Source organism: Notamacropus eugenii, chromosome 2 (genome assembly GCF_028372415.1).
Source record: "Notamacropus eugenii isolate mMacEug1 chromosome 2, mMacEug1.pri_v2, whole genome shotgun sequence".
NCBI lineage: Eukaryota > Metazoa > Chordata > Mammalia > Diprotodontia > Macropodidae > Notamacropus > Notamacropus eugenii.
Window position 1 is genome coordinate 103,664,073 of NC_092873.1, and position 67,029 is coordinate 103,731,101.

The 67,029-nt window shown below is 40.1% G+C and overlaps 1 protein-coding gene and 1 pseudogene across 2 annotated transcripts; both read left to right on the forward strand.

The window, feature by feature from the left end:
- The first annotated feature begins 12,499 nt into the window (after window positions 1-12,499).
- Window positions 12,500-44,916, forward strand: LOC140526146 (H-2 class II histocompatibility antigen, E-S beta chain-like). 2 transcript variants are annotated; one of them, XM_072642102.1, is made up of 6 exons: window positions 12,500-12,822; window positions 40,805-41,080; window positions 42,673-42,954; window positions 43,406-43,516; window positions 44,009-44,032; window positions 44,203-44,916. In XM_072642102.1, the coding sequence occupies exons 1-6, from the start codon at window positions 12,723-12,725 to the stop codon at window positions 44,214-44,216; spliced, it is 807 nt and encodes a 268-aa protein (XP_072498203.1). In that variant the 5' UTR covers window positions 12,500-12,722; the 3' UTR covers window positions 44,217-44,916. The 2 variants fall into 2 exon arrangements, with proteins under 2 accessions (XP_072498203.1, XP_072498202.1); XM_072642101.1 differs by lacking the exons at window positions 12,500-12,822; window positions 44,203-44,916 and adding an exon at window positions 29,965-30,779 and having other exon boundaries at window positions 44,009-44,184.
- A 3,145-nt stretch (window positions 44,917-48,061) lies between these two features.
- Window positions 48,062-50,022, forward strand: LOC140522780 (calcium-binding and coiled-coil domain-containing protein 2-like; annotated as a pseudogene).
- Window positions 50,023-67,029: the final 17,007 nt, after the last annotated feature.

Consider the following 67,029-nt stretch of genomic DNA (forward strand, 5'->3'; position numbering starts at 1 on the left):
CCTTTTCTTTCTGAAAAAGGAAATTCCCCACCTGATTACTCCTAAGCCTTGCTTTCAGCACCTAGTGACCACATGATTGACTGTCAAGTAATCACTCATTCCCTAGAATCAAATAGAACTAAGAAAGTTCTTTCCTTCTGTAGAGATATATGACATTATCCCTCTTTTTCATTTTATAGCAAATTTCTATAATCAATAAGTTCTGTAAGTAAAATACTAAGTCTATTAAATAATGGATGTATACTGGAACATCGCTGAGTTACTATAATGGGATACAAGAATGAATAACTTACAACTTCAACCTATGTTCCTGAACAATAAGCAAATAAATATAGAGATCACATGCTCTGAAGGAGGAAATGAATAAGACAAAGTTGTAACTTGATAGATATCTAATTAAAAAGGATAGCAAAATTTTGAGGAAAAGCAACATTATCAGACTGATTCCTCTAAGAATTATATATAGATGTTTATGATTGGCTTCTAAAATTTACTGTGTTTTAATAATAAAATCTCACATTAGAATTTTTGCACAAGATTGCGTAAGACAGTAGTAAAAGTAAGTGAAATTAAGTTTTCTTTAGCTTCCTGTCCAATAATTTTAAAAGGCAGAAGAGTTCATTTTATGGTTGGACTTTCACATTTTCAAAGATTCTTATACCAGGTACAGGATTTACATAAGGATAGAACACCAAATGATATATAAACTGAAATTTCTTGAAGTTTCTAAAAAATAGAGAACAAATTTTAAGTGATTATATTCATTTATGTTGTCAGAATTACCTGGGAACTTTTAGATCTGAACTAGAGAATCAGAATTCCCTTTTTGAACTGTCCCAGGAATACAACCTATTGTCAAAGAAAGGATGTCTAGGCATCAGATAGCTACAGGAGACATCTGAGATTCAAAAAATGATGTTCAAATGGACATTAAGCATGAATTCCTGGGATACAAGGAACTTAATGTTAGTTAACATTGGTAATTGCATTGATTTGTATGGTTCATGTTTAAATTTTCTTATTTATCTTGGGGACATGTAAATCTCCCTTCTCAAAACAAATCTATTGTGAGCCATCTAAGTTTAATCTGTACTTAATGTACAAATGCAGTTTTGTGAACTGTGAGAAAAACTTTATTGTGTTGTTTGAATCTAGCCCTGCATGGCTAAGAAACCAGAACCATTTATTGTACTGTTTGAAGCTACTCCACTTGACTGAGAAACTGAACTCTTCCTACATGCCTTTAGTCATGTTAACTATGTTGTACTGCTTCCTCTCAATTATCAAATCATATGTTTTCTGGGAGCCCCTGTCAGGTTTTTCTGTATAGACTCTTGGATCCATCTGTCTCATCCATTGCCCCTGCTCCTGAGTGGACATCTGAGCCCGTAGAAAACCTTGCCCTCCAATTTCAAAGGGGCCTGAAAAAGACAACTTCACACATGGACAGCTTTCCCAAAACTCTGGACCAGATCTGCTTAAAGAACTGCTCCCTCCCTACCTGAGCCCCTTGGAAACCCAGGAATCATTGTATAGAAGTTTTCCCACACCTCTAAGGCTTCAGTGTGCCTTTGACCATAAGGAAGAAATGACAACATTTAATATCATTTTTGGACTTTTATAAGGGCTAGAATCTCAATTAATCAATCAGAAGAAGAGCCTGGATCTGACATTTTCTTTGTTCTCTGAAGTAAACTCAGAGAATACTTGTTCTTTTGTCATCAAGGTCAGATGGGGTTGACTTAGCATACTTTATGAGATGCTTCAACTGAGACACTATCTTGAATAATGGGACTTTTTCTGTACCTTAATATTTTGTGAACATATACTATATTATGGCATGTTAATGCTAAAGAAAACACAGATATCCTGGGTTGTAATTTCAATTAACACTTTGTCAATTCTCTTATCCTATTGTATTCACAACTTATTCAATTAAGAAAATTCCTTTCTCATTGTATAGTTAAACACATATAGAGATCATAAATCTGAGGGACACAAACATCCTGGCATTGTATTAAAATAGATTTAAGCATGATCATCCTTGTATCAGACAGTCAGAAGCTTCCTTCTGGCTCCATGGCCATGTACCAGCTAGCTTTAAGGGAATAAACAATATGCATTTAGCCTGTTTGCCTTTTATAACCAAACTTTCAGATTGATAACACACATCTCGAGCCACCATTTTCAGTGCAACTTGCACTTCTCTCATGAATGGGCCCCCTCCTCACATCACTACACGCTCTTATCTTTGAAGGGAAGTCAAATGAGTGAATGAATGAATGAATTTTTATGCAGTGCTCTCTGTGTATCAGGGAGTGTGCCAAATGTTGGGGGCACAAATACAATTATGCATCTCATTCTCTGCCCTCAAGGAGCTCACATTTTAATAAGGAGAGACAAGACACACAGGGGAGCTGGAGCCAGAGAAAGTGTAACATGGGCTACAGCATGGTTTGGAAATGGCCAGGAAGTAAGCTGGAGTCCCAGATCCAGGCATATACGAAAGCTCTTTTTAGTGTGTTTTCCTCATGGCTACTTCTCGATGTGTTCTCTGTGTTGCCATTACTGGGAAAGGTCTCTTTTAAGATTCACTCCACACAAATAAATCACCTCATAATCATTTAATATCACTTGAACCTCAATAAGGGCCAGAGCTTGACCATATTAACCAGAAGAAGAGCCTGAACCTAAAAGTTATCCCTTTGTTCTTGGAGTAAACTCAGAGAACACCTCTTCCTTCAAGGTCTGTCCCATCGGACAGGGAGTGGAGCCCAGCCCAGCCTTGGTGCCAGGAGGAGGACCCCAGCAGGGACGGAGTCCCCAGCCACAGTAAAGGGAGTTTGCAGATCCCTCAACCCACAGGTGCCAAAGGTCAGTGAGAGGATTTTTTCAGCTGACAAGGAAGGGAGCAAGGTCTTCCCATAGTTCCAAGCTCAGGTGGCAGCAGAGGCTGCAGGCAGAGGCAGCAGGGCCTGGACCACAGTGTGCATCCATTGCTGGATCGTAAAACCCCTGGGGGAACTAACCTAGGCCCTTTATAGTGGTGCTACCCCCACCTAATGTTCCTGGGGGATTCGAGCAGATGATCTTTATCTCATACTGAATGGTGGCCCTGCCCCTGCTGAAAGCCCCTGAGGGAATTGAGCAGTTTATCTAAATCTCAACCCCTAATGCTGGCTTGGTGGAACTGGAGGACAGGTGGCTGTGGAGATGAAACTCTATTACTCACAGATTCTGGACAAAAAATTTTCTGCATTGCTCCCAGACCAGTGTATATGCTTGACTGTGCCACCTTGGAGGAACTGAGATCTTACATATACCCAGAGTACACACTATTCTTGACAAAGGACCCAAAACTCAAGTAACTGGTTGGGAAAATGCCCAAAAAAGGGGAAAAAATAAGACTATAGAAGGTTACTTTCTTGGTGAACAGATATCTCCTCCCATCCTTTTGGATGAGGAAGAACAATGGTTACCATCAGGGAAAGACATAAAAGTCAAGGCTTCTGTATCCCAAACATCCAAAATAAATATCTGATGATCTCAGGCCATGGAAGAACTCAAAAAGGCTTTTGAAAATCAAGTAAGAGGGGTGGAGGAAAAATTGGGAGGAGAAATGAGAGAGATGCAAGAAAATCATGAAAAGTAAGTCAACAACTTGCTAAAGGAGACCCAAAAAAATGCTGAAGAAAATAACACTTTTAAAAATAGGCTAACTCAATTGGCAAAAGAGGTTCAGAAAGCGAATGAGGAGAAGAATGCTTTCAAAAGCAGAATTAGCCAAATGGAAAAGGAGGTTCAAAAGTTCACTGAAGAAAATAGTTCTTTCAAAATTAGAATGGAACAGATGGAGGCTAATGACTTCATGAGAAACCAAAAAATCAGAAAACAAAACCAAAAGAATGAAAAAAGTGGAAGATAATGTAAAATATCTCACTGAAAAAAGAACTGACCTGGAATACAGATCCAGGAGAGACAACTTAAAAATTATGGGACTACTTGAAAGCCATGATCAAAAAAAAGAGCCTAGACATCATCTTTCATGAAATTATCAAGGATAAGTGCCCTGATATTCTAGAAACAGGGGGGAAAATAAATATTGAAAGAATCCACTGATCATCTCCTGAAAGAGATCCAAATAGAGAAACTCCTAGGAACGCTGTAGCCAAATTCCAGAGTTATCAGGTCAGGGAGAAAATATTGCAAACAGCTAGAAAGAAACAATTTGAGTACTGTGGAAACTCAATGAGTATAACACAAGATCTAGCAGCCTCTACATTAAGGGACTGAAAGATGTGGAATATGATATTCCAGAAGTCAAAGGAACTAGGACTAAAACCAAGAATCACCTACCCAGCAAACGTAAGTATAGTATTTCAGGGGAAATAATGGTCTTTCAATGAAAAAGAGGACTTTCAAGCATTCTTGATGAAAAGACCAGAGCTTAAAAGAAAATTTGACTTTCAAACACAAGAATCAAGAGAAGCATGAAAATGAAGAATGAGGAAGATAAGCACTAAGCAACTATGTTCAAACAACTGGGATTATATGATCCTGAGGAAGTGTCTCTTATTTAAAGTGAAGATGCTGAGAAAGTGAAGTCAATTTCCTTTCTCCCTTCTCTCCACATCAAAGAGAAGCTTTGGCAAAGTACAAATATTCAAAGAAGTCTCACAATACTGTTGCCTTTACACTTGCATTTCTATTTTCCTCTGGAACAAATAATCAACTGCTCTGGGCTAAAATCATATCCTCATCAGTACATCTTTTGATGTGATTTGTATTCTGAGGCACAATAAAAAAAAGTCCCCACTATCTCCAAAGACAGTTTTGATGTTCTTTTTTCTCTTCACTAAGTACGGGTGTTTGCTGCATGTTAAAGAAGGGCCTAAATATGAAGTGGAAGATAACTTCACATCATCCTTCACAATTTACAGCTTCTACAGCAATTATTAGGTATCTTGCTGACTAAAGCAATATTTTCAAGTTTTTGTCAGAACATCCTTCAACAGTTGGATGGATAATTTATACCGCTGATTCCTGGGTATCCTATCCTACTGAATTCAATCTTTCTTACAAAGATATTCACAAGCAATTTCCTCTGCTACATTATAGAATCAAGAAGAAAATGGTTAAGAAGCCTGCAGAACTTCTGGCTAGCACATCAATATTAAATAAAAATTTGGGTTTTCATTTAAAAAAAAAAAGTTGAGCTCCTAATTTTCTCCCCCCCTCCCTCATCTTCCCCTTTCATAAAATAATAAGAAATTTGATACAGGGTATACATATTTAATCATGTAAAACATATTTCCATATTAGTCATCTTGTAAAAGAAGAAACTGACCAAAAGGAAAGAAAATGAAGTAAAGTTATTGAAGATATTGTGCTTCAATTTGCATTCAGATAGAATCAGTACTTTCTCTGGATATGGATAGCTTTTTGTAGAACTGCTCAAAATCAGTATAGATTAGAGAAATGCAAATCATAGCAAGTCAGAGATGCCACCTCACACCATCAGATTAGCTAATATGAAAGAAATGGAAAATAATAAATGTTGTAGAGGATCTGGGAAAATCGAGACACTGATGCTGTTTTGGTAGAGTTGTGAAGTGTTTGAACCATTCTGCAGAACACTTTTGAAGTTTGCCCAAAGGCAACCAAACTGTGTATATTCTTTCATTCAACAATACCACTACTAGGTCTTGATAAACTTTTAGTACCATTTTTGAACTTTAATAAGGGTCAGAGCCCAAATTAATCAGTCAGAAGAAAAGCCTGGACCTAACAGCCTCTTTGTTCTCTGAGAATACCTCTTCTCATTTTAACAAGACCAGATGGGGCTGACTTAGCATTCTTTATGCGACCCTTAACCCAAGACACTATCTTGAATAATGGAACTTTTTCTGTATCTTAATAGTTTGTGGACATATACTATGTTATGACATGTTAATGGTAAAAAAAAAAATCCACAGATACCCTGGGTCATAATTTTAATTGACACTTTGTCAACTCTCTTATCTTATTGTATTTATAACTTATTCAATTAAGAAAACTCCTTTCTCATCATATAGTTAAACACATATAGAGAACATAAATTTGAGGGACACAAACATCCTGGAATTGTCATAGAACAGATTTAAGCTTGGTCATCATTGTATAAGACAGTCAGAAGTTTCCTTCTGTCTCCATGATGATGTATCTACTAGCTTTAAGGGAATAAAGAATATGGACTTACATATCACCTCACCTGTTATCCTCTTTGTCTCAACTTTCAGGTCAGCCGTCTATATACCAAAGAGATCATAAAAAGCAGAAAGGACCTACATGCACAAAAATATTGGTAGCAGCTCTTTTTGCAGTGGCAAAACCCTGGAATTTGAGAGGATTCCAGTCAGTTGAGTAAAAGTTGGATCACTTGTATCATATGAATGTGATGGAACACAATTGGGCTTTAAGAAATGATGACCAGGCAGATGTCAGAAAAACTGGGAAAGGCTTACAGTGACTGATGCAAAGTGAAATGAGTAGAACAAGGAGAACATTACAAACAGCAACAGCAGTGCTGCAATGATGAGCAACTGTTATTGACTTAGCTGTTCTCAGCAATAATATGAACTTCTTTTCTTTAAAATTTTGGTCTCTAGCTCATAGTCTTCTTCTGAACACTAACCCCCCTATCCTTAACATTTGGTTACTTCTCCATACACACTAATGTTCCCTCAGTCACTCCTAGCATCCCAGTTTCTTAAGCTCCTCAACTTCCATGACTTATTCTTTATCCACAACAGCCACATGTAAGAAAGAGCATACTTTTGATCTCACTATGATCCCCAGTTCGTCCACTTCCATGATCACACATTCTCTAACTCCTACATCTGAAAATAAGCTCTGATCATTCCCTCATTCCTCCTAAATTTACTGTCCACATCATTTTCTTCAGCCCCTCTGCCCCTCAGTACTCTCCCAGGTGATCACCCCTACATCTTACTCTCCTATTTATGCACGATGTCAAGGTTTAGGGGAAGTCATGCAAACTGGGAACTAGGGTCCACTACATATTTGTGTTATCTAACTTCAACTGGGTCCTCCCTACAGCAAAGCAAGACTTTTTTTTCCTCTCTAATCGATTCTTTGTCACACTCCCCAAAGCTGTTGTTCTAAACTGTTTCTTTTCTTCTCAAGCTTCCTCCAGCACCCCTGCTCCTAGCTTCTCAACAGATAAGTGAGACAAATCTTTCAATGAAAAACTTGACTCAAAAGAAAAAAAAAGTGCTCCCAGCACCTTGAATCTCCCTGGAACCAATTCCACCTACTATAACAGTGCACTAGTTTGTCTTTCCCCTGCAGCCCCTTCAGCATTTGCGTTTTCCTCTTAGGTCAACTTTGCCAGATAGATGAATATGAGGTGAAATCTAAAAGTGGCTGTAATGCTCATTTCTCTAATTATTTCTAATTTGGAACTTTTTTATATGAGTATTGATAGCCTGATTTCTCCCTTTGAAAACTGCCTCTTCATATACTTTGACTACTTCTTATGGAAGGAATGAATGATTCTTAACAATTGAATCACTTCCATAGATTTGATATTCTCTCTCTCTCTCTCTCTCTCTCTCTCTCTCTCTCTTTCTCTGTATATATGTGGATATGAGTGTGGGTGTATGTATATCTGTATAATATATGCCTATACATATTTATGTGTGTATGCTCTATAAATATATGGGTATATATGATATATATGTATGAGTATATTCATGTGTATGCATACATATATACATATATTTACTCAGTGTGTGTGTGTGTGTGTGCATGTGTGTGTGTATGAAATGATTTCTTTCTGAAAGTGCTTGAAAATAATGCTCCAGTGATGGTTTGACTTGTAGTTTTCACTGCATTGGTTTTATTTGTACAAAACCTTTTAATCTAGTATACTAAAATCCTTTACTTCTCATGAACTCTTGCTCTAATCATAGATCAGATTTTTTCCTTTTATCCTCATTTTTATGATGTTATACTTCATTTCTAAGCACTCTATTCATCTGGAGCTTGCTCTGGTATGTAGTGTGAGATGCTGGCCTAAACCTAAGTTGGATCAGATTGCACTCCAGTTTTCTCAACAGTTGTATATGAAGATTGTGTTCTTACCTAGGGTTTGGGGTTCTTAAATGTATCAAACATGCAGCTACTGGGTTAATTTGCTTCTGTGAATTGAATTAATAAACTTCTATCATCCTATTACTTTGATGCTCAGTATCATACTGACTATTCCCACCAATTTTTCTGTGAGTACCAAATTGTTTTCATTTTTACTTTTTTGTAGCATACTTTAAGATCTCTTACTGTTAGCCCCCCTTCCTATCATTATTTCTCTTGAAATTTTTGAATGTGTGTTTTTCCAGGTAAAATATCATTTTTTTCCATCTTTATAAAATACTTCTTTAGTAGATTGATTTTGACTAAAATAGCCCTGAATAAATGAATTAATTCAGGTGTTGGAGAAATTCCTTTGAGTGTGTCCTCTAAATGCCCACTAGACGTATGAATGTCTTCCTTCTCCTTCCCTTCTGTCCTGGATGCCTGATAGTTTCTTCTACAAAGGATCAAAACTGAGAACCATTACCTACCCAAGAGGCAATTGAGGGCATCGTGAGCGTATGACATGACATTATGAATCTTCTTTGTTCCTTCATTCAAAGTTAAGACTTGACACATGCCCTGATCATACTAGTTGTGTCCTTTGTCATGGGTCTGAGTGAGGCTTTGGGACTACCAAACTCCAAGATAATTTTACAGATGAATACTCAAAATGCAGGCAATAGTGGATGCTTTGGGATACTTAGAAATTTCCACATAGCAGACAGACTGGATGCTCATACTTAAAGCAAGAGGCTTTTATTACGCACATTTTAACTCACACAAGGAAATATATGAAACTTCTTTTTCTGTCTTCAAAGCCAATGCCAAGTAAGAATGTGTTCAACTTTGCCTTCAATCTTTAGTCACCATAGTGACAAATAACACTGACTCACTGAGTCACTAAAGCACATCACCTAATAAATATTGGATGTTGATTCAAATGCTGATGCTGGGGTTAAAGTTAGGCTGTGTCTAGTCAGGCCTGAGCATGGACTAATTGTTCTTGCACTTCCTATTATGGCAGCCACAAGCACTGGCATCCAGTCATCCACCTAGGAGCATACCATGTTATTGTCACACCCTGACCTAGCATTTGGCCAGAGAAACACAAATATCTTTCCTCCATCTAGTTCAGTATAGTTTCACACCCATTTGGAGCTGCTGATTCTCCACTCCTCCATATCCCTCCTAGGTCCCAAGCTCTCTGCTTTCCAAGTATCCAGGTGCAGGCTCCCCCCAGCCCACCTTTCTCATTCTCTGTTTCTGTGTCTCTGTCTCTTTTGTAATCAACTACCCCAAATACTTTATGCAGTGATGCTTTCTGTTACACTCTAGACTTCTTGCAGGCTCTATCTTCTGGTGACAGATGACGCTACCAGTTTCTCCTTTCCCCACTGGCTGAAACTGAAGGGTTTTCCCCAAACAGCTTCCTCAATGCTTGTTCTGTAATCTGTAATTTCTCCCACTCGAAGAAGCTCAGCAGCCCTTTACTGTAACTGAGAGTGAAGCACTCTGTTCTTCCCTTCCTGAGTGGGGTTAGGGGTTTTTGGATGTGACACATGACTTTGAGGGATAAAGTCTGAGGGACAGTCTGAGACAGATGGAGTATGGCATGCATAAGTGCAGTTGGGTAAGAGAAAAGGACATAAGTACATGATGATGCAGCTATTAACAAAGACTGATGGTGTTTGTCCAACTGAAAGTTTGTATTGAGCACTCTTCCATCTTTATTACATCAGACCTTTCTCTTCCCCATTTAGGACCTCAGGTGGAGATGTTTCATTCAAGGGCCACTTGTGATTGAGTCAGGTCTAGGAGTGGACCTTTCTCAGGCTTTTGAAATCTAATTGTAGGTTATTAACCAGAACAGATTCCCCAGCTTACATTCTTAACTTCTAGGAGACAAAGAAAGCTCAGAATTCTGTCCCTAGTGCTTCTTGTATTGGATTTCCTCATCATTTATTAGTTCTTGCTGAACACTACAATCATAATAACTGTAACCCTGATCCAACCATGGTGGATGAAGCTTACAATAGATATAAGAGGATGTATCAGCAAGCACTCTGGCACCCAGGAGGGCCTGCTGGACAAGGTCTTAGATCTGCTTTTCTAAAAGGAAAGCAACTTTAAGAAGGGTAACAATCTTACTTTAATTACATATAACAACAGAGAAAATACAAGCAGGACCAACAGACAAGTCTTTGAGCTGTCTGACCATAGGAAACACATACATTATTACCAGAGCAAGAGGCACCAACATCTGGGTTCAAAGCTGGGACTCGGGGAGCTTCTTAAAAGGGCCCAAAGTCTCTTCTGGTACAAGAGCCTTCCTCCAAAAACTAAGCCCCAAAGCAAAAACTCACCTAAGAACACACAGGTACTCATTTCAGAGTCAGAGATCCAGTGCCTCATTAGCAATCAGCAGGAGGTGTGGGCCTTTATAGGAAACAAGCCTCCCCCTAATCAAGCATCCCTCATAACCCTACCCGAGCCCTATGGCCAGAGAAGATTTTTAACTCTCATTACAGAGGACAAGTGAGGGAGATGCTGTTTTGTGCTGCATGCTGCCTATAAGGAGGAGTATGTGACTCCTGATTGGTGGAACAAATACCGAATGGGATGTCGCATGATTGTTTCTGTAAGGGGATTACTTCATTTAGCTGCAGAAACTCTGGAGAGATTATTCAGAATCATGCAGGCAGAGGACATTGGGGAGGTAGTGGAAGAAAAATTTTGAAATGACAGGCATGCATGGGAAACTGGCTCCATGCTTTCCTTGGATTCACTTGGCATTCTAGCCACTTCTGTCTCAGGGGAAATTGTTCTTTCTCCCTCCTCATCCTTCACTGGTGACTCTTCCCTCCAAATATTTGCAGCCTACAGGATGATAACTTCACACAACTGAAGTTTCTGTGCTTAATACTTTTAAAGGGGGAGGGCAACTCGAAGCTGATATCCCTCAGTTTGGCTCCTTCCCACCAAATGTTGGCTACAAAAAAGACTAATAGCAAACAGTGAATAAACTCACGAATCAAAACAAAAAATCAAGTAGAAATCAGAGAAGTTGTCCAATTAGAATGTGACATAAAACACATATAAGTACATAAGTTCCTCATCAAGAAGTGAAATAAGTTTTGAGGTCATATGAGGAATGAACAAACAATCTCACTCAGAGAAGATCTATTCTTAGCATCTCTAGAATTTCAAAGACAACACAGGGCTGACCTTCCATACATACATGCCATTACAAAGTTTTCCTTCATTAACACCTTGGAGTTTCCTCTGTTCATGATTCTCTCTGAATAATGCCACTAAAGTCTCTGAAGACAATTGAGATAAGTCCACGAGCCACATAGGCACTTTGGTACTTAGCATTTTTTGTGAACCAAGAGTCACAAGAGGAGCAAATAAGATAATATTTATAAAGGACTTAGCAAATTTTAAAGCTATAAGTGCTATGCTTATGATGGGTCCTCATCACATAAAGTCTCTCCAACAGATAAAGTGGTCATTTTTTACCCTAGGTACAGAACTTTCCACTTCATCTCTATTAAATGAAATCTCATTCCATTCAATTCTCCCATCATTCTGATCTGTAAACAACTTTCGGATCCTGCCTCTGTCACTTAATGTGTTATCTGTGTCTCCCAGTTTCAAGTCATCTGAAAATTTACTTTGCATGTCTTCTGTCTTTATCCAAGGTGCCGATAAAAATGTTGACTAGTACAGAGCCAAAGATAAGATTCCTGGCATCCTCTACTAGAGAACTTCCTCCAACCTGACAGTCACCCATTAAAAACTCATCTTAGGGCCCCAGTGATTCAACCATTTCCAAATTCAGCTAACAACACTATCCATGGCTCTAATCCATAGCTGCCCATCTTCTCCCCAATGGCAGCACTGAAGATTTTGTCAGACTCTTTGTGGGAATTCAGGTTCAATACATCAACAAGATTCTGCTGATCCATCAGTTCAGTTACAGAGTCAAATAAGGAAGACTTGTTTGGTGGAACCTGTTTTCATGAGGCCTTGATGGCCTTTTTACAATCAGTCTTCCTTTTCAACATGCTCACAAACCATATCTTCTATAATGGGTTATAATTTTTTTCTGTGAGCCAAAACTAGAATTCATTGAACCAGGGAGTAGAGACTTGTCAATCTTTCTTTTTTAAATATATAGGAACATTTGTCACCAAAATATATGGGACCAATTACGGTAGTGAAAACTTTCACTGATCTACACTAGCAGCTCAGCTTCAGCACCCTAATATTTGGCTATTATAATAGTCCAGTCAAGATATGACTTCTGGGGCCCCTTCCTTCCCTGAGATTTTATGATTCCAGTGACCTTTTTTTTTTTCTTCACCAGAAAAATTTTGAAGTGTTAGAACAGACCCTGCAAAAGGAACCTCTGCCTGGGAACAAATGATGCAGTTCCTTTGCAATACTAATTGGTTCTCTCCTCTCTGAGGTTGCCCAACCCTGGGGCAGAGAAGAGATTCTATAAATTGTTAGTCTGGGAAATGAAGGGAGGGCCATCCTGACTGTTTTATCTCTGAGTACCTTATACTCATCTTGTCTCCAGGATGCTTTTTGTCCCCCTCTCCAGAGGCATCTGGACAGAGATTCTGGCTGTGACCCTGCTGGTGCTGACTTCCCAGGTAGCTGCAGGCAGACATGCCCCAAGTAAGTACTGAGCAGCAGCTCTCCAGAGAGCCCAGGTGGGACCCAAGGGGAGCACTCTTCTCTCTGGGCCCAGACCAAAGGAACAATTTGGGACAGGGTGGTCCTCAGATAGATGAGCAATAAGGAAACTGGATTTCAGGCTCCCCTCCCAACTAACTCTGCCTTAGGTTCTTTACTTCCTTTCCTCCTTTTCCTTGGGGTTCAAAGACCTGATGCATCCCCCACTCCAAGAACTGAGGCTCCAGGTAATTTGTCAGAAAGCAGGTATAAAGAAGCTACTGTCTGCTGGGCACTGTGCTGATGCCAAGGCTAGAAAGAACAGCCAAAGACAGTTCCTGTTCTCAAGGAGCTCACAGTCTAATGGGGGAGACAAGAGGTGAACAACTATGTGTGAACAAGATAGATACAGGAGAAATGGGACATGCTCAAAAGAGGGACCTTAGTGACATTAACGCAAATCAGGAATGGCTTCCTGGAGAAGGTAGGGTTTGATGCTTGAAGGAAGCTTGAAGTGAGGAGGCCAAGGTGAGGGAGAAGAGAATTCTGAGAAGGGGGCTCTCAGAGAGGGCCCAGGGTGGGGAGAGAGAAATGTGTGGCAGGAAGAAGAAGAAGGCTTGTGTCACTGGATAGCAGAGTGCTGGGGTCCTAGGAACATAAAATGTGACAAGATTAGAACAATAGGAGGGGCCTGGTTGTGAAGGGCCTTGGAGGCCAAGCAGAAGATTTTTTATTTGATATTGGAGGAGACAGGAAATCACTGGAGTTTATTGATTGGGAGGGTGGGGGCATATGGTCACAAAATGCCAAGGATTTCTACCCCATGTAAATGTTTCTGTCCTACTAAACATTGTCACAGGGTCTGCCTAAACTAGTGGAAAGATTTAAATTTGGCTGTTATTGGGGGAGGAAGGCATAGACTTTCCTGGATTAGTTTCCCTGTTATGATTTCAAGACCATAAATGAACCTGGAGTTTGGTTTTCCTACCAACCTCAGTTTCTGCATCTGTAAAATAGGAATAATAATAGCACCCATCTCTCAGATTATCCCAGGGACTAGAAGAGATAATGCGCATAAGGGACTGGAAGTATTGTACAAATGCTGGCTATTATTTTATTATTGTTGCTGTTATTATTACATGGACCTCATTTTTCTCAAAATGCTGACTCTACTCAGCTGGAAATTTTACTTTTTAAAATGTATTATTTGTCTTTAACATCATCTTCATTTCCAATTGTCCCTGTTTTCTTAAACCAGTGCTTGCACACCTGCACCCTTACTTCCTTGCATGGTTTTCATGGTTTGGTTAGCAAGGACTTTCTAAGCTTTAGCATGGACCAATTATCAGCTAGAGTTTTATGACATCATCAGTTACCAATAGAAGCTGTTACGTGAAGAGTCTTTTTCTGGAGGGGAAGGATGTGTTTTTTTGGGCAGCCTGAGAGGGCATCTAGAGGCATGGGTTGTCTCTCAAAGGAAGCGCTGGAGAAAGGAGAGAAAGGGCTGTGGAGAAATCTAACCTAACAGAAGGATTCTATGGACAAGTCAAACTGCTTTGCAAGTTGCATAGCAGAACCATTAAAGATCTAAAATAAACAAGTTTATTGTTAACGACTTGATTCCAAGCACTTTCTAAGTCATTTGGATATTTTCTCTTAAAAAATTTTTTATTAGTTTTTTTTTTAAAAAAGAAACTTACATTTTGAATTTAATACATAAAGGGCATACAAGAAAGATTCATAGTTTAGTATACAATCCTCTTTTCCTGTTCTACTGTGTAGAGGGAAGTGCTCAGTTTATTTGATGTTTATTAAGTTAAGAATAAAAGTTTTAAAAGTAACACAAATCTTATAAAAAAGAAGTCTAAGTTTAGCGTAGAGGAACGGATGAGATGGTCAAGATGGGCAGAGGCTATGAAGGCAGGAGCGTGGAGAAAATCAGTGGGGCCCAGGGCAGGTATTTAGGAGGGCAATAGTGAAGGCCAGGACTGAATGGGATGGGGCTGGAATGGAAGAGGTCAGCATGGGGTAAGTGACATGACAAAATTTCAGGTGGGAATATGGAATGTGGGAAAGGGAGATACTGAGATGCTCAAATTAGGAAAGAACAACTGGATAAATTAATTGCATAAAAACAGATCGTGTCTGCACAATCTTTTACAATTCACAACACTTGTGAGGTAAGTAGTACAAATATCACTATCCACATTTTAAGCATGAGGGAACTGAAGTTCAGAGAGGTTAAGCAATTTTTTCTGTCATGAAGGTGCTAAGTATTAAATAGTAGGGAAAAATTATTGGAAGATAAATTTGGAGTCGGCAAGATAGAGGTGGACTAGAGAAAAATCATGAAGAAAGTAAAAAACAGCAGGAGAGAAATTAATAATTTCATGGATTATTAATTTGTACTAAGACACATACGCTGCCCCTTTCTGCTTCTGTGGTTTTGCTCACACTGCTCCCTCTGTTTGGAAGGCCCTTCCCCACCTCCACCCCCTCTATCTGTTGAATTCCTATCCATTTTCTAAAGGAGATGAAAGGCCTCCTCCTTCTGGAAATCTTTATATCATTGATAACTAATTCGCTGATCCATCTTTGGTAACAACTTCCCCATTTTGGACCTCATCTAACACTTGGTTTTCTCCTCTCAGGTGTATTAACTAGCTAGTTTTTGCTAGTTTTGCTCTGTGGTTATCTGTGTATTTGTTAGATTCTCCTATTAAGCTCCAGAAAGCAGAAATCTGCCTAGAATCGTACATAATACTTTTCACATAGTGGATACTGTAGCAATGTTTAATTCAATAGAATGTTAGAATTAGAAGGGTCTGTGGAGAGAGAAAAAAGATGTTTAACATGAAGGAGTTGAAAGGAAACAGGTGAGAGGGAACAAGTAGAGGACTTGCTGGTGATGGGGATGTGAGGATTCTCAGGCTCCTTAGCATTTGGGTTTTCCTTGGCATGATAATTACTGGTCCACAGAAACTACAGTACCTAACATGTTCTTCTCTTTCACTGGAATTGGAGAATGAAAAAAAAAACATTTACTGTGTACTTGCTCAGCTGTGTCAATTATGTCCAACTCTTCATGAGCCCATTTGGGGTTTTGTTGGCAGAGATACTGGAGCGGTTTGTGATTTCCTCCTCCAGCTCATTTTACAGATGAGGAAACTGAGGCAAACAGGGTTAAGTGGTTTGCCCAGAGTCACACAACTAGTATTTGATTCCAGGTTTGATACTCTATTGTTCTACCTACCTGCCATACACATACACCCACACACACATCACTTATTATGTGCCAATCTCTGTGTTAAGTGCTGGGGCAGCCCCTGCCTGGAAGGAATTTAGATCCTAAGAGGGTAGACAACACAAAGCTTTCGCTACTTCATTTGCCACTAGCTGCTCTCCTTGGTTTTGACTCCACCATCATCTTCATCATGTCCATTCAGGAAAAACTCATTATCAGATAAATTCAGCCTCAGAAAACTCAACATCTGGGAGATTGCTTCAGCTTTGCTGATCACCCCCATCAGTCCCCTCAGTCACTTCTGCCTTTCTGACTGGAGGACTGGACAGTGGAGGAAAACCCTCCTCTCATAGACTGCATTTATAGAGAGCTCAAAATCCCAGCCATCTCTTCCTTTGCCACCAGCTGCTTTGTTTGGCTTTGACTCTACCCTTGTCTTCCTTACACTCCCATGCCAGTTGTCCTCTGCCCATCCTTTTGTCTTCTTGTGTGTTTTGTCTTCTTCCATTATATTGTAAGTTCCTTGAAGTCAGGCACTGTTTCTCTTTTTCTTTTTTGTACCGCTGTGCTTAGTATAGTGTCTGGCACGTTGTGGGAGTTTAATAAATGTGGATTATATGGTATCCTACCTTTGATTCTTGGATTTTAGAGTTGTAGCTAGGGAAAGACAGCTGGAGCTTTGCGCCTGGGTGCTGACACACAATGTGAACTTTCTTCCCATAGACGTGTGTCTCTTGCTTACATGCTTACACTGCATAGTGTGACCCTGCATTGTTTTTGGCACAGGGTTGCCACTCCCAGGGTCCCAGAACCGTACTATTCCCTTCTCTTCAAAGAATCAAGGAATACTGGCCATTCCAGACGATAATGAGTGTAGTCTTAAAGAATAGTTTCCCATAAGGTCTATCCTGAACTTGTCAACCACACTCCATCCTGGCCCTTAAGAAGAGTTGAGTCCAAGCTCAAGCCTGCTTCAATCATGACACAGAGCTGGAGTCAGCAGTGTAGCTTCAACACTAGCATCAGTACCAGAATTAGCATCAAGTATTTACTAAGAGATGAGGCTAGTGATTCAGTGACTCTGTCATTAATCACTGTGATAACTGAAGATTTAAGTGCAAAGATGAGCACAACTTGACCTGGGATTGGCCATAAAGGAAGAAAAAAGTCTTCTTACACAGCCAAGTCATGAGATCATCTCATCCCAGTGATGCATGTATAGAGTTTCATTTTCACTGTAGGCTTCCCCAGTGACCTGGTACTAGTAGTACCTTCTGATGTACACTGGTCCTTGTCTTCTTGTAATTTCTCCCCATTCCTATCTCCCTCCCTTTACTCTCTCCCCATCTCTCTATATGTTCACATTCCTCTCAGAACAAGGCCCCAAATTCTTTCTTACCATCCAAGCCCCCAACCATTCATTCCAGACACCAAGTACTCTTTCAGTAAGTTGCTTACTTATGACCACATGGACTAATTAACCCTATGTTCAGTTCACTCAGTAAGCATTTAAATACCTGTTATGTGCAAGACATTGTTCTAGAGGTTGAAATGCAAAAAAGAAAACAAAACCAGCCTCTGCCCTCAGAGAATTTACATTTGGCTGAAGGATTCAGCATTTGAGTTTAGCACCTCTGGCATCCCCCTTCCACACAGGGATTAACCTGAACAGCTACCCTAAACTGAAGGTTACCTATGGGTCATTACACAGTTGTGTCTGATTCTTTGTGACCCCACTTGGGGTTTTTCTTGGCAAAGATACTAGCATGGTTTGTCACTTCCTTCTCCAGCTCATTTTACAAATAAGGAAACTGAGGCAGACAGGGTTAAGTGACTTGCCCAGAGTCACACAGCTAGTATGTGTCTGAGGCCAGATTTGAACTCACAAGGATGAGTCTTTCTTACTTCAGACCTGGCACTTTGTGCTGTCTAGCTGCCCTTCTATCAATGGAGCCATAGGCACTCCAAACAATACCCCCAATAGATATAGCTACTTCTTCTCTAGCCAGTCAGAGGACACAATTGGCTCATAATAAAGGGTGATGAAATTATCTGGAAGGGAAGCATGTGGTTTTGTCAGGCAGTCTGAAGCCCCCGAAACAAGCTACATCTAAAGGGAAGGTTGGGAGACAGGGGAGAAATGATTGGTGAGAAATTCAAGTCAAGAGCAGAGGGGGGATAAGGTAGTCAAGAAGGGCAAAGATCATAGAAGCAGAAGGCTAGAGAAAATCAATGGGGTCCAGGGAAGAAGTTTAGGAGGGCAGTGCTCAGGGCTAGGACGAAGGTAAAAGAGATTAAATGGGGAGTCTGGGATGGTGTGGGATAAGTGATATGACAGGATTTCAGATTGGAATATGGAATGAGGGCAGGGGGGAAAGTGAGATGCTCAAATGAAGAAACAGCTAGATTAATTAATTGAGCAAAATAGCTCATGTTTACAAGTACTTCATAGTTTATAACTCTCCTGTGATAGCACTACAAGTATCATTATCACCATTTTACAGATTGAAAAATACTGAGGCTAAGAAGAGTTCAGCAACTAGCTGGCGCAGTGGATAGAACACAGGGTCTGGAGTCAAGGGGACTCAAATTCAAATCCAGTCTTAGACACTGAATAGTTATGTGTCTCTGGACAAGTCACTTGACCTCTGTTTGCTTTGGATTCTTTATCTGTAAAGTGGGGATAATAGCAGACCCAAGATGATGGAGTAAAAGCAGGGACTTGCCTGAGCTCTCACTGAAATCCCTCCAAATACCTGTAAAAAATACTCTAAATAAATTCTAGAGCAGCAGAATCCACAAAATGACAGACTGAAACAAATGACCAACCCAAGACAACCTGGAGAGTCAACAGGAAAGATCTATTTCATCAGGCTGGGAGAGGAGCACAGTACAGCTTGGGCTGTGGTGGCACGGAAGGGCAGGAGCAGGCCTCAGGAGACTGAATTACTGCCAGCTGTGGCAGTTTCCAGACTTCTTAACCCCCCCAAAAACACCAAAGACAACTTAGGTCAGCAGAAAAATTCTATCTGACCTGAGTGAGAGAGGAGTGTGGTCTGGTCCCAGCCGTAGCGGGGGGTAGTGGTGTGCAGTGGCAGTGGCTGCTTCCAGAGCTCTTGGCCCATGGACTATGCGGGGATCCAGTGGCTGATCAGAGGTGGATTGCAGGGGTCTCTTTGGTGGTGTTGTCTCTTACCTTGTCCATAATTGGATCTGGGTCTCAGTCATGATTGGTAGTCCCGGGAATGAGAGAGAGTGTTGACATGGCAGAGTTAGTGGTGGCAGGGGAGAGGGAATCCTCCTCACAGTGCCAATGCAGAAAAGAGTGATTGTGGTCACTCACAGACTAGAACACAGGCCAGGAGAGGTGTATGCACCTTTCCTTTGATCATACTACCTTGAAAGAACTGAAAATTTACAGGTCCTTACAAGTATCTCTGAAAACAGCTGCACAAAACCCCTGAAACTTGGGACAGTACCCCTTCCCCCCACTTGAAGCAGAGTCCTACCTTGACGAAGAGCTAAAAGGTCAAGTAGTTGGTTGGAAAAGTGAGTAAACAACACGAAAAGCTCAAACTATAGAAACTTACTTTGGTGACAAGGAAGATGAAAACATACAACCAGAAGAAGACAACAAAGTCAAGTCTTCTACATCCCAAGTCTCCAAGACAAATATGAATTGGTTGTAGGTCATGGAAGAGCTCAAATAGGATTTTGAAAATCAAGTAAGAGAAGTGGAGGAAAAACTGGGAAGAGAAATGAGAGTGATGTGAGAAAATCATGAAAAAGAGTCAATAGCTTGCTAAAGGAGACCCCCCTCTCCTCAAATACTAAAGAAAATTCCTTAAAAAAAGACTAATCCAAATGGCAACAGAGGTCCAAAAAGCCAATGAGGAGAAGAATGCCTTAAAAAGCACAATGGCCAAATGGAGAAAGAGGTCTAAGAGCTCACTGAAGAGAATAATTCCTTAAAAATTAGAATGGAGCAAATAGAAGCTAATGACTCTATGAGAAATCAAGAGATTATAAAACAAAATCAAAAGAATGAAAAAAAAACAAAAGACAATGTGAAATATCTCACTGGAAAAACAAGTTACCTGGAAAATAGATGCAGAAGAGAGAATTTAAAAGTTATTGGACTATCTGGAAGCCATGATCAAAAAAAGAGTCTAGATGTCATCTTTCAAGAAATTACCAAGGCAAACTGCCCTAATATTCTAGCACCAGAGGGTAAAATGGAAACTGAAAGAATCTGCCCATTGCCTTCTAAAAGAGATCCCCAAAGGAAAACTCCTAGGAACAGTATAGAAGAAAATGATGTAAGGTGCCAGAAAGAAACAATTCACATACTGTGGAAACACAATCAGGATAACACAAGATCTAGCAGCTTCTACATTTAGGGATCACAGGGCTTAGAATATGATATTCCAGAAGTCAAAGGTGCTAGAATTAAAATCAAGAATCCCCTACCCAGCAAAACTGAGTATAATCATTAAGGAGAAAAAATGGATATTCAGTGAACTACAGGACTTTCAAGCATTCTTGCTGGAAAAAACCCAGAGCTGAATAGAAAATTTGACTTTCAAATACAAGACTCAAGGGAAGCATGGAAATGTAAACAGGAAAGAGAAATCATAAGGGATTTATTGAAATTGAACTGTTTACATTACTGAATGGAAAGATGATATTTGTAACTCATCATACTTTTCTCAGTATTAAGGATTAAGGTAGTTAGAGGGAATATATATATGGCACAGAGTGAGTTGAATATGAAGGGATGACATCTAAAAAATAAAACTAAGGAGGGAGAGAGGAATATATTGGGAGAAGGAGAAAGGGAGAAGTAAACTGTCTCACATAAAAGAGGCAAGAAAAAGCTTTAAAAATGGAGGGGAAGAGGAGGAAGGTGAGAGAGAAAGCATGAACCTTGCTCTCATTAGATTTGATTTAAGGAGGGAATAACATGCATACTCAATTTGCTATGAAAATCTATCTTACCCTATAGGAAAGTAGGGGTAAAGGAAATAAAGGGGGGAATAATAGAAGTCAGGGCAAATGGGAAGAAGGGGTAATCAGAAACAAACACTTTTGAGGAGGGACAGGGCCAAAGGAGAGGATAGAATTACAGGGGGTGGGGTGGGATAGGATGGAGGGAAATGTAGTTAGTCTTTCACAACATTACTGTCATTATGGAAGTATTTTGCATGACTACACATGTATGACTTATATTGAATTCCTTGCCTTCTCAGTGGGGGGGGGGGGGTGGGGAGGGAGGAAAAGAGAGAGTGTAGAACTCAAAGTCTTAAAAACTAATGTTAAAATTTGTTTTTACATTCAACTGGGAAGCAAGACGTAGAGGCAATGGGGTATACAAATATATCTTGCCCTACAAAAAGTAGAGGAGAAGGGGGTAAGAGAAGGGGGAGTGATGAGATAGAAGGGAGGGCAAATTGAGGGAAAGGGTTATCTGAATGCATTCTGTCCTGAGGTGGGGGGAGGGGAGCAATGGGGAGAAAATTTGGAACTCATCTTGTGAAAGTTGAAAACTAAAAATTAATTAATAAATAGAAAAAAAAAAACCAGTGTGGATGATAATAGCACCTCCATCTCAGGGTTATTGTGAGTGTAAAGTGCTTAGCACAGTGGCTGGTATCTAGTTAAGTGCTTTATAAACATTAGTTATTATTATTATACTTATTGTTGTTGTTAAATAACTTTCCTAAGTTCACACAAAGTGTCAGGTCATGGTGAATAAGTAATCTCCCTGATAAGGTGATGGACAGGAGTCTGTCTAGGACAATACATAGAGGGGAAGATTACTTCAAGGGGGAAGTTAAGAATTTTGTGAATTACTACCTTATCCTAAAAGGTATACCCTATACTTTCCTGTTTTGTGCATTTGTCTACCTTGTTCCTGGGGCAGCTGGGTAGCACAGTGGATAGAGTGCTAGACTTAGAATCAAGGAATGAGTTCAAATGTGGCCTCAGACACTTACTAGCTGTGTGACCCTGGGTAAGTCACTTAATCCTATTTGCCTTAGTTCCCCAACTGTAAAATGGGGACACACTGGAGAAGGAAATGGCAAGCACTCAGTATCTTTGCTAAGAAAATCCTTTGGACGAGTCCCTGGATTCACAAAGAGTTCAACACAACTGAAGGAGTGAACAAAAAAAATGACACTGTTTCTGTGCCAAATGGTTCCTCCCACCCACTCTACCTTTGAGTTCCTATCCATTCTTTAAAATCTCAGTGACTGAAATGCCATCTCTTGCAGATAGACCTCTCCACCAGGAATCCCTTTTCCTCCCTTTGGAGGATCTCACCAAACCAACACTTTGTTAAGCCTCTCAGATGCTTTCATTAGAGATGTTTCTGAGCTATAATTCTTTGTTTACATAGCATATTATCCTATTTAACTTCATAAAGCAGGAACCGACACAGGCTCTAGCCTAGTGCTCTGCATGCGGTGGCCTCTAAAGCAGTCTTGAATTCAGTAGAATGGTAGACCTGGAGGGAACCTTAGAGAGAGGAAAGGATGTCTCACTTGTAAGAGTTGGAGGAAACTGAGACCAGAGGGAAAGAAAAAGGGATAGTGATGTAGGAATCACTCATGCAAATTGTAGTAATCTCATGGTGCCCTCCCCGTTTCTTGCTGTTCATCACAAACTACATAGGCTAAAAATGGTCTTCTTTTTTACATTGGGCCTGGGGAAATCCATTTAACTCTTTCCTTTGATTCCTAGATCCTAGAACTATAACTAGGATGGGGCAACCAGTGTTTTGCCCCTAGGCAACAGGGGGAATTTCCTTCCCATAGACCTGTATCTTGAAGTCCTCCACAGGTTTGCCATGCATGATGGAATCCTGCATCCTTCCTAGATCTCAGGCTGTGACTCCTAGGATTTTATAGTCAAGTCAAGTCAAGAAACATTTATTAAGTACTCACTATGTGCTGTTTTGCTAAGCACTGGAGATAACAAAGAAAAAAAGCCAAATATCAAATAAAAACACCCCAGACATTGTCACTTTCTTCTAGAACTCAAGGGAGCATGGGTCAGGCAGGTGGAGAGAATGGTCTATCTCCTTTCACTGTGTGACTGCTCCTGAACTGGAGCTATCATTTCCCCCAGAATTTTCCTTCCAATCCTCACCCAACAACTGTTTGTCCATCAGGTGAAAGAATTCCTAGTTGCTCCAACCTAGATCTCAAGCATGTGTTTCCTCTCAGCAAAGCAAACAGCTCTGAAAGTCAGCTCAAGCTGACACCTTGGACACTTCATATGAGAGTATGAAAGTGTGTTTGTGTGTGTGTGTGTGTGTGTGTGTGTGTGTGTGATACAGAGAGAGAGAAAGAGAAAGACAGAGAGAGAGAGAGAGAGAGAGAGAGAGAGAGAGAGAGAGAGAGAGAGAGAGAGAGAGAGAGAGAGAAAGAGAGACAGACAGACTACACTAGCCAATCAGCAGCCAAAGAATCAGAAATTTCATTAGTTACTAGGTAAAAGTGTTATCTGAAGATTCCTCTTGACTTCCTTCTCTCCTCCTCACCTAGCTCCTGAGGCTTGTAGAAAGCTTCTCCCCCAGCATTATTTTCACCACCTTATTCTCTACACCCCTCAGTTTCTTACATACCTCACCCCAGCCATGGTAGGCCTGGTTCTGGCCTTTCTCCTTTGTAAAGACCACTGGTCTCTCCCCAAGAGAGGTAGTGACGATGATGAGGATACCTTACACTGTGAGGCAGCATATTGACTTTTCAACCTATAGTTTACCTCATCTGGGTTACAGTGTATTTTTATTTTTTCTGGTTAAACATCTCCCAATCACATTTTAGTCTGATGTGGTTCCATTCAGGAGTTTTGCAGGTGACACGAAGTCCAGAACTGTGAGTCTGATGCTTCTGCTTTGCCCTACAATGGTACCACGCAATTTACAAAGAGTTTTTCTCTCCTGAAGCTATTTTACTGCACTGTGTTCTATGAGGTCTGTAAGTATCCCCATTTTACACGTGAGAAAATATGCTCGAAGAGAGAAAATGACTTGTCCAAAGTCACAAAGCTAATAAATGGAATACCTCAACTTGAACCCAGTTCCATTGACTCCAAATTTAGTGCACATTTTATTACTCTGCAGTCCAGGATTCTAGTGCTCTATATGCAATTCTCTGAGCCTTTGCTGTCCTCTCCTACACTTTTATAACACCATAGGCAGCTAGGGAGTATATTCCCTCTGGTCCTTAGGATTTCACCCCCTTCAATATTTCAAAGAACTATTTCCTCATTTCTTTCTCATCTACAGGAATAGCAAAGGTCTCCCTCAATTCCAGCTACTGTATTAGGATGGATATATTGTGCCCAGGGAATTTGGGAGAAGTGCTGTTGTCCCATTCCAGACATTTTCCCTAGTCAATCAGTCAGTCAACAAATATTAAGATCTTAATATGTGTCAGCCAGTGTCATATACCCTCCTTGAATTTTGATTTTCCGATCTCCTCATCCCCAGTCTATGTTTCTCCATTTGGCTTGCCTTACAGAGAGGAATGGAAAGGAATAACTATTTCTATAATGCCCCCAGCATGCCAGACACTTTTTGAAATGCTATTCTATTTTTTTTACAAGTATTATCTCATTTGATTTCAAACTTTGGACCTTTTCTCACTTCACCCCTATGTACGTCTGTCCCCTACATCTCTCCTACAAGATTCCCTTCTTGGAGTATGATTCTCCTTCCTTGGTTCCTCCTCTGGGAATTAGCCCCTTTGATCATCCACCCTTCCTTCCTTCCTCTCTCTCTTTCTTTCTTTCTTCCTTCCTTCCTTCCTTCCTTCCTTCCTTCCTTCCTTCCTTCCTTCCTTCCTTCCTTCCTTCCTTCCTTCCTTCCTTCCTTCCTTCCTTTCTTTCTTTCTTTCTTTCTTTCTTTCTTTCTTTCTTTCTTTCTTTCTTTCTTTCTTTCTTTCTTTCTTTCTTTCTTTCTTTCTTTCTTTCTCATTCTCAGTCTTTCTCTATATTCAGGCCTCTTCCAATAAACATGGTCAAGTCTCCCCCATCTTTAAAATACCTTTACTTTGCCATATCCCTTGTTCAAATTATTATCCTATATCTCTATTTTGTTTCACAATGAAACTCTGGGAAAAGAGGATCCACTTTCATAGCGGTACCTATTTTTAATCCTTTGACATCTAGCTTCTAACTCTACCACATAACTGAACAATCTTTGCAAAGTTATCACTTCCCCGGGCATGGGGACACACACCTACCTGTAATCCCAGGTGCAATAAGGTGGCTGAAGCTAGTGGATATCTAGAGTTCAGAGTCGTAGAGGGCTGTGTTGATCCATTGTCTGCACTAAGTTCAACTTTAATATGGTGAGCCCTCAGGAAGGGGGAAGAGGGGAACCATCTGTTTGCTTCAGGAGGAGACAAACCAGACCAGGTCAGACATAGAACCAGTCAAGGCTGTGCAGATTAGTAGTGGGAATGGGCTTCAGATTAGCCCCTGTATCTGAAGCCTCAGACAGATGGGGAGACCTAGATTTTAGAACAAAATAAAACACAAAGTTATTTCACTAAATCTCAATTGCTAAATGTTATACCATTTTTTTAATCCCCACCTTCCAGACTTCTCCCTGGTTGTTGATGCTGTTAAACAATCTCTCCTCCGGAATATTTCCTTTTTCCGTGGTTTTGTGACACTGTTCTCTCCTGGGGCTCCTACCTGCCTGATCACTTCTTTTAAACTCCTTTGCTAGATCACTGTCCATATCCTCTTCCCTAATCATACATTTTCCTCAAGATTGTTCTTCTTTCCCTACATCCTCTCTCTCTTGGTGATCTCATCAACTCACACAGTTTCATTTTTTTTCCTAAATGTATGACTCCCAAGTGTATATGTCTAGGCTTTATATCTCTAAATACCTGAGAACAAAAGGTAATACTTTAGTGGAGGCTTGTCAGCTCTGTTTTTAAATAGATGTCAACCCAGAGAAAACCTTGAATCTGAGACAGTTGTTCTGAGGACTTCATATGTGAAAGGGGGACAGAGAGGTGGCCACAGGGACTACATACTATAACCCCTTGGTATAATGTAACCTTCTTGAAGGCAGAGACATTTTGCTTTTTTTTCCTAATCTTTGTATATCCCAGTCACTAATGCTGGGCTTTGCACACAGTAGGTGCATAATAAATGCTTGTTCATTGAATCAAACATTGAAAGCAGAGGCAATTACATCATGAGATCTTCATCAGACAGCCACAACAGGAGAGATGCAGGGTGGATGGAATGAATGGTTGAGGAGCCATGATGGAAAGAGAACTGGAGGCCTGGAAAACAGGGAGTGGTACTGAGAGAAACATGAATAGACAAGGGTTCTATATAGGTATAGAGGGAGTATAAAGAGGAAGAGATCAGAGAAGAAGAATTGGAAGAAGATGTCTGGGACCCAAAGTGCATCAGAAGCTACTTAGACCATCAGATCTCTTGGCAAAGCTTATAAGACTCCCCAGATTTGTCATTGGGATAAAAGGATGTCACGGTCTTCATATGTATAGGACTACTTTTTCTGTCTTCAAGGCCAATTTCAGGTCAGAATTTGCCCATCTTCACCCTCAATCCTTAATCACCATAGTGACAAATGACATTGACTCACTGAGCCACTGAACCCCATCACCTCATAAATATTGGATGCTGATTCTGGTGCTGATCCTGGTAGGCAAGCCAAGCTGTGGGCCCAGCTCCCTCCCATGGCTGAGCAGACCTGAGCGTGGGCTCATTCTCCTTACACTTCTCATTTTCTCAACCACAAGCGCTGGCATCCAGTCAGCCAACAAGGAGCTGTTCATGTTATTGTCACATCTTGCCCTAGGAGCTGGCCAGAGAAATACAGATATCTTGCTCCCACTTCTCCCACATCTTGTTCTATCTCTAGTCTAGACCTTATTTTACACCCATATGGAACTTCTGATTCTCTACTGCTCCAGATCCTTCTCTGATCCCAAGGCCTCGGCTTTTCATATATCCAAGTGTTCTCTCTTCTTGTCTCTCTGCCTGTGTTTCTCTCTTTCCCCTAATCAATTACCCTCAGTACTATCTTTCTACACTGCTGATTTCTCTAATCTCTTAGACCAGACCTGCTGTTAGGCTCCATTTGCTGGAGACAGATGATAACTACACATTCCTCTACTCCCTATTTCCTGGAACAGTGCCCTTCCAAGACAGGACTGAAGTGTTTTCCCCAAACAGCTTCCTCAAAACTTGTTCTGCAGTCTGCACCTTTCTATCTCACTCCAGGAAACTCAGGATGCACCAGCCCTACCTTACCTCTGAAAGACAACTACTCTGTTCCTCCTTTCCTGAGTGGAATTAGAGGCTTTGTAGATGGGACCCATGACTCTGAGAGATAAGGCTTGGGGGATAGTTTAAGGAAGATGGAGCATGCGTAAGCAGAGTCTGGTGAGGGAAAAGGATATGGTTACATACTTACACAGCTATCAGCAAAGACTGACAGTATTCATTCTATTGAGAGGGGTTATATTAAATCCTCCTCCCTGTTTCCTATGTCAGACCTTTCTCTGCCTCACTTCGAACCTCAAGTGGAGATGTTCCATTAAAAGGGCACTTGTGATTGAGGCAGATCTCAGTGTGGACCTTTCTCAGGTTTTCTTTTTCAAACTTACTTATAGGTTCTTAGCCAGGAGAAACTCAACCATTAGGTATAAACTTCTAAGAGAAAATGAGAGCTCAGAATCCTGTCCCCAGCACTTCTTGTATTGGGGTTCCTCATCCCTCTATAGATTACACTCCAGTCATAATGACTGTAACCTGATTCCCACCCAGGTAGAGGAAGTTTGCAATGGCCATAAAAATGTGCAGGAGGGATAACTTTGTGCTGCATGATGCTTATGTGAAGGGGAATGTGACTGCTGATTGGTGGACAGAATACTGAGTGTGATGTTACATAACTTCCCTAACTATGTAAGGGGCTTATTTCATTTGGCTGGAGAAACTTTGGAGAAATCATTCAGAGAGACGTGGACAAAGGACATCAGGAAGGTAGTGGAGAAAAACTTTGGAATGACAGACGTGCATGGGAAACTGGCTCCATGCTTTCCTTGTACTTAGTGGAAATTCTAAAGACTTCTGAAAATGGTCTTTTTCTCTTTTACCTTGTCACTCCCTAAAATACCATTGGGGCTTCTCCCTCTCCAAGTATTTGTAATTTAGGGAATGACAGCTTCACAACAAAATCTGCTTCCATGTTTACTTCTGCTTTTTTTTTTCAGGTATTTAAAAATTTTTATTATTTATTTTATCTTTCCTTTTAAAAAATTTTGAGTTGCAAATTCTGTCCTTCTCTACCCTCACACCTCTTCTGAAAGTAAGAAACATGACATCAATTATACATGTGAAATCAAGAAAAACATATTTCCATATTATCCATGTTGCAAAAAAAGGAAGAAAAATAAAATGAAAAATTTTACTTCAGTCTGCATTCAGACTCTTCTCAGTTCTTTCTCTGGAAGTGGATAGCATTTTTCATTATGAGTACTTCAGAATTATTTTGGATCATTGTATTGTTGAGAATTGTCAAGTCGTTCGCAGTTAATTATCTTATAATATTGTTATAACTATGTACAATATTCTTCTGGTTCTGCCCACTTCCCTCTGCATCAGTTCAAATAAGTCTTTCCGGATTTTTTTTCAGAACTCATCCCCTTGTCATGACTTATAGAACAATAGTATTCCACCACAATTATATACCATAATTTGTTCATCCATTCCCCAATTGATGAAAATTCCTTCAATTTCTAACAACAATTTCATAACAAAAGTTACTATAAATATTTTTGCATATATAGATACTTTTTCTTTTTTAGTTTTTTTTTTAAAGTTAGTTTATTTTTAGTTGTCAACATTCATTTCCACAAGTTTTTGAGTTCCAGATTGTTTCCCCATCTCTCTCCTACCCCTACTTTTGTTTAATATAATTTTTTTATGCAATTCCATGTTAGAACAATTTAGAAGTATTTTTAAAAGAACTTTGAGTTCCGAATTCCATCCTTTTCTGTTTACCTCCCTCACTTCCCTTCCTCCCTGAAATGGTAAGCAATCTGAAATTAATTTATTTTTATCAAATCATGTGAAATATTTTTATATTAGTCATTCTGTACACAAGAAGACAAAAAGTAATGAAAGTGAAAAACAGCATGCTTCAGTGTGTATTCAGATAGTCTCAGTTCTTTCTCTGGAGACAGAGAGTCTGCTTCATCCTTAGTCCTCTAGGATTATCTTGGATCATTATGTTGCCAAAAAGAACTAAGTCAATCACCACTTTCATCACAGGATTGCTGTTACTGTGTATAACATTCCCCTGGTTCTTCTCATTTCACTTTGCATCAGTTCACGTAAATCTTTCCAAGATTTTTTGAACTCATCCTGCTAATCATTTCTTATAGCACCATAATAATCCATCACGATCATACTACAAGTTGTTTAGCCATTCTCCAACTGAAGGGTATTCCTTTGATTTGCAAATCTTAGCAAATACAGAAAGAGCTGCTATAAATATTTTTGTGCATCTGGGTCTTTCACCTTTTTTGTGATCTCTTTGGGATATGGACCTAGCAGTGGTATTGCTGGATCAAAGGGTATGTCCAGCTTCATAGCCCTTTCGGTACAGCTCCAGGTTGTTCTCCATAATGACTGGTTACTGATTACTTGTAAAGGTAGAGGATAATACCTAGCTTATATCCCTCTGCTTCTCTCCTTCCCCCAAATGCTGGTTACACAGAAGAATATAACAAATCACAAATAGTGAATAAATCCACTTCTCCAAGCAAAACAACAGACAAAAGTCAGAGCTGTCAAATTAGATTGATATAAAATACACAAAAGTAAATCAGCACTTCACCTGGGAATGAGTGAAGTTTTCAGACTTTGTCAGATTCTTTACGGGAATCCAGCTTTAATACATCTACAACATTCTCCTGATCCATCCGTTTGGTTACAGTGTTAAAGAGGAAAGGTTCATCTGGCATCACCTATTTTTGATGAAGCCTTAATGGCCTTTATACAGTCACTCTTGCCTTTCAAAATGCTCACAAACCATATCTTTTATAAAATGTTTTAAATTTTTTTCTGAGAGTCAAAAGCAAAATTCATTGAACCACAGATTGCACACTTGTCCATCTTTCCTTTTTCAAAATATTGGAACATTTATTCTCCATTTTTATGGGACCTACTACAGTAGTGAAGACTTTCACTGATCTACACTAGCAGCTCAACTGCAGCACCCTCACATTGAGATATTATAACAGTCCAGGCAAGGCCTGATCTCTGGGGCCCCTTCCTTCCCTGACATTCTGTGATTTCTGGGCCCTTTTGGTTTTTCTTCACCAGAGAAATATTAGAACAGACCCTGCAAAAGGAACGTCTGCTTGGGAACTAATGATGGACTTCATTCCTAATGCTGATTGGCACTCTCAACTCTGAGGTTGCCCAACCCTCGGGCAGAGAAGAGAGTCTGTAAATTAGTCCAGTCAATGTTGGGGTAATTCCCTTAAAGAGAAGATAGGTCTGACTCTTAGACGTTTCTGGGTCCTTCAGTCTCATCTTGTCTCCAGGATGCTGTGTGTCTTGCTCCGCAGGGGCATCTGTATAGAGGTTCTGGCTGTGACCCTGCTGGTGCTGACTTCCCAGGTGGCTGCAGACAGACATGCCCCAAGTAAGTACTGAGCAGAAGCTCCCTAGAGAGTCCAGGTGGGGCCCAAGGGGAGCACTCTTCACTCTGGGCCCAGACCAAAGGAAGGACTTGGGCCAGGATGGTCCTCAGAGAGATGGGCAGTGGGTGAGACTGGGTTTCAGGCTCCTGTCCCAACTAACTCTTCCTTAGGCCCTTGTTTCCTTTTCCTTGGCCTTCAGAGACTTCATGCAGCCTCTCCTCCAAGAGCTGAGGCTCCAGGCAGTTTGCCAATAAGTAGTTATAAAGAAGGGCACTGTGCTGATGCCAAGGATAGAAAGAAAGGTCAAAGACAGGTTCTGTTCTCAAGGAGCTCACAATCTAAAGAGGGAGTCAACAGGTGAACAAATCTATGTGAACAAAATAGATACAGGAGAAATGGGATGTGATCAAGAGAGGGAAGGCACTGACATTAAGGAGGATAATGACAGGAATCCTGAAGGTGGAGTTGGAGCTGATGCTAGGAGTAAGCCAGAGAGAAGAAAATTCTGAGAATGGGGAGCAGTCAGCGAGAGTCCAGAGTTGGGAGAGGGAAAAATGTATGGGAGGAAGAACAGGAAGGCCGGTGTCACTGGACAGCAGAGTTCTGGGGTTCTGGGAACAAAAAGTTAAGAAGACTGGAAAAATAGGAGGGGTCAGGCTGTGAAGGGCCTTCAAGGCCAAGCAGAGGATTTTATATTTGATCCTGGAGGAGAGAAGGCATCACTGGAGTTTATTGATTTAGGGGGAGGACATGGTCACAAAATGCCAAGGTTTCTCACCCCGTCTAAATGTTTCTGTCCCACTAAACATCATCACAGCAGCTTCCTAAACTACTGGAAATATTTAAATTTTGCTGTTATTGGGGAAGGTAGGCATAGACTTTCCTGGATTAATTTCCAAGGTATAATTTCAAGGCCATAAGTGAAGCTGGAGTTTGGTTTTCATGAATAACATCATGGTGGAGTAGGAGAAAGTCTGCCCATCTATTCCTCAGAGGCAGGTTAGAGGCAGTTATTGGGCTGGATAAACCAAGGGGATCAGGCTGACTTTTTTCTGTCTTCATGGTCCCTTGTTAATGGGCTGAAAAAGAGAGGTATAGACTCAATGTTCCCTAGTCCCCCACTTCCCTGGATCAGACAGGGCTTGCACTCTTGGACCCCTGCCTGCCAGTGCCATCTCTGGTCTCCACAATGCTACTGCTCTCCCTTAAGCCCAGATTTGGATCACAGGGTCTCTTCCATAATTCAGGAGAGGTATGAGATCTTTTGTCCTGGGCAGGGAGGGAGCCCTCTGAGATGGGGCACAAACCTCTTCCAGCTAGTGTGAGTGTAGTTGGGGTGCACTGTCTATATTATTGCCCCTGCAGCCTGGCCTGGCACCTGCCCTGGCCAATCACAGTCTCTTTCTGGTCCTAACCTGCTCTAGAGTAGTCCTCTAAGATCTAACCCACGATCTACCTTTGAACTTTGTGTCCTGCACTGCCTCTGGGGGGAGAGCATGCCATAGGTAACACCCATTCTCCAGGGCTGGACAAGAGAGAAGGAGCCTTCTAGAGATAGTATGTCATGGCCTGAGTAAAGGGAGACCCAGGGGCAGGGGATCTCCTAGTCCTGGTAGGGTGAAGGCTGGTTACCTCAGGTGACCACTCCAGGATCATCTAGGTATCAGCAATGGGTGTACTGAGCAGGTGCTGCCCCCATGTGGCCCATCATTCAAACTACACAATATTTAAATAGCCTCCCAGCTAGAAGTGAATCAAACTTTTATTAAGCTCTTACTTTGTGCCAGGCACTGTGTTAACTGTGGGGGATACAAAGAAAGGTGAAAGTCCCTGGAGATGACAACATGAAAACAACTGTGTGCAAACAAGTTATTTTCAGGATAATTTAGAAATAACCAGCGGAGAGAAGGCACTAGAATTAAGAGGTACTGGCAAAGACTTTCTGTAGAAGATGGAATCTTAGTTGGGACTTTGAAGGAAGCCAAGGGAGCCATGAGTCAGGTCTGAGGAGGGAAAGCATTCCAGACCTTGGGACAGCCAGAGGAAATGCCCAAAGCTGGGAGCTGGAGTGTCTAGTAGGAGGGTGTTAACCTGAAATTTTGGTTAAAGTAGAGGCAACAGGCTAAATGCATACATTTTCATTATTTATTATAGATTAATTCATTCTCTTTAAAGTAACAGTATGTGGAGTCCAAGGAGCTAGACAGTGAATCTAGCTACCAAATACCAAAAACAGCTAGCCTTAAATCTGTTTTAGGACAAAGAAGGTGTTCTGTTTCCTTCAGATTTATGGCCTCCATAAGTGATTTACTAGACCATTAGAAAGGAATTTCTTAATTGCATAGGTTGTAAATACGATAAGATAACAGAGTTTGACAAAATTTCAAATAGAAATTACGACCCAAGACGTCTGTATTTTCTTTACCATTAGCATGCCATGACGTAGTATATGTCTACAAATATTAAGATGTGGTAAATGTCCCATTATTCAAGCGAGTGTCTTAGGTTAGAGGTCTCATAAGGAATGTTAAGTCAGCCTTGGCTGGCTTTTGTTGACATAGGAAGAAGCACTCTCTGAGTTTGCTTCAGAGAGAACAAAGAGATTATTCCAAAATTTTATATTAAATATTATCAAGGGACAGCAGGGCAGGCAGTGTCACTGGGTCACAGAGTACTTGAGTGGGGGAGGGGAGTGAGGAATAAGGAGACTGAAAAGGTAGGAAGGACCAACATGTGAAGGGCTTTGAAGGCCAAACAGGATTTTTAAATTTGATGCTGGAGGTGACAGGGAATCACAGGAGTTTGTTCAGCAGGTGGGTGACAGGGTCTGGTCTGTGCTTTAGGAAGATCTTTTAGCAGCTGAATGAGGGATGGAAAAGAATGGGGAGACACTGGGGGCAGGCATACCCAGCAGCAACCTATTGCAATAGTGCAGGTGGAAGGTGATGAGGGCCTGAATCAGGGCCATGGCAACATCAGAGGAGAAAACGGGGCACATTCAAGACACTTCAAAGGTAAAATTGCCAAGTTTTGACAACCAATTCAATATGGGCTATGAGAGTGAGAATAACTCTGAGATTGTGAGCCAAGGTGACTGGGGGATGGGGGTACCTCACACTGGAGAGAACCCAATAGGGAGAGAACCCATATCTCTAGGAGAATGAGCTCAGAAAAGTGCAAGCGTAAGGAGGAACTAAGGGAGTGTCTATAGCCTTTGGCCTGGGCTGACATTTCATGTGGGCAAAAGTGGAAAACAAGGCTAGAAAGGGACATGGGAGCAGAGGTGGAGAAGACCTTGATTTCTAGGCTTAAGAAGTTGTTCTTTAAACAGCAATGGAGAGTGATGGGGTGAGCTGGGGGCTTTGGAGAAAAGATTTTAAGCCACAGAGAGCAGCGTCTGGAGCTTGGCAGAGAGCCATGTTGTAGACTGTCATCCTGGTAGGAAGGATTGAGCTGAGCAGGGCAGTCACAGGTATGAGGATGGACTCAGGACTTATCAGCATAGCCAGCTCAAGGGTTCAGGGAAAGAAAGAGGGGCCAGAGGCTCTAGATGTGTCCAAGATTCAGAAGTACAACGTCAGAAATTTGGTAACATCAAGATTTAAAACTGGGAAAATATTAGAACACATTTTTCCCACTTTTAGATTTTGAATTTACCAAGAGGACAGGCAAACGTCTAAGAAACCAGGATGTTACACATATTTGAGGTCATTTCAAGTCCAGGTCTGACTTACTTGAATTGGAGACCACATTGTTGTCATTCTGTGCCCTAGCTGCAATATTTGAGGCCAAGATCTCCCTCTTCCCTCTGTCGACCTGAAAGTTTGATTAAAAAAGTCAAACAGGCTGAATGTATATTGTTTACTCCCTTAAACCTAGCAGTTACATGGCCATGGAGCCAGAAAGAAACTTTTGACTGCCTGACAGAAGAATGACAAGGCTTTGATCCATTTTAGAACAATTCCAGGATGTCTCTGTCTCTCAGATTTATGGTCTCAATACATATTTAACTATACCATGAGAAAAGAATTTTCTTAACTGAATAGGTTGTAAATACAATAAGATAAGAGAGTTGACAAAGTGTCAATTGAAATTATGACCCAGGATATATGTGTTTTCTTTACCATTAACATGTCATAACATAGTGCATGTCCACAAAATATTCAGATATGGAAAAAGTCCTACTATACAAGATAGTGTCTCAGGTTAAGGGTCTCCTAAAGGATGGTAAGTCAGCCCCATCTTGCCTTGCTTTCATGGGAAGAGGTTTTCTCTGAGTTTACTTCGGAGAACAAAGAGACGGTTAGGTCCAGGCTAACTAAAAAATTACCTTACTGAGTTAGAAAAAAATAATAACAATGTTCATTTGGAAGAACAAAAAGTCAGGAACTTTAAAGAAACCAGGAAAAAAAATATGTAAAGAAAGCAGATTCAGGAATATCAGAACTTAAGTTGTATTAAAAGGTGACAGCATTGTTGAAGTGTAAAATGGAAAACTTTGATTATTTGAAATTAAAATTTTCTTGTATAAATAAAACCGATGAAGCCAAGAATAGAAGGAGTTCAAAAAATTGGGAAAAATTTTCATAGACGATGTCTCTGATTGTGTTGGAATATTGCTGTGGTGTAGGAAATAGTGAGCTTGTTGATTTAGAAAAACATAGAAAGACTTGGACTTATAAAGGACGATGCAATTCACCTTCAGAGAAACAGATAACAAATAGAAATAAGCACAGTATGGTCTTACGTATACGTTTATGAGTTTATATGCGTATTTATGTGTATCTTTATAGATATATATGTGTTTACATATAAACATATGTGTATGTAAATTATAATCTTCTAGTGAGGGGAGGGAGGAAAAAAATAAAGTAAAAAGTTCACAACAGAGAACAAAAGAAAACCTTCAAGGAAGCAAAACAAAGCTGGACAGCTTTGAAATCAACATGTAGTATTTGTTACATCGGTTTTATTGAAATGGAACTTTATTGTTTTATACTGAATCCTCTCATATTCCCCTCTGTACATGGCAATGTTTTCTTTTTCTTGTTTTGTATTTAACTTTGAAATAATCTTAAAAACTTAAAAAAGAAGAGGAAGAAATATCTGGGGAACCTCACTGTCCATAGGGAATTGTTCTTTGACCTGGACACTGCACTCAATCTCTTCCATCACAATGGCCAATATTGTTGGCAAATAAGCACGTCAGAGTTTTTCTTTGAAGGACAGTGCAGCCACATAGCATTTGGATTCTAACAACAGTCCTGGATGTACTTAACATGGAGGTAAAAATGACTGCAAAGAAAACAAAGACAGGAAAAGCAGCTAAATTGCCAAGTATTCATAGAAGAGATTTGCGTTAGAAATGATACAGTTGTGAGGGTATCAAGGGACCAATATTCAAGGGATCGGAAGGAGAGAAAGATCCTGGAAATTATTAGACCTTATTGATACCAAAAGGAAAGGTGACTGAGAGAGCATCAGGAACTACTGACTTCTATGCCAATTCTTTGGGATTCAACAATGCACCAAACCTTTACCATTTCAAAATTAACTAAAAAATTTATAGAATATAAGATTCCATCATTCTTACTGCTGGTTAATTAGGAGTCTTTGATTCCATAATCATTCAAAATTTTCTGAAAGATTGAAAAACAGAAATTACCTCACTCAGTGTTCCTTTGATAATAATATCCAGTGAGGCAGAAAAAAATTTAATATTCATACTAATAATTTGCCCTTATGTTAAAAATAGACTAGCCTTACAATCCATACAGGAAAGTGTGAAAGGGATGAAAAATGCCCATTGCTCAGATTATGACATTCTAATTAATGCATCACTCTGCACATTTAGAGGAAGCTCTGCAGATGGATAATAGATTGGACCCAGAACTGAAAAAGAGGAATGGATTTATTTGGATTATATTTGGGAAATGGCTCAGTGCCTCTACCACTTCCAAATGGCTCCCAGTTCAAAGTTTGTTTCTTTTTGTGTCTTCTTTTTTTAGCACAAATGTTTTTTTCTGCTTCAGAATCTTAAAGTTACAATTTCCAAAAGGAGATACTCCAGTCAGTTGTAACCTTTTCTCAGTGATAACCTGTCCTTATGAATGATAGTAAGAAAGATCATGGAGGAAATGAATGATTGGAAAGAAAGTTGGATGGGTCTTATTGGTAACCTCAGAATTTCCAAAGACCTACATTTATTTTTCCAGCTTGTGGGGGTGGGTCTTCTATAGAGAATGTATGGAAAAATCACACAGGAGGAGTAAGTGTGGATAGGTTTTGCTTTGTAGTAATAGAAGGAAGACCCATTGGGATGGGTCAGAAAATCAAAGTACCTTCTCCTGATATGGGCTCTCTTGTTACAATTTGCTTTCCATATACAGTCCTCTGAGATCTTCACCACAAATCTATGAAACAGAGATTGCCACATTTGTTGTCTCCATTTTACGGAGGAAGTAATTGATTCAGAGAGAAGTGATTAGCACAAAGTCTCAGACTCATCAGCACAATTGGGATTGGAAGCCCTGTGTTCTGACTACAAACAGTGTGATCCAGTGGAAAGAAGTCAGGAGCCCTGGGTTCAAGGCTTGATCCCTCCTTTACTACTTTAGTGACCTTGGGCAAGTCACATCACTTTTCTGAGTCTCAGCATCCCCATTTATAACACATGGAGGTAGAACTGCATGGCAGCTAACTTTCCTTCCAGTTCTTCATTGAATGGCCTGATTATTTTAAAATTGGTGGATTACCCCGTCTCCCGCAAAGAAATGTACCCACCTCAATTCCTCAACTCTCTCTCTCTTAGGAGTTTAATCTCCCTTCAAGTCTCGCTTTTGCAAGAGACAGTTCAAAACCAGAAAATGTTGACAGTAGATGAAATTGTGAGCTCCTCCCTGTTTGGTTCTGTAAAGTGTATGTTAAATTTAACAGGAGAGGACCCAAACTGCCTTGCTTGTCTCTGTCACTTTTTGACATTTTTTCTGGTCTTTGTATTTCAAAAAATGTTTCACTGATCTTTTCTGTCATTTTTTGCATCATTATCACTACCCATGAGTCACTCAGACCTAAACCAAAAACTTCCCCACCCCCACAAATGGGAGCCCTGTGTCTTTGGGCTGTGACTGAAATGTCTGTCTCATTCCCTGCCTCAGGTCCATCACTTCTTTGCCAAGTGATGGGAAGTGCTTCAGTCTGTGTCTCCTGGAGCCTTGATGGGTCATTGCACTGACGTGAGGCTGAAGTCTTTCAAGGCTGTTTTCCTTCAGACTATTGTCATTGAGGAAACTGGCCTCCTTGTTCTGCTTCCTTCTCTCTGCATCAGATGTTCAGTCAGTGTTTCCTGATATTCATTGGATCAGTACCTTTCATCACTTGTCACAGACTGAGGATACACTTCTACTCTCTTAGAACAGAATGTGTTTAGTTGTTTCTTAAACAGTGGCACCTACTTTGTCTCCAGGTCTCTGCTACAGCAAAAAGTGCTGCTATGTCTATAAACACCCACATACACACCTATCTCATCATATGTATATGTATTTGTGTACATATGTGTGTGTGTGTGTGAGTGTGTGTGTGCGTATCTCAGCTATGTGTCTTCTACCTTTGACTTTCTTTGGGGCATATGCCTAGTACTGTTATTTCTGGGTCAGTGAAGGATATATAGTTTAGTGACATTTTGGGTCTAAATTATAAATATTTTTCTTTTAAAAAATATATTTTCAGTCAGCAAAAAACTGCCTTTCCTACCTCCCAAACTTATACTTCTCCCTTTCAAATTGAGAGAAGAAACCAAACCCACTGTTATAAACATGCACAGTCAAGTAAAACAAAGTTTTGCGTTGTCCATTAAAACAATTCTCCTGCATTCTGAGTCCTCCTGATCAGGAAGTGGGTGCTGTGTCTCATCATCAGTCCTCTGCAGTCATGGTTGGTTATTACGGTGATCAGATTTCCTGAGTCTGTCAAAGTTGTTTGTCTTCACCATATTGTTATTGTATCAGTTCTTCTGCGGGTTCCATCCACTTCATTCTGTATCCGTTCTCACTATCAGTGTCAGTCAATAAACATTTATTAAGCACCTACTGTGTGCCAGGCACTGTGCTAAGTTTAAGTTCTGGGGATACAGAAAGAGACCAAACCCCAAACCCAGCCTCAGTGACAGGAGGATGGCGGTGCCTTTATTAGTGACAGTTTGGATGTTCAGTAAGAAGGGGCACTGGAAGCATTCCTACAAAGAACCTCAGTTGTGAACAGATTCTTAGCTTTGTAAAAATACTTCACCTTGGCTAGATGGTAATCTGCTCACCTGATTATTCTACATATTTTCCCTTCCTTACTCAGCCAGACTCCTACACAAAGTACCTGCACACACTCTCTCCACACTTCTCTCGCTCATGCCTCAGTCCTTTGCAGTCTGGCTTCCCACCTCATTATTCTATTGAGACTGCTGTCTCCAAAGTGACCAAGGATCTATGTCTTCACTGCCAAAGCTAATGGTCTCTTCTCAGGCTTCCTCCTTCAGGAACTTTCTGCTGAATCTGCCCCTGTCAGCCTCCCTCAGCTCCTGGGTGTTCTCTCCTCTCTGGGTTTTTGTGACTGCTCTCTCTTGGTTCTCTCCTTACCTCTCTGGTCACTTTTTCTCAGTCCCCTTTGCAGGCTCATCATCCACATCCTGTGCCCTAAATGAGGTTGTTTCCTAACGGTCTGACCTGGACCCTCTTCTCCTCTTCTCTCTGGGACTTCCTCAGCTCCAGTAGAGTTCATTCCCATGTCTGTTCAGATGACTGGGAGGTCTGTGTTTCCTGCCCCTGTCTCTGTCCAGCATCACCTGCTGCTTCCTGGATATTTCATGCCTGAGGTGTCTAAGCTCTCTTAAACATATGTTGAAAACTGAACTCATTGTTTTCCCCCTAAACTCATACCTTTTTCAGATTTTCCTCTTCCTAAGGAACATATTACATTATATATTTATATTCCCAGCACCTGATATTGTAGCCAGCACACAGTAAGCAGTTAATAAATGCTTATTTATTAGCTGACTCTCTTTGGGGAAGTACAGCTCTGCACAGAGAAGGGAAGATAGTTAAGTATAAAAACATCAAGGAATCCACGAGTTGGGAGTGGTGCAGAGGGCAGGTCAGGCATGGAGGCTATTCACATGTGTGGAGGTGGGAGATGAAAGGCTGAGTTTGGGGAGCAGCAAGTGGCTGGTTTGACTAAAACGTAAATTGTGTGTGAGAAGGAATAATAGGGGATGCTGGAAAGGCAGGCTGGAGTCAGCCTGGGAGGGCTCTGAGGGCCAAGGTCAGGGCTCTGAAATTTCTCCAGGGGTCCATAGGGAGCCAGCACAGCTTCTTCAGGAGCTGCATTAAGTGGTCACAGTTATATTTTCTAAAATCACTTTGTCCCTTGTGGGGGGGATATCAGTCAGCAATAAGCATTATTAAGCGCTCCCCATGTGCCAGGCACTGTGCTGGGGGCTCGTTTACACATAAACTCGAGTCATTTCCTGCCCTGGAGGAGCTCACGTTCCAGGAGGAGGATGTAAGACATGCCCAGGAGGGGGACTGGGGGAGGGAGCCCAGGTCCAGCAGAACTGGAGCAGAACCGGCCATGGCGAGGGTCATATTGGGGTGATTACTGTCCCTTGATCAGAGAGGACAGGGGGCTGTGACCTCCGGGGTCATGGAGGTGTGGGGGGGTCTCTGCAGAGGGGCCGGGAGGGGGTTAAACTGGGGGGAGGAGGCCTCGGGGTAAAATGTCCTGGGAGTGTTTGCACCAGGCAGACAGGAGCGGTCCGGGAACCTGGAGGTCTGGGTTCTAGTCCTGCTCCAGTCCGGGTTTGCGGGGGGACCTCGGGAAAGTGGCTTGTGGTCTCTGGGCCTCGGAGGGGGTGGGGCTGAGCATGCGCAGGAAGGGCAGGGGATGATGGTCACTCCCTGGTTGGTCTGGCCCAGGTGAGGTCATAGGTTCGGGGGCGGGGGGTGTCCGCAGGGCTGACCCTCCCCCGGTGTCCCCCCAGAGGACTTCATGTTGCAGACCAAGTACGAATGTCACTTTGACAACGGGACGCAGCACGTGCGGTTGGTGCACAGATACATCTACCTCCGGCAGGAGATCGCGCGCTTCGACAGCGACAGCGCCGTGGGGGAGTACGTGGCGGTGTCGGAGCTGGGGCGGCGCAGTGCTGAGTACTGGAACGGCCAGAAGGAGGTCCTGGAGCAGAAACGGGCCGAGGTGGACACTGTCTGCAGGCACAACTACGAGATACTTGAGCCCTTCTTAGTTCCCAGGCGCGGTGAGTGCGCCCCGGGAGGGGAGGCTGTGATGGGAGGGGGCAGGTGAGGAGGAGGGAAGGTGGGGGGGGTCACAGGAGCAGATGCAGGGACGGGGCCCCCAGAGCAGGGGAGAGACGGGGAGGAGGGAGGGGAGGTCATGGGTTGTGAGAGAGGAGGAAGGGGCAGGGAACAGAAATGGGGGAGGGAGAGAGATGGGGGACAAAGTGGGGATGAGAGGGAAGGAAGAAGAATGGGGGAGGGGACTGGGATGGAGGAGAAAGAAGAAGGGATGAGAGAGAGAGAAGAGGTAGGGAAGTGACAGTGAGAAGAAAGACGACAGAGGTGATGGGCAGGAATTAGGAACGAAACAACCGGACAGGAGAGAAGGGGACAAGGGGGCAGAAGAGAGAGGAGGAGAAAGGGGAGAATAAAAGGGAGAAAAAGACTGGAGGGACAGAGGGAAGGGAGAAAGAGGAAGGCACCCTCCTGGCCCTCCATGGATTCTGCTTCTTTGAGTCCCTTTTCCTCAGTCAAATTCAGATTTTCTTCCCTCCTCCAGTTCTAATGGGCATTAATGACATTGGGAACAGGCCCCAAACCGTTCACCAATAAATAACTCTCATTTATACAATGCCAAAGTGGTTAATAGGCAGCAGGTAGGGCAGTGGAAAGAGTGCCAGGCCTGGAGTCAGGAAGACTCATGTCCCGCACTTCAAATCTGGCCTCTGACATTTCCTGGCTGTGTGACCCTGGGCAAGTCACTTAACCTTCTTTGCCAAAGTTTCCTCATCTGTAAAATGAGCTGGAAAAGGAAATGTCCAACCACTTCAGTATCTTTACCAAAAAAAATCCCAAGTAGCCTCACAGAGTTACACGCAATTGGAAAAAGAGAGAACAAGAAAATAATTAATATAAAATTAAATCCCCCAAGTCTTGAGTGCCCAGGCTTCATGGACCTTTTTAAGTCATGAATGCAACTTTGCATTTTTTATCCTTGAATCCAAACTCAGCAGAGACTTCCCATGCTCTGCTCTCTCCTGTCTCAAACACAATCTCTCCCTCCCTTCTCCCTCCCAGTCTTCTGTGATGACTCTTTGAAATTATCTTTCTCCTCAGACCGACACATACTTCTGCTTCTCCCAGGGTCCCTGGACTCTGGGTCAGGATGCTCAGGTTTCTGCTGGGCCTAGGTATTCACCACTGTTCCCCTGATTCAAGATTTCTTCAGTGGATTGATACCATTTCTTAATATGTGACCTAGAAGTTTTTCTGAAAATAGTTTATTATATGCACTTATAATCTGCTTTTGGAAATACTCCTTTACAATGTTTACAATGAGAAATCTTACCTGTTAATTTCTTCCCACATCACTGAATCCTGATGAGCTGGGGCTGTGATAATTCAGCACCATGGACCCACTCCTAGGCCCACTTCCTGCTAGTTCAGATTTCTAGTCTTAGGAGGAATTTAAATGTCTACCAAGATGCCCATTTCTGGCTCTAGGAAGGACAGAAGACCTGAGGCTGGTTGTGGATAACGTGGCAGAGGTGGTGGCTGGACTCAGAAGACCTGCTCTGGCTCCCTCACTCAAGGTCTTTCTTCTTTCTTCCAGTTGAGCCCGAGGTGATTGTGTATCCATCAAAGCTCACTCCCCTGGGACACCACAACCTGCTTGTCTGCTCTGTCACTGGTTTCTATCCTGGGGACATTGAGGTCAAGTGGTTCCTGAATGGGCAGGAGGAGACAGCTGGGGTTGTGTCCACAGGCCTGGTCAGCAATGGAGACTGGACTTACCAGATGTTGGTGATGCTGGAAATGACCCCCAAGCATGGTGATGTCTACACCTGCCAAGTGGAGCACTCCAGCCTTCAGAAACCTGTCGTCTTCGACTGGAGTGAGATAGAGCTCCCTCACCCTCCAGTTCTAACATTGCTCAGGACATGGAGCTAGCTCTGAGTTCCCCTCAGTGTGTATCCTGGGCCCTCTTTTCTTCTGCCCTGAGCCGATACAAACCCCATGTGGTGCTACCCGCCCTCCTCCCTTTTCCCAGCCCAGCCCCCTAATGGTAGTGCTGACCTAAGAGCTATGGAGACCTTGTCAGCTTCCTCACTGGCCCCAGCCCTAGGAGCTGCCCTCCCTCTGAGACTCGCTAGGCTTTGAGATGGATGGATGTCAGTTCTCCTGGTGAACTTTCACTTCCTGAGTCCTGAAAGGCCCTTTGCACATCAATCCCTTCTTAGACAGGATTTACCTACCTTCTCACTCACCCCTTCAGACCAGTCTGCTCCCCACATGGGGCTGGCTCGTGAAGGAAACTTTTGATCCTTGGTGTCTCTCCTTTGCAGAAGCACAGTCTGAATCTGCCCAGAGTAAGATGCTGAGTGGAGTCGGGGGGCTCGTGCTGGGGCTGATCTTCTTTGGGGTTGGCCTCATTGTCCACAAGAGGAGTCAGAAAGGTGAGATAGTCTGGGGAAAGGCCTGAGGCCCCCTCCCATCCATGATCTTCTCTAGGACAGAGAGGATATTTGATTGTGCCAGAAATCTGGCCCCAGGTCAGGGGTGAAGGGGTGGACTGACTCAGGCTTCAGCTCTTTTCCCTATACCCCCCCCCCCCAGGAACTTATAGAAGGTGGTGAAGGGGCCAGATCCTAGGGCTCAAGGGTCTTAGGGAATCTCATATTCACAATAGAGAGAGCCTTGGGAGGTGTCTCAGGTTCCAGCATTTAGCCCTTCCTATGGCATTCACCCTCCCCCCTGCCCCCATCCACTCACGCAGTTGAAACTGGATGGATGAACCATCGATTAAGTGCTTCTTCTGTGGTATTCAGTACTGGACTAAGCAGTAGCAGGAGCCCCCAGTCCCACAATGCTCAGAACCTTGGTACCTTTTGCTTTTGTGGTTCTAGGATTTACAAGGATTTGTATGTCTGTCTTTCTTCCTTTCCCAGGAAATCGTGGTTCACAACCAACAGGTAAGATCCATGTACCCAGGTGGGGTCAGAATTCTCATAGCTGCAGTGTCTGCCCAGTGGGACCTGAAGCTAAGAAGAGACTTGGGGGCCCCTAGTGGTAAGAAGTTGTTCTATTTCTGGATTCAGACCCCCATGTAGACTCTTCTGTGCATGTTCTGTGTCCTCTGCAGGGCTCCTGAGCTGATCCCTGAGCCTGTGTCCCCTGGAACTGTTGAGTCCCCAAGCCTCCCTCTCACATTTGGACGCCTCTGCTTGTGCCCAGATCTCCAGGAATTAGCTTTACTGACCCCTTCCCTTGGCATAGCTCCTTCTATGTACCTTTGACTGTGTAGACTCTTGGCATTTCTCCAAGAGAGCTTCAAAGATCCCCTCTACCCTCCTTTGTTTCTATACCATTTTTTGATCCATTTTTATCCCTTGAACCTTCACCCAAGAATTAGAAAACTGAGAATCAACTGGTGCTTGGTGACACGGAGACAAAGTGAGGGGAGCAGAGGAGGAAACTTCAGCATTTGAGATTTGTAGAATCTGTCAAAGTATGAAATCCTTCCAGAGGTGCAGATTGTAATCCAACTGCACCTTTTCATCCTGGGGGTCTCTTGTCCATTTCCTTCCATAATTCACACAGAAGTTGGTTAGTCAACAAGCTAGTGACCTTCCCGAGATATTTCCTGATATGTAGATATCAGTGCCCTCATAGTCTGCATGCCAAGAAGCCCTTAGCTTTCCCATGTGATGGGCCCCACTCATTCTGGTGATCCATCTCTCTGATGACTCTTCTGTGACTTCTGCTCAGTTCTTATTTGATAATATACTGTAGCCTGTGCTGGCCTATACTGTGCCTCTCCATGGCACTTTTGAAAAATTAAAGTTTTAGTAATACATTTTGTGTTCATGTTACATTCATTGCTTAATATATACCCTGCCCCCATTGCTTTTCCTCCTAACAAATTTTTTTCTCCAAAGTTCCCTAATAACTGTCACACAGATCACATGTATCCAGCAGCACATGCACAATACATACCCATAATCTCCCCACTTCCTCCATGAAATGTTTATTTTCTCTCCTCTGTGGCCAAGCTTGGTAACTCCTGTTATATAACATTCAGCACCATTTCTGCCATTTTGTAGTCCTGAGTGTGTTTCTTTCCTGGTTCTGCTCACACTGTTCTGTATCAGTTCATTTAAGTCTTCCCATGTTTCATATTTATTGTTTCTTCTGTTGCAACACATTCCTGTGCCACAATTAGCTTAACCCTTTTTCAGGTGATGGGCCCCTCCTTTGTTTCTACTTCTTTGCTAACACAAAGTGTTGCAACGAGTGTTTTGGTACATAGGCATATCTGAGGTTTTTCCCCCATCTTTTACACCATTGGCATATATGTTAAGCCATGAGATCTCAGCATCAAAGGGCATAGAGATCTGGACACTTTTGAGCATGATTCCAAATTGTGTTTCACAGTTGTTGTACCAGTACATAGCTCCAGAGGTAGGACATCAAGCTGCCTGTCTTTGTGTAGTCCTTCCCACAGGAACCATTTTCATGTGTTAGCACCTTGGAAGATTTGCTGGGGAATGGGTGAAACCTCAGAGTTGTTTTAATTTCCATTTTTCTCATTGTTAGCAATTTGGAGCAAACTTGAGAACTATTCATTTTCTTTGACCACTTATCTATTTACCTACTGGTAAAAGCTCTTGGCCTTATATATTAGTATTCATTCCCTATGTGTCTTGGATAACACACCTTTATCAGCGTGTTCCTCCTGCATTGCCAAAGAAGACCATGCCCAAGGTCACAGAGCAAGTGAGTGTCAAGTGTCTGAGGTGAGATTAGAACTCAGGTCCTCCTGACTCCTACACTGGTGCTCTATCCACTGCACCACCTAGCTGCCCCTCCTTCATCAGAGACAACTGAGGCAAAGACGTTTTTCCCCCATCAACAATTCTTTTAGCTGTTAATCTTGTCATGTAAAGGCTGCCCAGTTTCATATAATCAAAATTGTTTTCTCCTCTGGTTTCTTCAAGCTCTTATTTAGTGAACAGTTTTCCTTCTAGTCACAGTTATGAAATCTACTATGAAACCAGCTGTTTTCTGGACCTTTTGTAGAAGTTTGTTAGCTTTTTATTAGTAACGATAAGGGAATCTCATCTAAGGTTCCCCTGAATTAGTGGCATTTGGGGTAAGTAGAAGGAAATTAGTTGTTCAAAATCATCATTTGATCATAATGTTTAGCAGGAGATGCTTTTAAATGAGTGGATTTTGTGGTTAGTTCATTTCCATGGAAGGGATGAGGCTGTTCAGAACTTACCTTTACCCAATGAAGTTTATGGGAGGCCATTCTTGACCAGTAGCAGAAGTGTCAGTGTGGGTGGAAATGAGGATGCTGGGCCTCCTCTGCTCTGCATCCAAGTTGGGCTCTTTTCCCTCTTTGGAGAGTGCAGAAGCCTGTCAGTGTCAGAGCAGTAAGTGGAGCTAGGGAGATGTGGGGAAAATAACACCTCCCTAAATGGCTGGTGAGGGATGAGATGCCCAAGACCTTCATCTGCTTTTCCTTTGTGTGCAGAAACAATGTCATTTGTGAGCAGTATTTCAGTTTTCAGGTTCCCATAGATTCTAATCCATTGGAATTTTAGTATAGAGTATAAAGTAATAGAGCATGGGTTCAAGGACTTCATTATTTCCTTTCATACATTTTTCTAGCAACCAATTCCCTTTGATTTTCTATTATGGCTCTAGAGCTGGAAGAGACCTCAGAGTTCATCTGGTCTAAACCCATCATTTTCCAGATGAGGAAGGTTAAGCTCCATAAGATTAGTCAGATCAATTGAGTTAGCATTAATTCAATGCCTCCTGTGTGCCAGACACTGTTTTAAGTGTTGGGATACAAAGAAAGGCAGACAATGGTCCTTGCCTTGAAGGAGCTCACAGTCTAAAAGTGAAACAGGATTTTCTTTTTGTTCCTGTTTATACTAGAGGGTCACTGAAGTTTGTCAAATAGAAAAATAACATGGTCATACCTGCACTTTATTTTTAAAATAGTATTTGATTTTATTCTGATTACATGTAAAAGCAATTTTCCACATTCATTTTTTATAAGATTTTGACTTACAAATTTTTCTTTTCTCTTTCTTCCCGAGATAGCACAAAATCTAATATAGGCCATACGTGGCAGTCGTGTAAAACATTTCCACACTGGTCATATTTTGAAGGAACAGAACAGAAGAAAAAACACATGGAAACAATAAAGAAAGTAAAAACCATGTGCTTCGATCTCCATTCAGCCTCCGTCAGTTCTTTCTCTGGGTGTGGACAGCATTTTCCATCGTGAGTCTTTAGGAAGTCCTTGCACTTCAGAAAGAGCAATTTGACATCTGAGTAGAGAATGGCCCAGAGTGGGGAGAGACTGAGGCAGGGAGACCCCTCAGCATGCTATTGTAATAGTTCTGGCCTAAGGTGAGGAGGGCCTGGGCCAGGGTGATTGCCATGTTAGAGGAGAGAGAAGGGCATATGTGAGAAATAGGTAGAAAGGCTAGGACTTGACAAATGACTGGATGTGGGAGATGAGAGTGTAGAGTCAAGGCTGACAAGGATGTGAGTCTGTGTAACTGAGAGGTAGGTGGTACCTGTCACAGCCATAGGGAATTGAGGGTGGTATTGGAGGACGTCATAAGTAATAAGCTCAGTTTTCACATGTTGAGTGTAAGACATCTGGAGTACATGCATTTTAGGAATTTCCAGTAGGCAGTTAGAGATGGGAGAATAGGGGTCATGAAAGAGGTTAGGGTTGGACAAAGAGACAGGAAAGTCATCTGGTTTGAGATGATAGTTTAATGTGTGCGAGCTGCAGAGATCACCAAGCTAAATAATGTAGAGGAAAAAGAAAAGGGCCCAGGCCAGAGCCCAAGGTCACAAGGTAGTAAAGCTCAGAGGTTAGATTCGAACTAATGTTCTCTGATTTCAGAGCCAATGATCTTTCTAGTGTAAAGCAGCTTCACACTGGGTAGCACGTTGCCCAAAATAGTGGGGAAATGAAGCCCCCTGGCTTTGCCCTGTCCTTTATTGTGAAAATGTCTTGTGTTACTCCCTTGCAGGTAATGTTAGCCTTCAGTCTTAGATACATACTTTTATCACATTCACAACAAAAAAATGTCATACATACATATAGGTAAAAATATTTATGGCAGCACTTTTTATGGCACCGTAGAAATAGAAAGAAGATGAGTGCTCATTGACTCCTTAATGGTGAAACCATACTGTGTTATGTAAATTTAATGAAGTGGAAGAATTCAGAAAAGACGTGGGAGACATTAACTACTGTAAAATGAAATAAAACCAGGAAAACATTATATACAATAATTATAACATTATAATTGGAAGGAATAAATCAATAAAACTGAATGCCATATATTAACGACCAAACTTGGGCCCCTTAAAAAAGGTGAGGAAATAGACATCTCCCCACTGCAGCAGCAGAGGATTATGGGTATGAAATGATACATATACCATCAGACACAGTTGCTGTATTGGCTGCTCTTGGTTATGTTTTTTCTCCTTTAAATAATTGTTTAAAAGGTTAGGGGAGGGGAGGGATGTATTCATACATGAAGATAATGTAAAAAGAAAAGATCAATGTTGTGTTTTTTTTAAAGGAAAGGAAACAGCATTTGCAGTTAGAAAATCTTAAATAATCAACACATAACTGTATGTTTTGAAAAGGGAAGTAATAGGGAAGCACTGGAGCTTATTGAGTATGTGTGGGAGTCCCTAACCTGTGAATGATGGATTGGTGTGGGGAGACAATTTGGAAACTTTTACAATAATGAGAAGAGGTCATATGCAAGAGGTGTTGCCTACACACACACACACACACACACACACACACACACACACACACACACACACACACAAACTAGTATGTGAGTGGATAAATAGGGAGAGTGAAGGTGATATTGAAGTTTCAGACATGGATTACTGGATAGATGTTGATGCCCTCATTAAGAACAGCAGATTTGGGGGTGGAGTGGGTGCAAAGAAGTTCAGCCTACGATGGTCCCTGCCTCCCCTTCCCTGCTCCGCCCCAGCCCTGGTTTCTGTTGCAACCACGTTGCTTGTAGCTGTTGGGAGACTCCCCCACCATGGAAGAGACAGGTGAGAACTCCCAAAGTCAGCCATCCTGCTGGATCTCTGCCATTTCTCTGAGATAATCTTTAACTACCTGGAGAAATTTTCCATCCTTAGAGGAGACATCACATGGTATTACATCCTCACTGAGCATTTCATTCTCCACTGAAAAGACAATTGCCATCTTTTGGGGAGGATGGAAGACAAACGAAAGTAGGACATCTTTATGGGGCCTGCTTTGCCTGCTGTCCTCCACAGAAAGTTGTCTTTGCAGCACCAAGTACAGTTTAAAGCTTCCTACCTCCCCAGGTTCAATGATATTGTTTTGTTTTGGTTGGGGGCGGGGGGGCAGTATTGTTTTCTAGTTCCATCCAGAAAGTGAGGAGGACATGCTCATGGTCACCACTCAGGGAGAGGAGCAGGAGGAGACTGAGCTGCTCAACCAGGAACTGCACCAACAGAACCAGGAGCTGAGAGGCACCTGTGTTAGTCTCCAGAAATAGAGAGACATGCAGGGTGAACTCCAAGGGGCACAGCAACTGCAGGGGAGACTAGAGTCTCTGACAGATATCAGTGATTAGCAGAGGATTAGTGAACTGAATGAAAAGAATGAGGGTCTAAAAGGACCAAAAGGCAGAGACAGAACCAGTTCAGCTTAAAGTGCAGCACCAGAACATATCTTGAGAAAATGGTCAGCAGGCTGAAGACCAGCCTTGATCACCTTGATCAGCTTCAGGTACAGATTTCAGTTCTGGATAAGCAAGAATATTGGATACTTACAATTCTGTTCTTTCTTGATTGCTGAAGAAAAATAAAATCATCTAGTGAAAAAATAGTGGATATGGGGGAAATGGCTATGAGATATGAGAAATGGTATGTCAAAAACAAGTCTGGAAAACACTGGATGATAAAACTAGAAAGCCTGTATAAAATAAAATAAAAAGAGGAAATACTAAGAATTCATTAGGAAAAGAACCTAGTAGGACACACCAGGGCCAACGCTACTTATGATATCATCTTCCTTAGACTGAGAAGTACTACATTAGTCTCAGGGGGCATTAATAAAGGCCTCTCCTGTAGTAGAAAATTAAGAATAAAAACAAAGAAGAAATATGAGAGATGCCCTAGAGATGCATTTAGCAGCACCTAGGAGATGGTCATGGTAGAGGAAAGCTTAGAGATAACAGCAAGATTTCCACAGGAGAGGCTGAATGAATGGAGGTGGCTTTGAGCAAGACCATGAAATCACAAGTTATGTTTTCACATAAAAAAAAATAATTTAGAGCATCCTGTGAGTCAGGCACTCTGTAATCTGGGGGAATATATAGAAAGAAAATATTCCCTGCTTTTGAGCTCAGGGTGCAAGGTAGGAAACTTCATGCTCAGTTCACACAAGAGTTTTACAGAAAAAAAATTGAAGATAACCTCAGAGGGAATGTACTGACATGAAGGAGGACTTGGAAGGGCTTCTTGCAGAAGGTAGAACTTTAGCTGAGGCTTGAAAGATGTTAGGGAAGTTAAGAGAAGAATGTGCTCTAGGAGTAAGGGTCAGCCTGTGTAAATGCTGGGTGTTGGGGGATGGAGTGTTAGGGGTCAAAGAGTACTTCAAGTCATTAAGGTATAAGAAGACTGGAAAGGTATGAAGCAGACAGTTTATGGAGGGCTTTAAGAGACAAAGGATTTTATATTTGATCCTAAAGACAATAAGGAGCCCATGGTGACTGGAATCATCTTTGAAGATGTTTCTGTACATTTTGTACATTGTTTGTGTTTTGACCCCAGAGTGGGATTCCCTGCCTGCCATGGTAATCAGGCCAGGGTTGGATAGACAGCCAATTTTTAGGGCACCTTTTCTAACCCCCTTCCTCACACCAGGAGGTGAGCAGTGTGATCCTTAAAAGGCTGCTCAGACACCCAGGGGGCTGTGGAGTTCCACTGCTGCTTCCAGTGAGAAACTACCCTATGGCCTGGGCTGCCTGTGTTCAGGGTTGTGACTACAGCTCCCTGTATATCTGCACCTGCTGCTTTATCACTTGCCTGTTGCCACAGGACTTTGAAGTATAATAGCATAATGCTATGGGTGATGTCTTTTGATTTGTGCATAAATTGAATTTAATTGAGGCAGAGTTGCATGAAGTCATCAGGCTCACTCACTCCTCCAGAGTCATCACAGTTCAGTGGCAGGACAGAATCAAGACAACTATTGATGGCTCAGGATGCAGTGGATAACCTTAGCGTCTTTGGTGTCTAACTAAGCTCTAAGCCCTCCACATCACCTGCTTCAGCTGCCTTCATGGCCATTGGAACAAATTATTCTCATTCACCATTCCACCAGGGGAAGTATTCACATGCTTGGGGTAGACACCCCCCTAACTCACCAATGGGTTTGAGAGCCCTTGGTTACCCTCGACCTGGTTTGGTCTGTCTGCCCAAATGGGGGTATGGCTGCTGCGCATGCTGCAGCTTTTTGGATTCACAGGTGAGAGCTGGTTGGAGTAGGGGACACCAAAGGTGGAAAACAGCCCTGAAAATGGCTCAGCAGCCATCACATCCAAGGTCCTGGTTTTCCCTGAACACACCTGTTGATTGAATTGAAGGGTGACCTAAATTTGTTTTAGGAAGATCAACTTGATAGCTGAGTAGAGGATGGGGAGAGATGGGTCAGGGAGACTACTCAGCAAAGAAGCGAAGGTTTGGGGAGAAATGTGGTAAGCCCATTTTGGGACAAGTTGAGTTTGAAGTGGTGAGAAATGCAGCTATTGATAATCTGTAGGCAATGGGTTCTTAACCTGTTGTATCCAGAACCCCTTTGGCAACCTGCTGAAGCCTATGAACCCAGTTATGAGAGAAATATCTCCTCTTTGAATTTCTATAGGAGGTTACTGTTGCTGAAATAAATCTACCACAACACAGATATTACAGAGGTTAAAAACTCAGGACTTATGCTCAAGCACAACTTCAAGATTAAAATAAAAAGCCTTGAGCAAAGATTAGAGTTTATGATTAAGTCTTTATAGAGAAAATTATGTGAAACAGACAAAGAAATACATTCTTTTACATATTGCAATCCCATATTCTTTTAGGTAATAAAATGTTTTTTTAAAGATCAGTTCATAATCCTACTATTCCTTCAATGCCATAAAAGTTGAACAAACTTAAACAGGAACATAATCTCTTATATCTCCCAAGGAAATGTAATCAGTTAAACAGTTAACAGTTAAACAGACTCAGTAGGTAAACTAAGTCAGAGTACAGAATAAACACTGGGTTTGCAAAATCCTATAATGCTTCATGTTAAAGAAGTCACAGTAGGCTAATTGAGAGGAAAGGATCTGTATGTCATCAAGTCTCAGTGTTAGGGAAATTCTTTCACAAATAAATTATTATTGGTCAGAGGTTGTATTCTTTTCTTTTTCTCATTTGGATTCTTATCTTGGAAATGTCAAAAGTCTTCCCTTGATTCAGGGATTCTTTTTTTCTTTGAGACAATTGAAGTTCAGTGACTTGCTCATGGTCACACATCCAGTATGAAATATCTGAGGCCAGATTTGAACTCTGCCTTCCTGACCCCAGGGTGGGTGCTCTATTCACTGTTTGTTTTTTTTAAGCCTGTTGAGGTTGACAGGAAATAGGTTACAAGAGTCACCAGGTGTTCAGGAAAAAAGGCATAAAAAAATATAGTTAAAAATATAAACTGAAATGTTCCCATCACTATTTGCTTTGCTTTCATCATAGAAGGGTCCACAACACCTCAAAGATCAAAAAATCACATATTTTATCAGACAACCACAAGTATCAGGAAACATTAATGATCACTTATATTAAATAAAATGAAATGTCCTTAATCCTGATTGTCCCTTATAACCCCCTCCAAATATCCATCAATGAGATTGTTTCTTCTTGGTTCTTAGTTGTGTCCCATAGCTATCACATCCTGGGAAACATTTTCTCTTGGGAATTCTGGAATAGATCTTATTTCTAGGAGAGATGTGGACAGGGCTCCTTCTAATAGATTTGCTTCCCTGGTTCCAGGTTATTTGCAGAGTTCCTAGACAATGTTGCTAAAACCTGCTGGCGACTGAGATCTCATACAATTTAATAAGGCCTAACAGAACCTCTTTAATTTGCTCTTCCACTTATGAGTTAATGTGGTGAAAACGAGCTCTTGTCTTATGAAGCTAACCTTATTAATAACAGAACTATAAGAACATCCAATTAAGAACTCATAATTCATCTGAGAGTTCAGAAAATTTCAGGTTTTACATAGCACTTTTCTTTTCTAAGTTTATCTGCACTCTGTATTTGATACAATTAATGACATCTACAGGATGAATGAAACATTTAAAGGATTCATGAAGTCTTGATTTGTAAAATGAGCCCTTCTGTCTCTTAATATTATCAGAGAAAGACTTTAAAGTGGGAGTGAGGAGTGATTTGTTATTAAAGTAATTTTATATGTAATAAACACAATTAATTTTTGGGAACTTACAATAGTAAAATATAATAGAAGTCTGTTTATTGTAATGGTAAATGAAAGAAAAAAATGTTTTACAATAAAAAATTCATCTATGTATATTTGATTGAACCTTCAGGGTGATCAGTACTTTAATTGTTCAATCGTGTTCTTAGTTGTAATTAATAATCTTCAGAATAAAAAGAAAAAAATTAAAAATTATATTTACTTGTATTTTTGTCATTGTTACTAATAGAAATGCTTGGAAGCCAATTACATACCCATGCATTCTATTTCTTTTTAAGAAAAAAATCTTGTTGATTTTCTCAAAATAAAGTTTGTATGAAACTTAAACTTTTAAATTTTTTATCACATCACATCTTTGTCCTATTCCCCCTTTGAGAATATAAGTATGTATAAGTCATCATATCATCTATAAAAGAGGACATACTGTGCAGACTTGATGTCACACATGAAAGCATAATCATTAACAGGGAGATAGATGTCAAATCAAAGAACTCATTTACCCAGTTATTTAAAATAGGAACTTGAAACAAATAAGAGGCCCAAATTTAGAATAGCTATGTTAAAAAAAAATTAAGTTCTTTCATACTTTTATCCTATTAAAGTAACCTAGAGATGTTCGAGTATTGCAACAAAGTTATATTATACAAATTTTAAAGTTTACCTGTAATGGTTATAGACATTTGCTATGAGATGAAGAATTAGAGACATGCTTGTAACAATACCAAGACTGTCTCATCAGGGGCACAGACCAATCTGTCATAGGTGTAACAGGATAAAGAGGGCAAGTTTATAATTCTTGGCGACTTTAGTGCCAGAATGAAGTAGACCATAAGACATGGCAAGGAGTCCTTGAGAGGAATGGAGCCTGGAACAGCAACAGCAATGGCTGCTTATTACTCAAGATTTTGGCATCTCATGACCTCATCAGCAACACTGGCTTCTATTTACCTAAGTGCAGTAAAACTTTGTGGACGCAACCTTGCAGCAAACATTGTCATTTAATAGTCTACAACATTGTAAAGAGAAGAGACAGATAGGATGGGAGAGTGACAAAGATGATGTGTGGTGCAGAATGCTGGACTGATCATAGACTTATCTTCTCCAAGCTAAACATTCACATTCAGCAAAAGTGGTGACTCCAAGGTGAGATGAAGACTAGCAAGGTCAATGTCAACAGATGAGAGCACTTCTCTGTGTGTGAACATTTTATTGCCAACTTGGAGAGAAAGTTGAGCTGACACATGGTTAGCAATGGTGGAATAGAAAAGGAGTGAGTAGCTTTCAAAGATTTGTGTACTGCACTGCATTTGCTTATCTGGGCCAGAATACTTTCAAACATCAAAATTGGTTTGCCAAAAATGATGAAGAAATTCAGAAGCTACTAAAAGAAAAGCCAGAACTCCATAAGGTTTACAAGCGGTATACTTCATCCATCTCTGAGAAGGTAACATTTAATTCCGTTAAAAGTAAAGTACAAGGGAAACTTAGAGAGACGCAGGATTCTTGTCAGACTTCAGTTTTATGCTGATAGTAATAATTCAAAGCACTTTGAATTGGATTCCCTGAAGGCTATTGATGGACCAAAGACCTATGGTGCATCTCAGTTGCTCAATGCTGATGGAGTCACACTGATTAGTGATAAGGACATGATCCTGGAAAAGTGAACTGAACACTTCCATAACTATTTAAACAGACTGTTATCAATGAATACTACAGACACTGAACATATGCTTCAAGTTGGTATCAGTCCCTCTGGAGATGATCATCTAAATGAAGACTAGGTTTTGAATGCCCATGTGTGTGAAAGTACCTGGTACTGATTCTGTTTAACCTGAAATTTACAAGGCAGGGGGTCCACTACTCATACAAGAACTAAATGAAATGTTCTGGGTTGTATCGCAAGGGGAGGAATCTCCCAAGGATGCCTTCATTGTCCATCTCTAGAAAAGAAAAGGCAATAGGTTGTTCTGTGACAATCAAGGGGCTAGAGTTGTGGTGGAGTGGAGGAGGAATATCTCTCTCTCAGTCACTGCTGGCAATGTTCTTGTCAGAATCCTCCATAATAGGAGGATGGTCATTTACCACTAGAGTCATTGTAGCTTCAGAAATGGCTGAGGAATGGTAGATGTGGTGTTTGCTGCCCAACAATTCCAGGAGAAATTCCAGGAACAAAATTGGCAACATTTGCCAATTTGACCAAGACTGTCAATCATGCAGGCTTGTGGAAGTTCATGGCAAAAATTTGTTGACTCTTTTTGTTTTTTGTTTGACTCTCCTCCTTCTTTCCTCTAGCCAATTTGAATCAGTGTTTACCACATTTTTTCTTTTCTTTTTTATATTCAGCAAATTTTGTTTTTGGCGTATTAGCCAGAGATTACTCCTTTTTCAACAATAGCCCTAATCAATTTGATAAATATGTCTGCTTAAAGGGTCTTCTTTGTTAGAACACAAGGTAGAAAGCGTTAAATTTGCTTAATTTTAAAATGGGCATCAATTGGCAAACATTAATTGGCAAAATTAATCATCATTTGAATTCTACTTAAAGAAGTTATCAGTCCCACAAACATAAATGTGTTTAATAAAAAACACAAGTTTTGATGTAATTTTCTTTTAATGAGAATTTTTTATGCAAATATTAACAAAATAAAACCTAATAGTGTAAATTATTTCATTGCACCATTTTATTTTTTTTACAGTACATAAATGCAAACATATTTTGACTTATGAAAAATATTAAAGTATAACCTTGATTAGTCAGGATGCTTAGGATATAGGCCTGTGTAACTAATGGCTAATATTTAATTCTTCCAAGTAAAAATATTTCAAAAATATAATAGTTGACTTTTTGGTCTTAATTTTACTGTCTTTTACTAAGCTAACCACATTTTGATGGCTAAGAATCTTGCTGTACATTAATCATAATTAAGATGAATCAAATCTAGCTTTCTAATGTCATGAACAATGTTACAATACCAAAAACATCCTTCAGAAAATACACATGGCTAGATAAGTTTAATTGTTTTATAAGGATCTTTTGCCTTTTCTATGAGCACTAGATCAAAAACTGGAGTGTCATGGGATGATGTCACTGAAAAACATCAAAGAAAATTTGTTATAAGGGTGCTAATTTTTGTTTGTCAAGCACAGTTGTGTACACCAGCTGTGTTTTATTAGAAAATCACAAAGAATTTTAGATTTTTTTTTCTGAGCCTTCATTTCCTGTAAAGTGAGGCAGCTTGCTAAGCATTATGCCTGCTTGTTAACACTTTCCTATTATGACCCATTTCCCTTTTCTTTTAAAGGTTTATCTCTTCCTTTCTTTATAGATTCCTAGAAAGGCACCAATGGTTTATCCTCTGTAGTAGTTTAAAGAGTATATACTTGCCTCTCTCCTGCTCTTTGTTTATATAATCTAGCATTTACTTTTTTGTTCTCCACTATGTTGCTGCTTTGTTTTTTGATTTCAACTTTTTTGGCACTCATTTTTATTCTTTCTGAATTCTGTGGGTCACCATGATGTTACTTCTTATCTCTTGCATGGCTTTCTCCTTTCTTTCTGACACCTCAGTTTCAATTTGACTTTTATGTTTTCAGTGATCATGGTGCTTAAATGGTCTCTTTTTCCCCTGCCATTCCCCTTGAACTCTGAGTTCCATATACTAAAGGATAGATTATGGCCCTTGAAATTTGTGTGATTTCAGATCTTGTCAATGGTATTCTTTCCCTTACAGATTCAACGCAGAGTTATCCACATCAAAAGATCATGATTATATGATAGTTCTTAGAATATACTCATGTAGGGATATAATTCAGCAAGAAGTATATTTACTTTAAATTTCCAGTACTAACTGTATTGAATTCTACAGGGAAATAGGTAGATGTGGTGTGAGATATCACTTTCCATAATTAGAATAAGTCCATATTGTTCAATTTATGGTACTTCTGAGTTACATAGAAATTCAAATGAAATACTGGAGTCAATTGAGACCGAGAAAACCTAAATGATAATAAACACAAATATTTACATGTTAATCAATCATCTAGTATTCTTATCTGAAATTCTATGTAGCATATAGATTTTCTCACCTATTTCTATGTTCTCTGGCAATTCCTATTTGTAACTCAGACAAATAATCTAATCCATGGTTGACACATGACTTTAAACAAGAAATTTTCATTTTCTTATTTTATTGGTAAAGAATTAGTTCTCAGTAATATCATATTTCCATTTTAAAATGAAAGAGAAACTCCTTCTATAAATGTAGTGAGGTAGCAGAGGAAAGGTTTGCTTCTTTCTTAAGGCAGCTGTTTTATTCATGGGATATATTCCTTCATTAATGTAAATGCTCATTGCCCTTATAAGAGTAGGCACAAAAAATGGTACATAGTCTGAATGCAACACTGAAAAATAAATATCATTGTTTATTTGGAAAGATAATGGTAAATGTCCATTCAGCAGAAATCAACAAATCCCAACTTGATCTCCAGTAACAATTCATAGTTCTGAGCCATCCTTTATGAAAACATTCCCAGCAGTCTATGCAGGATTTATTCCTATTCTATCATTTATAATTATAGCACTTGTTGTGGCAGGAAGTTTAAGTTCTTTTTAAAAATTTTATTTGCTTTCAGTTTTCTACAATCACATCCATAAATCTTAGATTTTCTTCCCCTCTCTCTTCCCTCCATCCCCCCTCCCTCCCCACTCCCTTCACAAGACTGTATGCAATCTTATATAGGTTCTACACATACATTCTTACTAAATACATTATTCACTTAGTCCTGTTGCATGGAAGAATGAAAATGAATGGGAGAAACCATGAGAAAAACCAAATCAAACCAAAACAAAACACAAGGGAAAATAGTTTGCTTTATTCTGCAATCCAATTCTGTAACTCTTACTCTGGATGTGGAAGGCATTTTGCCTCAAGAGTCCACTGGGTATTTTTTAGATCCTTGCATTGCTGTGAAGGGCTAAGTCTACCAGAAAAATTCCTTGCACACTGTGGTTGTTGCTGTGTACAAAGTTCTCCAGGTTCTGTTTCTTTCCCTCAGCATCAGTTCGTATAAGTCTTTCCAGGCCTTTCTGAGGTCTTCCTGTTCACCATTTCTAAAAGCATAATAGGATTACACTACATTCATAAACCACAACTTGTTCAACCATTCCCCAATTGATGGGCATCCCCTCGATTTACAGTTCTTGGTCCCCACAAAGAGGGCTACTATAAACATTTTTGTACATGTGGGACCCTTTCCCATTCTTGTGATCTCTTTGGGATATAGTCCTAGAAGCGATATTGCTGCTATGCACATTTTTGTAGGCCTTTGGGCATAGTTGCAAATTGCTCTCCAGAATGGTTGAGTCAGCTCATAGCTCCACCAACAATGAATTAATGGTCCAACTCTCACACATCTTTTCCAACATTTATCATCTTCCTGTTTTGTCATGCTAGCCAATCAGAGAGATGAGATATGATACCTCAGAGTTGTTTTGATTTGCATCTCTCTAATCAATAGGAATTTGGAGCATTTTTTCATAGGACTATAGATAGCTTTAATTTCTTCTTCTGAAAACGGCCTGTTCATGTCCTTTGACCATTTATCAATTGAGGAATGACTTGTATTCTTGTACATTTGACTCACTTCTCTCTATATTTTGGAAATGAGGGTTTTATCACAGAAACTAATTGCAAAAATTCTTTCCCAGTTTTCTGCTTCCTTCCTAATCTTGGTTGCATTGGGTTTGTTTGTGCAAAAACTTTTCAATTTAATGTAATCAAAATTATCCATTTTGCCTTTCATAATGTCCTCTATCTCTTATTTGTTCAAAAATTTCTCGTCTCCATAAATCTGACAAATACACTGTTCCTTGCTCCCCTAATTTGTTTATAGTATCAGTCTTTATACCTAGATCATTCATCTATTTGGAATTTATTCTTGTGTACAGTGTCAGGCACTGGTCCATGCCCAGTTTCTGTCACACTGTTATCTAGTTTTCCCAGAAGTTTTTGTCAAACAGTGAGTTATTATCCCAGAACCTGGGGTCCTTGGATTTCTCAAACACTAGATTGTTGTATGCATTGACTACTGTGTCTTGACTACTTAACCTATTCTACTGGTCTACCCTTGTGTTTCTTCACCAGTATCAAGTGGTTTTGATGATTGCTGCTTTATAATACAATTTGAGATCTGGAAGGGCTACTCCACCTTCCTTAGCATTTCCTTTTAATTAGTTCCCTAGATATTCTGGAACTTTTGTTCCTCCAGATGAATTTTGATATTATTTTTTCTAGGTGTAGAAAATAATTATCTGGTAGTTTGATTGGTATGGCACTGAATAAGTAAATTGATTTAGGTAGAATTGTCATTTTTATTATATTAGCATGGTCTACCTATGAGCAACTGATGTCTTTTCACCTACTTAGATCTGAATTTCTTTGTATGAAAAATGTTTTGTAATTGATTCATATGGTCACTGGGTTTGTTTTGGCAGGCAGATTCCCAGACAGTTTATAGTGTCTATCGTAGCTTTAAATGTGATTTCTCTTTCTATCACTTGCTGTTGGGCTTTGTTAGTAATATATAGAAATGCGGATGATATCTGTGAGTTTATTTTGTAACCAGTAATTTTGCCAAAGTTGTTTATTATTTCAAGTAATTTTTAATTTGATTCTCTGGAATTCTCTAAGTATATCATCATATCATTTGCAAAGAGTGATAACTTAGTTTCTTCTTTGCCTGTTCTAATTCCTTTAATTTCTTTTTCATCTCATTGCTAAAGCTAACATTTATAGTGTCATATTGAATTACAGTGGTGATAATGGACATCCTTGGTTCACCCCTGATTTTATTGTAAATGCATCTAGCTTGTCTTCATTACATATAATGCTTGCTGATGATTTTAGGTAGTTACTGCTTATTATTTTATGGAAGACTCCATTTATTCCTGTGCTTTCCCATGTTTTCAATAGGAATGAGTGTTGTATTTTGTCAAAAGCTTTTTCTGCATCTATTGATAGAATGATATGGTTTCTGTTAGTTTTGTTCTTGATATGATCATAATGCTGATAGTTTTCCTAATATTGTACCAGCCCTCTCTTCCTGGTATAAATCCTCCCTGATCATAATGCATTATTCTCATGATAAATTGCTATATTCTTTTTGTTAATATCATATTTAAATTTTTTGCAACTATATTCATTAGAGAAATTGGTCTATACTTTTCTTTCTCTGTTTTTGTTCTTCTTGGTTTAGGTACCAAAACTATATTTGGTATCATAAGAAAAGTTTTCTAGGACTCCTTCTTCACCAGTTTTCCCAAATAGTCTATATGGTATTGGAATTAACTGTTCTTTAAGTGTTTGATAGAATTCACTTATAAATCCATCTGGCACTGGAGATTTTTTTCTAGGGAGTTCATTGATGGCTTGTTCAATTTCTTTTTCTGAGATGGGGTTATTTAAGTATTCAACTTCCTCTTCTGTGAATCTGGGCAATTTATATTTTTAAAAAATATTCATCCATCTCACTTAGATTGTAAAATTTCTGATCATACAGTTGGGCAGAGTAATTTCTAAGTATTGCTTTAATTTCCTCCTCATTGGAGGTGAGTGCACCCTTTTCTTTTCTGGTATTGGCAATTTGATTTTCTTCTTTCTTTTTTTAAATCAAATTTATCAAAGGTTTATCAATTTTGTTGTTTTTTTCATAAAACCAATTCTTAGTTTTATTTATTAGCTCAATAGTTTTCTTTATTTCAATTTTATTAATCTCTCTTTTTGGTTTCAGTATTTCTAGTTCATTTTTTTCTTGAATATTTTCAATTTTTTCTTTTTCTAGCTTTTTCAGTTGCATATCCAATTCATTGATCTCCTCTTTCTCTATTTTATTCATGTAGACTTTCAATGATGTAAAACTTCCTCTAAGAACTGCTTTTGTAGTATCCCATAAGTTTTGGTAGGTTGTCTCATTGTTGTCATTCTCTTGAATGACATTTATTGTTTCTGTGATTTGTTGTTTAACCCACTCATTCTTTAGGATTATTCCAATTAATTTTGTTCTATCTTGCAATGGCCTTTTATTACATATAATTTTTACTGCATTATGATCTGAGAAGGATGCATTGACTATCTCTGCCTTTCTGCACTGAATTGTGAGGTTTTTATGCCCTAGTACATGGTCTATTTTTGGAAATGTGCTATGTACCACTGGGAAAAGATATATTCCTCTCTATCCCCACTCAATTTTCTCTAGAGATCTATCATGCTACCTTATTCAGAGCCTTATTCCCCTTCTTAACTTCTTTCTTGTTTATTTTTAGGTTAGATTTATCAAATTCAGAAAGGGGGAGGTTGAGGTCCCCCACTAGTATAATTTTGCTGATTATTTCTTCCTGTAACTCCCTTAACTTCTCCTCTAAGAATCTGGGTGCTATACCATTTGGTGCATATATATTTAGTAATGATATTATTTCATTGTCTATGGTGCTTTTTAACAGAATATGGTTTCCTTCCTTATCTCTTTTTATTAGGCCTATTTCTGCTTTTGCTTTGTCTGATATTAGCATTGCTATCCTTGCTTTTTTTTTTTTTTACTTCAGCTGAAGCTTAATATATTATGCTCCAACCTTTTGCCTTTGCCCTATGTATATCCCACTGTTTCAAATGTGTTTCCTTTAAACAACATATTGTTGGATTATGGTTTATAGTTCATTCTGCTATCTACCTCTGTTTTATGGCTGAGTTCATCCCATTCACATTCACAGTTATGATTACTCTCTGTGTCTTTCCCTCCATTCTATTTTCCCCCCTGTTTATGCTTTTATGCTCTTTTTCATGCTCTCCCTTTTCCTTTCCCTTCTACAACAGACTTTTAGTTTCTCACCACTGCCTCCCTCAGTCTTCTTTCTCTTCTTTCAACCTCCTCCCTGTTACTCCCATTTTCCCTTACTACTTCTTGGGATACTACTTCTAAGGATTCCCTTACTACTTTTGATCAGCTCACAGCTGATCACACCAACAATCAATTAGTGTTCCAACCCTCCCACATCTTCTCCAACATTTATCCCTTTCAGCTTTCCCTCCCTTTTTCCCCCCTTTCCCCTCCTACTGCCTATGGAGCAAGTTAGATTTATGTACTTATCTGAGTTTGTTGTTATCTCCTCGAACCAAATCAAATGAGAGGAAATAAATCTGAAACAGTGCTCATCTCCCTTCCCTCTTTTCCTGTACTGTAGTATGTTTTTTTTTCCTCTTCCTGTGATATAATTTACCTTTATCTACCTGCTCCTTTTCACATCTCCTGTTACAATCACTTCACACCCTTAAATTACATTTTTTATCATTACATCATTTAATTTATACCCACTCCCTCTATCTATGTATATCCCTTTTAAATATTATAATAAATATACAATTCTCAAGGTTAACAAGTATTGTCTTCCCTTATCAAATTGTAAACAGTTTGCTCATATTGAAGAACAAGTTTTTTGTTTCCCCTGTTTACCTTTTTATGCCTCTCTTGAGACTTGGGTTTGAACATTGAATTTTTTATATACCTCTGGCATTTTCATCAGGACAGTCTATAAATCCCTTATTTCACTGAATTGTCATCTCCTTGCCCAAGATGTTATGCTCAGTTTTGCTCAGTAATTGATCCTTGGTTTTAGTCTCATCTCCTTTGTTTTACGGAATATCATATTTCAATCCCTCTAATCTTTTAGTGTAGAAGCTGCAAGCTCCTGCATGATCCTCACTGTAGTCCCTCAATATTTGAATTGTTTCTTTCTAGCTGCTTGCAGTATTTTCTCCTTCACTTGATAGTTTTAGTATTTGGCAACAACATTCCTTGGTATTTTCAATTTGAGATCCTTTCAGGAGGTGATCTGTGGATTCTCTCGATGACTGTTTTGCTCTCTGGATCTAGAACCTCAGGGCAGGTTTCCTTGATGATTTCTTCTTCTTTTCTTTATTTTTTTTTATTTTCAGTGTTCCACAGTCATTGCCATGCAACCTAGACTTTTTCTTTCCCTCCCTCCCTCTCCCTTCCCCATACTTCCTCCCTCCCTCCCTAAGATGGTATACGATTTTATATAGGTTCTATACATACATTTCTATTAAATATATTTTCACCATAGTCATGTTGTATAGAAGAATCAAAATGAATAGGAGAAATCATATAACAAATCAAAATTTAATACAAAAAAAATGATCTGCTACAGTCTGCAAATGAATTCCATAGTTCTTTCTCTGGACGTGGAAGGCATTTTGCCTTAAAAGACTGTTGGGATTTTTTAAAGTTCTTGCATTGCAATGAAGTTCTAAGTCTACCAGAAAAAATCCTCACACACTGTGGTTGTTGCTGTGTACAAAGTTCTCCTGGTTCTGCTCTTTTTGCTCAGGATCAGATTATATGTCTTTCCAGGCCTCTCTGAAGTCTTCCTGTTCATCATTTCTTATAGCACAACAGTATTCCATTACATTCATATACCCTAATTTATTCAGCCATTCCCCAGTTGATGGGTATCCCTTTGATTTCTAGTTTGGGCCACCACAAAGAGTTCTGCTACAAATAACTTTGTACATGTGGGTTCCTTTCCCATATTTATGATCTCTTGAGGATACAGTCCTAGAAGTGGTATTGCTAGGTCACAGGTATGGACATTTTTGTAGCCCTTTGGGCATAGTTCCAAATTGCTCTCTGGAATGGTTGGGATCAGCTCACAGCTCCACCAACAATCAATTAGTGTTCCAACTCTCCCACATCTTCTCCAACATTTATCATCTTCCTGTTTTGTCATGCTAGCCAATCTGATAGGTATTTATGTGATATCTCAGAGTTGTTTTGATTTGCATGTCTCCATTAAATAGTGATTAGAGCATTTTTTCATATGACTATAGATATCTAATTTTGTCTCTAAATTTTGTCATTGAATGAATTTTTCCCACTTCAATATTTCCATAACTGTTATTTCATAAAGTCTTATGTTATATGCATGCCTATTATAACTTTTCTGGTTACACATTTCTCTTTCTAAGTAGAAATGCTTATATTTAATATAATGTTAACTGAATTAAAACAATTTCTGATAGACTTGTGCCTGAAATACAGAGAATGGTATTTTTTCCCCTTAATGAAGCTACTCATTAGCTCACAGTTCCTCAACTTCTTGATGAAAATAGTGTGAGAAAATTAAAATGATTTTCTGAATTTTAGGTAAGCTCTGTAATTTAGCATTTCACTTAATGTATCAGTTTAGTGACCATGTCAGAAAGAGAAAAAAAATTCTGTCCTGTGCTGTTTATGTCCATGTCCTGATTAAGCTTATGAGTAAAATATCCCCTTCTAGCTGCTCATTGACTTACTCAAAATACCTCACCCTTTGTAACCATTAAACTCCCTGATGGCTCACCTGGGTTTCTTTGCTCAAGGTGATCCAATGCCTCTTTCCAAAAAAGTCCAAAATGTTATCCCTGTTTTGGCACCTAATCCCAGGGACACAAATTTTCTACTGTGCTCCCCTAATATCTGTGAGACAGTAGGCAGGCAATGCCATCTGACAGGAAGACAGCTTCATATGATTTTTGTCATTATTAGAATTAGCCCTCAGGACAGTTTAAAGTCCAGAGGAAATCATAAGATCACAGATTTAGGGCTCAAAAGGTCCATATATATCAAAAAACACAAATCCCTCCTCCTGTCTACAATATTTTTGTTACTGTATAAATTATTCTTCTGGTTTTGCTCATTTCACTCTGCATCAGTTCACAAATTCTTCCCAGGTTTTTCTGAACCTGTGCCTGTGAATTCTTGTGATTCAGTAGCATTCCGCTACATTCACATATGACAATTTGTCTAGTGATTCTCTAATATATGGAAACTTAATAAATATTGAGTTTGTGCCACCTGGCTGTTATTAACAGAAACTCCCTTGAACTTCATACTTTATCAGATCAGCCTTCCTGATTATTTAAGAGAAGAACCATCCAGATCCTTGGGAACATTTCCCCCTCTCCTTTACCTTTTTTTATGCCTCTGACAAGTCAGGCTCAATGCATTTACTTTCACTTGTACTGCTTCTCCACCTTCCCACTGAACTGTACTCATTAAAGAGATGTATTCACTAAAAAAAATCTGTAGCAATATTGTTTCCCTTGTGCTAGAACAAGTCTTAAGTGTAAGATACTTCATTAAAATCCTTATAGTATTCCTGTAAGGCTTCCTGTAGGGATTCCTGTAAGGATCAAATAAAAGATTGGATGAAAGAATTTTTTTTGTGTCTATTAGACATCACAGAAAACTCAACTATCATGATTTTTTTCTTTTTTTCTTTTTTTTATAATTAATTTATTTAATTTGAAGTTTCAACATTGACTTCCATGAGTATTGTAGTTTCAAATTTTCTCCCTCTTCTCCTCCTCCATCCTTCCCAAGACAGCATGCAATTTGGTATAGGCTTTACTTAAGCTTTTATATTAAACATATTTTCACATTAGTCATGATACAAACAAGAATTACAACTAAAGGGAGGAGTCATGAGAAAGAAGAAACAAAAAAAAAGTGACAAAAGATAAGGAGAGCATATAGCTTGCTTCCATCTGCCTTCAGATTCCAAATTTCTTTCTCTGAATGTGGATAACATTTTCCATCATTAGTCTTTTGGACTTGTCTAAGATTCTTGCATTGCTGAGAAGAGCTATCTATCAAAATAGCTCATTGTACCATGTGTCTGTTACCATGTACAATGTTCTCCTTGTTTGTTTCATTTCACTCAGCATCTGTTTATGTAAGTCTTCCTATGGTTTCTGAAATCTGCCTTCTATATGATATCTCAGAGTTGCTTTTATTTGCATTTCTCTGAGCACTTTTTCATATATTGTTATTTTTTGTAAAGATGATACATGGAAAAGGGTTTTTAAAATTTTTGAGTGTTCTTCATTGCCATTTATCTCCATCTAGTCAATGCTGATGATACATCAGTCAGGATTTCTCTAGGAGAGGTAGGCTGGGGCAGGTGCTCAATTGGAAAACCCTCAATGGCTTCATTTGATTATTGAATGGTTGCTCCAGACATTAGGATCTATCATTGTTCTGGTTCTAATCCTGAGCAGAAAAAAAGAAAAAAGGGGTCAACTTCCATTGTCCATTACAAGTGCATTCCCAAGGTGCCTCAGGTCAGTGGAATGAGCCCTTGAGGTAGGGTTGCCATTAATCTTTGAGAAAGATTCATAATGACCTTTAATTTCAATGATCTGTAAAACTATGTCTTCTGTCTGGGGAGTCAGTATAGTCTGCTCCTTCTCTGAATGGTCCTGTTGGGAATAGGGTAAGGAAGGGAAAAAATCAATTAGAAATGTGTAGAAGGAGTCTTTGAAAATTATGGCATTTCTTTGTTTA

Excerpts from the sequence above, each read along its gene's own strand:
- LOC140526146 (XM_072642101.1), top strand. The coding sequence starts at position 30,680 with ATGCTGTGTGTCTTGCTCCGCAGGGGCATCTGTATAGAGGTTCTGGCT. Across the intron at positions 30,780-40,804 it reads TGCAGACAGACATGCCCCAA|AGGACTTCATGTTGCAGACC; the intron begins GTAAGTACTGAG and ends GTGTCCCCCCAG. Across the intron at positions 43,517-44,008 it reads CCACAAGAGGAGTCAGAAAG|GAAATCGTGGTTCACAACCA; the intron begins GTGAGATAGTCT and ends TTCCTTTCCCAG.